Consider the following 72089-nt stretch of genomic DNA (forward strand, 5'->3'; position numbering starts at 1 on the left):
GCTTACGGGATAAAGAAATCTAACTGCTGGCCTCTACAGAGTTGGTCGCCTGGAGGCATCATGTTCTGTGTCTTCTGATGAGAAAATGATTCTGTTGCTTGTTATGGATGCTTTATTGTTCGAGCTATGGATGCTTTATTGTTCGAGCTATGGCCCACCCCATCCCCAAGGTGGGCTCAGTTTTGAAGGCACTAGCCCGACAAAGCAGTAAAATCGCCTCTTTCCTTCTAAGCTCCAAGCCCTTGTCTCTGGGTTATTTGGCTCGTCATGAAAGGGGGCTGATCTCTCGTCAACAAGAGTTGTGGGTTAAGTTTTATTTGGGGCAAAATGAGGACAATAGCCCAGGAGGTATCACCTCTGATAGCTCTGAGACACTATTTTGAAGAGGCAGGGGAAACTCAGCGTTATACATTGACGCAGGAAAACAGATGTGGGGCACGAGGAGGGCCGTGTCCCAGGCTTCATTTGAGCCCCTGGGACGTGCCCCGCCAAGCGTGGGTCCTCGGCTTCACGCAGGAAAGAATTCAAGAGCCAGCCACAGTTGAGTAAAGGTAGGTTTATTCAGAGAGATACATTGAAAGGCAAGAGAAAGGCCACGAGGTGTGGGGGTTGGGTGCTCAGAGTAAAAGCAGGTACACACTCCATAGGCAGGGTGCGGGCGGTCTCCGAAGAGGGAGAGAGAGGGGCAGCCTTGGGGCAGCCTTGAGGCGCCGTGTTGTTGATTTTTATGGGCGTGGTGGTTTCATATGCTGATAAGTGGAAGGACCAGTCTAAGGGGAAGGGGCTGGGATTCCCAGGAAGTTGGCCATTTCCCATTCTTTGACCTTTCGTGGCCAGCCTCGGGACTGCCATGGTGCCTGTGAGCGCATTATTCACCATGTTAATATATTACAATGGGCGTGTAATGAAGCTCAAGTTCTGCTAGAAGTTAAATCTCTCATCAACCTGAGCCTCAAGGCCTCCTGGGGGTTGAATCTTTCACCATTTTGATGTTAATTGCTGTGGCCTTCCTTGAATGGCTGTGCCCTGCCCCCTTCCTGTCTCCATATGATCAGGCACACATTCAGGTAGAGGTTTGCAACTAGTCAAGAGGAGCAGACGTTGCTGTTAATGACTTTAGTGCTTTTCCAGATATGAGGAGACAAGAATTCGGGCTCATAAAATCTTATTCTGAAAACATTTAACTATCTGAAGGCTGGTTCTGCCAGTTTTCCCAGAGCACAGAGTGCCTCATTCCTGATTTCCACCCTGAACTCCTTTCAGGGTGTGTTGGAGGTCAGTGGCTGCAGCGGCTCGTGATTTAATCCAAGCAGAGGTAGGTGGCAAGTGCCAACGTGATTCTATCCTTGTACGGGCGGGTGGCAAGTGACAATTTGTAGTTGGCAGTTATCAGTTCATTGTATAATCATATGATTAGTGTTAGCGTTTGGAGTTCAAGGATTTTTACATAGAAAGTCATGGCGAACACAAGTTCATGTGCCAGATGCACAGTGAGGCCAAGTAAGACAAAGCATCAGGGTTGGGAGCAGATAAGGGATCACTGCAAATGCTGAACTTGGAGAACCGGTGGCTTGTACTCTAAAGGCTCCAACTCCCCAGTGGTTTTCAGGGAAGAGTTTTTCTAGGCAAAATTGGGGGTAGGGGTGGGGCTGCAGGGTGTGTGACTTTGGTTGGTGGTGAGGTGACAGAGTGGTGTTCAGGAATCTTGCGCCCAGCCTGAAGTTAACCATACTCCACCTGGGTCGGGTAGGGTGGCCTTAGTTCCTCCAAAGAACTCAAAGATGCTGTTTGAATATCCCTTGAGGGGGAACCAGGTCCCACGCTTCACAGCTGCACTATTGTTTCTTGACTGCTCTGGCTTCATTTCTACATTCCTTCACTTCCTTGATTAATAATTGTATAAAACTGCTGTTTGAAACTCAAGAAAGGCCAGAAGGTTGAAGACTTTTTTTCCTACAAGGTTGCTGGGGACTCAGAAAGGCTTCTGTACCCAGGAGGGCACAGCAGGGTCCTGCTTGGTTTCAAAATTGCAATAAATCAAAAGACACTCTGTTCAATTATGACCAAACTTATGAACATACTTTTGAAAAAATATACTATTTGTCCATCACAGAGGAAGCCCACGTATGACAAGCAGATTAATGTATGGAAAGAAGGAAAATTTTATTCCATTAGGACATGTTCTCAAGACCCTCAGTATTTAGCAAACTGGACAATCCAATTTCCGCCAGGAGTTTTCCCAGCTTTGCCCGGGAACGCCCACCTAGGCCAGGTATGGAGAGGGTGGAAGACCCCATCTGGGGTCCAAAGTACACGCATTTTCTTTCCATGCGTATTTCCACCCTGCAGCACTTAAGTACTTGCACGTTTCAGTCACCGAAAGTCGCGCCAGAAACGTTGGGAGGTGGACTCTTTCCCAGCCGCACCGCCCTCCTGGGCGCCCAGGGCTCGCTGTGCGCATGTGCGGCCGGGCCCCGCCTCTGCGCTCCGGCGCCGCGGGCCTGGGAGCGCGACTTCCGGGAGCCCGGTCGGCGCAGGCGCGGGAGCTGCGCGAGGAGCGGGGACTTCGCGTGGCCCAGAGCTGCGCTGGCGTCGCTGTTCTTGTGGCGGGAGCGGCCGCGGGAAGCCCTCCGGCGCGGCGGGAGCCTGGCGGGGGCCCGGAGCCCGGGGGAGTCGGTGAGGCCCTCCGCGTCCGGCCTCGTCCGGGGGCGGGCGCTCGGGGCGGGTTGGGGGCGTGTGGGGGCCGTGAGCCCAGGCCCGCGGCGGCCTGACGCGGGGAGGCCGGTGCGCGCGGGGGGTGGGGTGGGGGCGCGGAGCGCGGGGCCGGCGCGGGCCGCGAGCAGCCCGGCAGGTGGGGGGTGGGGGGAGGTCTGCGGGGCCGGCGCTGCGTGGGAGCCAGAGAGACTAGGCGAATTCCACCTGTGTCACCTGTAGCTGGGGCCGGGAGCAGTGACCTGGGGGGGGGGGTCGGGTCGCCCCCGTGCAAATGAGGCTAAAAAATGTCTGCTTTAAAACTGCTCCACACTGGAGTTTCACACATTGTAAAATGACTGTAACTCAATTAAAAAATGTAAAGGGGGGGAGGGTGAAGCTCAATTGGTAGAGTACGTGCTTAGCATGCACGAGGTCCTGGGTTCAACCCCCAGTAACTCCTCTGACGATAAACAATAAGTAAACCTAACCCCCCCCCCACCAAAAGGCAATTAAAAATATTAAAAAAATAAATTCGCACTCTCAAAAAAATAATAATACCCCCCTCTCCCGCGAAAGAATGTCTGCTTTATGGCGTTGAGGTGAGAGTTAGGAATGCGATCAGTTGTAAAGGGACTTAGCGAAGTGCCGGGGACTAAGTCCCGCAGAAGCGATACCGCTGTTGGGTTTAGAAGACACTTGGATCCCTTCATTGTGTTCACATAAGCTTCATAACTGCTCTTGCTATCGGTGTCACCATCTGCATTAAACACACATAAAACAGATCTGAGTCTCAGGTGGGCAGGGTGGTCCTGAGTTTGAGAGGGCAGGTGACTTCTCCAGGCTCACCTGATGGTGAGAGTCAGGAGTGGAACAGCGCGTCCATACAGTTAAGTCATCAGAAGAAACTTATCGAGGCTCCCTTCTCAGAAGCTGCAGCCCACTTAAAAGAATACGTTTTTTAGAAACCTGCCTTTAAGCGCTCTGTACTTTTTACTTTTTATTGAGCTTTTAGTGGAGTCTTTAACTCAAGGGGTAAAAGTTTTGCTAGAGAAACACATAAAGCATGCATTTGGCTTTTTTTCTGTTAATTTTTGCTGAAATACTGTCATCCTTTGGTATTTTAATCATGTTGTTAGTTTTTTATTTGTATTGTTCAAATCAATAGACAAAATTATTTTACTGCAATAAGAAATGATAGGTTTAAGTCCCACGATCATTTGAAACAGGAAAAAGGACAGGTGGTGCTTCCTCAGGGTCCTTCCCTTCCCTTTTCAGAGGCCAAAGGGAGGCTGCTCCTCAGCTGGGTGCGGAGGTGGTGGGAGGTGGACGCAGGGAGTGTAAGGCAGGCCTGGTGTCCTGACCCTGTCCTCTTTCTGTCCCCTCAGCTGAATCTTCACAGTCCTCCGCAGTCTCCCAAGAGCTGCAGAAAATGAGAGTATGTGAGGTGAGTCCTTTATTCATTCCCCACTTTGTACTGTGATGGACTTAACTCTTGATTTCAGATTGCTCTGATCTTGTGTTACACTTCCATTGCCAAGGGAAGTTATTTCCCCTTTATAATCAGCTTGGTAAGACTTTACTTGAGTCATGACTGAACGCTGAATTACGAGTCCTTTTTTATGTTTATTGGTGTAGAAGTATACTTTTTTTTTAACTGTACAAATATTAGAGGTCGCTTAAATGGATTTTAGAATGTTAACTAACTCTTGAGTCCCTGCTTGCTCGTAGGTGTGAGTTTTTTCGTTTTTGTTTTTAGATTTGTAACTGACATCGTTTTGCTATTATATTTGAATTTTTATTCCTGTCATCAGCAACTAGATTAGCCCATAATGTTATTTTCTTACATCCCTGAGCAGTTCTGGTGTCATGGTTATACTAGTCTTATTGGGGCACTTTTCTTTTCTCTTTCCTTCTCCCTTTGCCTCCCTTCCCCCTTTCTTTCTTCCTTTCACCTATCTGTCCATCTTTCTAATTCCTATGAGAAAATCACTTGTTACAGATTTCATGAAACTCATCTCTAAAACTGGACTTGATGAGTACTTCTGCTTCTTGTGTGTAGATGTAGGTAATTGAGTCACTTTATTTAAACAACCATAGATCTAATCTGTTTTTTTTTTTATTACAACATTTTTAGAGAAAATATAGCTGTGATAGTATTCTCTTCTTATACCTGTTGTTGTATCTGGATTTCTTCTTTTTGTTTGTTGAATATTTTTACTTTCATTCAGGGAATGCTAATCAGGAAACAACCAATGTGTTGGTGATTGGCCCTGTCAGAAATCTGGATTTTTCAGGGTCTGGGGATGGGCTTGTAAAGTTGTAGCAGAAGTAGATTCTAAATACCAAGAGTTGAGGGAGCAGACCCTCAAACCGTTTTGCTGGTTGCAACTTGAGTACACCAGCTGTCGATTTCTTTTTCAGGTAGGTAGCATATTATCTGACTCTCAAATCTAAGCAGCAAGCCAACTCATTGAAGTCTGTTATCATTTTGATTTAATTAATGTGGTGCAAGGTATGAATAAAGGTTATTATTGTTATTTCTAATGGAGTATTTTTTTTGTCAGAATATACTTTCTCCACTGAACTGTCTTCAGTTAAATAAATGTGTGTGCACACACGGATGTGTGTGTTTATCACTTTCGGACTTCACATCTTTCGACTTGGGTCTTTCATTTTTGTTAATATCATGCACTGTCTTCATTAGTGGCTGTACGGTATGTCTTGAAATCAATAGCGTTGCTCTTACAACTCTGTTCTTTTTCAAAATTGTTTTCATGTTTTAGGTTGTTTGGTTTTCTTTGTAAATATTAGAGTCAGCTTGTGAGCCTACAAATATAAGCTTTTGATTGTGATTGTATTAAGTCTGAGGATCCCTTTGTGGAGAACCGAAATCTCCACCATATTGAATCTCCTTGTCTGTGAATTCAATATTTATCTGTTTACTAAGGTGTTTAGAGATATTTGAGCTGAGAAAGGACATGACCTGACTCGTAATTTAATAACTCTGAGAGTGGACCCTTGTGAGGCAGTAGTGGAGACAGATGAGTTAGCAGGCTCCTTCAGTACTCCTTTCAAGAAATGATGCTGTTAGCAGTTGTTCTTTGAAGTGATCAAATTCTGGATGGATTTTGAAGTCATTGCCAAAAGTATGAATACGCCTGTTTCCTTAGGGCCTTGCAGATAAAAAGTGTATACTGTCAGGCATTTTGGATTTTGGATAATGTGTAAAACTTTCCAGTTTTTGTCTGAAATTCTGAACCATAAACATGACAGGAATTAGTTCCAAAGGTATTTCCCATGTCACCTAATTTGAATTGTTCAGATTGATGAGAAATGTGCTTTCACAGATGTCAGTGTCATTCGAGGACGTGACTGTGGCGTTCACCCAGGAGGAGTGGCGGCACGTGAGCCCTGCTCAGAGGACCCTGTACCGAGACGTGATGCTGGAGAACTACCGCCACCTCGTCTCAGTGGGTGAGCTCCTCTGCCGCGCGCTCTCCCTGGAGTGCGATTGTTTTTCTGTTTCTTCTTTTTAAAAAATCACCTATATTGAGGTATAATTAACAGAAAATAAAATTCAGCAAATTTCTTGGTATAATTCAGTGAATTTTGAAAAGTGTATACAGCTGTATCACCAAAATCATGATACAGATTATTTCTGTCATATAAAAATTTTCCTTATGGCCTTTCTTAATCAGTCCTCTCTTCTGACCCATTTTCTGATAATCACTGGTCCTCCTTCTGTTTCAATACTTTCGCCTTTTTTGAAACTTGATACAAATGGAATCCCACTTTATGTACTGTTTATGGCATGGCTTCTTTCCCTTGGCATAATTGTTTTGAGACTCATGGATCTGTATTCTTTTTATTGATGGCTAGTGTCCCGTTCTATGCCGTATATTATCAATTGTTGGTGAGACATTATGTCCTTTTCTGTTTGGTGCCGTCATAAATAAAGCTGCTATGAATATTCAAGTCCAAGCCTGTGTGTGACCGTATTTTCATTCCCTTGTTTAAAGAACCTGTAAGTGGTTTCCTGGGGCTCACGGCAAGGATTTGTAACTATGGGATACCTCGTTTTATGGTGCTTTGGTTTATTGAAGTTTCTAGCTTTACGTTTTTTCCATGCGGAACATTTGTGGCAACCCCCTCCATGGCCCATGTCTGCTGGTGCCGGTTTTCCACCGGCATTGGCTCCCTGCATGTCTCTGTGTCATTTGGCAATTCTCACAATGTTTTAGCCTCTTTCATGACTGTTTGTTGGGGTGATCTGCATGTTTGGTCGCGGTGTAGATGTTTTGGGGCGTGATGAACTGCACCCATATGGGATGACAAGCTTCATTGTTAAGTGTCATGTGTGTTCTGACTGCTCCACTGACGGGTGGCCGTTCCGCCATCTCCCTCCCTCTCCTCAGGCCTCCCTGTTCCCTGAGGCACAGAGATATTGGAATTAGCCCAATTAATAACTGCAGTGGCCTGTGAGGGTTCAAGTGAAAGGAAGAGTCGCATGTGTCTTACTTGAAAGTAAAATCTAGAAACCCTTAGTGAAAAGTCTGCTGAAAGGTGAGCTAGCCCGACAGCTAGGCTTCCTGCAGCGAACTGTCAGCCACGTTGTGAGCGCAAAGGAAAAATTCCTGAAGAAAAATAAAAGTGCCAGGAGCAGTGAACGCGTGAATGATAAAGGTGAAACAGCCTCACTGCTAATTGGAGAAAGCATTAGAGTCCTGGATCGAGGTCAAACATTCCCTGAAGCCAAAGCCTAATTCAGAGCAAGGCCCTAAGTCTCTTCAGCTCTGTGATAGGCGAACAGGTAAGGAAGCTGCAGAAGAAGAGTTTGAAGCCAGCATAGGTTGGTTCATGTGCTTTAAGGGACAAGGCCATCTGTCTAAGAGGGACGTGCCGGGGGAGCAGGGAGTGTGGATGTAAAAGCTGCAGCAGGTTACGCAGAAGGTTTAGCTGAGACAGTAGATGAGACAGTCTTCTATTGGAAGAAGATGCCATCTAAGGCGAAGTCAATTAGTGGCTTCAAAGCTTCAAGGGACAGACTGACTCTCTTGTTTGGGGCGAATGCAGCTGGTGACTTTATCTTGAAGCCAGTGCTCGTTTACCATTGAAATCCTAGGGCCCTTAAGATTATGCTGAATCTGCTTTGCTTGTGCTCTGTGAATGGAACAGCAGAGCCCGGATGATGGCACGTCTGTTGACCTCATGGTACTGAGTATCTTTAGCCCACTGTCAGACCTCCTGCTCAGAAGGATTGCTTTCAGAATATGCTCGTTGACAGTGTACTTCATCACTCAGGAGCTCAGATGGAGATGTGCAGTGAGATTGGTGTCGTTTTCATGCGTGCTAACAGTATCCATACTGCAGCCCGTTCTTCAAGGAGGCGTTTTGACTGTCAAGTCATATTCTTTGAGAAATACATTTTGTGGCTGCCATAGATAGTGATTGCTCTGATGGGTCTCTGCAAGGTTGATTGATCTTTCCTGGGAAGGGCTGACTGTTCCAGACGCCGTAAGAGCACTTGTGATTCATGGGAAGGGGTCATAATATCAACTTTAACAGGAGTGTGGGGGGATGATTTTAACACTTAGGGGCAAGTTTGAGGGGTTCAAAACGTCAGTGAAGGAAGTGTCTGCAGATGTAGTGGGAAAAGCAAGAGAATTAGAAGTAGAGCCTGAAGATGTGACTGAACTGCTGCAGTCTGGCGATAAAAACTGAATGGACAAGGACGTGCTTCTTGAAGGATCAAAGTTGTCTCTAGAGGTGGAATCTGGTTCTGATGAAGGCATCGTGAAGATTGTTGAAAGAACAACAAAGGGTTTAGTTTATTACATAAACTTAGTTAATAAAGCAGTGACAGGATTTGAGAGGATTAGCTTTGAAAATTTTAAATGTAGGTAAGATGTTGTCAATTAGCTTTCCGTGTTACGTAGAAATCATTCATGAAAGGAAGAGTCAATTGATGTGACAAACTTGATTGTTCGTTGTTACCTAATTTTAAGAAGTGGGCACAACCACCTCAGTCCTTCAGTAGCCATCACCCTTAGTAGTGGCAGCCGTCAGCAGTGAGGCAGGACCCTCCACCAGCAAGGTGATTACCACTCGTGGCAGGCTCAAATGATGGTTAGTGTTTTTTAGCTATAAAGTGTTTGTTGATTAAGGTGGGTGCACTGTTTTTTAAGACGTAATATTGTTATACATGTAATCATCTACCCTGTAATGTGAACAGAACTTTTGTATGTACTGGGAAACCAGTTTATTGTGATGTTCAGGTTACTGCAGCGATCTGGAGCCACACCTGCAGCATCTCTGAGATATGCCAGTATATGGGGAAAAAACCAAACTGCCGAATGTTTTTAAAGTGACTGTGTCATTTTCATGGACATTTGCAACATACAGTAGTTCTAATTGCTCTGCAAGGCCGTCGTCGTTTTGTGTTGTAAACCCGATGGATGGGCTTTGATCTTTTTGTTGTTGGAAGCCTCTTCTGCTACTTGGGTTTCAGTCAGCATCTGCCTTTGATGATGGTGCAGACCAGATGTGCTATGCTGTTGGGCCATTTGGATTCTTTTATGAAAAGAGTATGTTCGGATCCCTTCTCATTTGTTGACTTCTTTGTCTTATAATTCAGTTAAAGAATTCCTCTTCAATTTAATCAACTGGAAGAATTCTTTATACAATCTAGATCAAAGATTTTTATAGACTAAGATACATGTCTCAGAAATTCTTCCTCTTGATCTGCAGGAGATCGGAAGGTTGGCCTTTTTATTTGCTAATCAATAGGGTAAAAGGTTTTCATGTTGATGAAGTCCCAATTTTCATTTGCTTTACTTTCATTTTTCAGCATTTCCCCTAGTTAAGAATTCCTTGCCTAAGCGAAGGTCTTTCAGATTTTCTCTTACATTTTTCTTGCAGAAATTTTTTGGTTTAGGTTTCACATTTACATCTGACTTTTTCCCATTAATCTCTGTACATGGTGTGAAATACGGATTGTGATTGATTTTTTGCAGCTAAAGATCTAATTGCTGCATTGTTTATCCTTTGCCTGTTCAGTTGCCTTGGCACCTGTTGAGATAAATTGTCTATATATGCATAGGCTTATTTCTGAATACCATCCTAGTTTACTGATTAAAATATGTCTTCATACTGATGGTGCACTGTTCTGATTAATCTGGCTGTGTAATAGGAAGGAAAAATAACTCTTCCTAATTCTTTCTCTTGGCTGTTACAGGCTCTTTTCCTATGAACTGTATAGGAATTTAATTGTTTTTAAAACCCTAGTGGTATTCATATAAGAATTCTGTTGAATCTGAAGATCATTTGGGGGAAAATTTACATCTAACAGTACTGAATTTTCTGATCTGTGAAAAATCTCCTTTTCCCTAAGCTTTTAATGCTCCTTTGCAGTGTTTGTAGTTTTCAGTGTGCTTGTCTTCAGCCTGTTTTGTGAGATGTGTCCTTAAATCTTTTGATGCCGTATTTAATGATTTTTTTAAAACTTAAATTTCCAATTGTTTTTTGGAATGATACAGAATTATAGTTTATATTCATTGATAATGTATCTTTCTATTTTGGTGACTACTTTCTTCTACTAAATGTTTTGAAGATTCCTTAGAATATTTTATGTATTAAACAGTATGATTTATAAATATAGATTTTTTGTATCATACTTCTCTCTCTGCATTTTGATTTCTATTTTTGAACAGGCTAGGATTTAATGCAAAAGAATTCATTTATTTAGCACTAAGTATGATGTTAGTCCAAGGCCTTAAGTAGCTGCTCGTTGTTGTCTATTTCTTTCCTTCGCATTCCTAGCAGCAGTATAAAATTGATGTCCTTTGAAAATTTGTAGTAGAAATCACTACAGAAGCTCTCTGCAGGAGTTTTCTTTGTCAGAAATTTTTTTTTTAATAACACCTTTGTTGAGTTATAATTGATGTACCAAAAATTCATCTTCTTAACTTGTGTAATTCATTGCTTTTTAATATATTCACAGAGACACAGAAGTGTCTAATTTTTAATTTTAGAATCATTCCATTAAATAGTCACTTCCCATTTCTGCTCCCCACCCCCTAGCAACTACTGATGTGCTCTGTGTCTCTAGAGACTTGCCTGTTCTGGAGGCTTCATGTCAGTGGAATCACAGAATGTATATATAGCCTTTTTGCGTGGCTTACCCACTGAGCATGATCTGTTTAAAGTTCTTCAATGTCCAGGTGTGTACCAGTAATCCAGTTCAGTTTCTGGCCAAGTAATTGTCTCTATACATATGACACATTTTGTTTACCCACTTGTCAGTTGATGGACTTTGGGTTGTTTCTATTTTGGCTTATGAACAGTGTTGCTGTGAGCAGTTGTGTAAACATGTTTGGACACACTTTTCAGTTCTCCTGGGTACAGAGTTAGGAATTACTGGGTAATAAAGTCTGTTTAACAATTTTAGGAGCTGCTAAAACAATTTTCCAAAGCTGTTGCACTGTTTTACCACCCCATGAGAATGAATGAAGGTTCCAGCTTCACATCTGTGTCAATACTTGAGAATTGTCTTTTGTTTCTTTAGTATATATATAGCCATCACAGTGAGTGTGACGTGGGATTTCATTATGGTTATGATTTGCATCTCTGTAATACTGAGCATCTTTTTGTGTGCTAATTGCTTATTGGCTGTTTGTATATATTCCTTGGAGAAATGTCTGTTCACATCCATTCTCCATTTATAATTCGGGTTCTTTGTTTTTTTATTGTTGACTTTTAGGATTTTTTATATAATATGAATACAGGTGTCTGATATTTCATTGTTCGTGTAAAGGAATGCAGCTGATTTCTGTGCATTAATCTTGTGTCCTGCTATCTTGCTGAATTCTTTTGTCAACTTGGGTAGTTTTTGTGTGGAGCTTTGAGGGTTTTCTCTGTTTAGTATCCTGTGATCCACATATAATGACAGTTTTACCTCTTCTCTTCCAGTTGGGAACCCCTTTATTTCTTCTTCTTGCCTGGTTGCTGTGCTAGGATTTCTAATACTGTGTTTAGTAGAAATGGTGAGAGTGGGCTTCCTTGTCCTCTTCCCGACGCTAGAGGGGAAGGCTTTCGGCTTTTCCCCACTGAATATTATGCTGGCTGTGGGTTTGTCATAAATAACCCTGTATTATGTTGAGATATGCTCCCTCTATATCCACTTTGGTAAGAGTTTTTATTATACATGGGTGTTGAATTTTATCAAATGCTTTTTCTGTATGCACCTTGTAACCTAGAAATTGAATGTCCTTCCCTTCTCTCAGAGATGCTTGTCTTCCAGCACTGACGGCCAAAGCCATGAACAGGCGTTTCCCAGTGAAGGGAGTAAATGGCAGATGTCTGAGGGTCACTATTCCATTGAGTCTGTATGATTTCCCGTTTCACATACTACATCATTCCTCCTACACCATCATGGCCGTGAGTGGAAGTTCCTATCCGGAGCCTTAGTTAGATCTCGGTGTATGTAGACTCCGTGAATTGTATCCCTGTGATTTGGCGTTTAAGGAGACCAGTATCTTTTGAGATTCGGAAAAAAAAATTATGTGGTTTACTCGCCATAGGAAACATCAGCTGTGCACCATCAATGTGCAACTCCTATAACTTTGCCTTCCCTCACATTCGTATGCGTTAAAGCCAGTGCAGCTGACCCAAATCCTACATCATTTCCCATTTACAGGGCGTTGTTTTACAAAACCATACGTAATCTTCAAGTTGGAACGAGGAGAAGATCCACTGTTACTAGAGGAAGAGATTCTAAAGAAGAGCCTTGCAGGTGAGTTAGTGAGTATTGTAGATAGGTCTTTAGTGAAATTAAATACAGAGTGGTCAGTTAGAGGTAGACACTGTGAAATATTTTAAACACTCTCCTTTTGGGGGATTTATATCTTGAAGGTTAGAACGAGTAGCCCTAGTGTAATGTGGTAACCAAACGTGCATGAAAAGGGATGGAGTATAAGCACGTTGGTGTTCTCATCTTACAGCTAGCAATTTGGAAGGGAGACATGCAGATACGTAGATGATGACGTTAAATATAAATGGTACACGGTTTTCCATTTAGGCGTACGGTTTACTTGTCTTTCACATGGGTAATTTTCTCCCATCTTATGCAGTGCTGCCTTGGACAGAAGTCAGAGTCAGTAAATCATGTGTTTGTTCCTTATATCTGTATTGTTTCTCTGACCTGTTCAATTATCTCTGACACTAGTATTTGAAATACTAAAATTATGAATAAAAAGGCAAGCATCTCATTAAAAAAAAGAAGGCAAAAGCCATGAACAGGCGTTTCCCAGTGAAGGGAATAAATGACAGATGTGGAAAATGGAATGTTTTAATCTTATTAGTAATCTGGGAAGTACAAATCCGGATCGGATTGTAATGTAGTATGATTTTATGTGCACTCAGTTTTCAAGTGTGGAAAAATCTTTCGATACCAAGAGGGTGAGGACATAATGCATGAGGCAGCAGTATTAACTGGGAAGACCATTGGGTATTTTCTTTAAAGTTCACCAGTCATGACTCCGTCATTCTGCTCCCAGGTTTATCCTCTGGAGACTCCTGCACATCACTAGGAGACAAAAATAAGACTCTCTTCATGCATTTGAAAAAGCCCAAATATGGAAAGAACCTGGATGTTTATTTACGAGTGAACTTAAACTTAAAGTGTGATGTAGTAATAAACTGGGCTGTTATAAAACACTGCAGGGCAACCATGGTCTGTGAATCTAAAATCAAAATTACGCATACAAAATCGAGCAGTGAGAGTCTGCAGGTAGAATGTCATATAAATAATAGACAAAAAAACAAAGTATCTATCTTGTTCTTTGGAATGAGAAATGTCAGAACATGAAAACACAAACTGATAAATAGTTAAAACTAACATATATGTGTGTGTAAATTATTTGGTGTGTTATAATCTACCAAAACAAGAGTCCCCTTTTATTCCTGCATATTCTTGGATGTAATGTGTATAGTTATTGTTGTATAGTCCCACGGAATGACTCTAGAGCCAGGTAGGCGAGAGAGAGTTCATATTTATTGACGCACCAGTCAAATTTCTTTCGATTCTGAATCATCGTGTGTTTGCATTGATTCTGTGCCAGTGTGTCCAAAAATGGTCTGGTTTTAGCTCTGGAGCTTACTGCTTTTTAAAGGACCACGAAGTTAGTTTATGTCAAAGAGGGATATTAAAAAGATGGGAGAAGGAGCATTCTGTTTTAGATTAAGGAGCATAAAGACGTATGAAATATGTTTTATTGAGTCTTAAATGCTATCAGTTGAAAGACAAATTTTTTTAAAATTTAGATCTTGCTAAAAAACAGTGCATGTGGTTCAGTTTTAAGACGCATCCTGATTTAAGTGTTGGTAATTTGCTTAAAAACGTGTGTGCCTCAATGTGCGTGCGTGTGCTCTTCGTGTATTCGTTGTCAGATGAATGGTGTAGGCAGTAATTACTGCGAGTGTGTTAATTAGTGGTGGGAAGCCCTAGGAAGGGATTGTCTTGGCCAAGGTGGGTAACAGCATTGCCTCAGAAGATACCTGTATGCGCCAGCAGTGCTGAAGTTGGGGTGTAGGGTTACACAGAGATAGAACGTGAGTAGAAGGTAAGTGTTCGAAGTGAACAGTATTATTGTTGAGGAACCACTGATGGGAGACGAATAGCTGGCTAGGCTAGACCGGAAAATACTGTGGAGTTGCTGAATGGTAGCTGGAATACTTTACGTGCCTGAAGTTGGTAGAAAATGTTGTTTTCCAGAATTTGTTGTTTTCCACTGAACTCTTTGTGGTATTTAGAGCGAGGTGTTGAATGCCATCTCAGGTTTTTAGCATAGGGCAGGAATTTTGTATAGAAGGTGAAACTTGCCTAGATAAGGGCAGGCAAACGTCTTGTGTGTGAGAAACTTTTCTTAGAAACGAATTAGAAAGGCTGTTTCTTGATAGGATTTTGGAAATAAGATGAAACATGATATTTAAGGATCTCAGTTAATGGAAACTGTGTATGCTGAGAAGTAGACAGGAAGCTTACGTAGAGCTTAGTCGTGATTAAGACTGTTTCAGGAAAATGAGCAATCAGACTGAAAGGGAAGACTTAATGCTTTGAGGATCAAGAGAGGTTTATTGCTGAACAACCCGGGTAGAGTGAACGCGGGTACCCGAGCCAGCATGTCGAAGTGAGTTTATTCCAGGTCAGAACGTGGCTTTCCCTCACCAGCTTCGCAGTTCTTGTACGTTTGCATTTCTGTGAGCACTTTCTGGGAGTATTTGAGCTTGACCTGTAGAATTGTTTCTTTAGTCAGAAGGAAATCAATCCACTTACGAATTTATTTTAGGGTTGATGTGTAGAAAACTGGGACTCCAGCTGGAAGCTCATGAACTGATAAGTATCCTAGCGCTGTAATTTATGTTGGGAGCTAAAAGGACCTAGATGCAGATATTCTTTCTCAATCCAAATTCTTTGAAAAATCCGTATCGACTGATTCTTTTGCAGTTTTACTTACTGCTCGTAGTCAGTCATCCCAGTCTGTCATTTTCCCATTTCCTGGATGAACCACTGTTGAGAGCATCTATTATCTTTAACTAGTTTGTTTCCTTATTTTTAAAATGCCAACTACGTATGTAATAGTTACTGTAATTTTGCTGTCATATTTTCTCAAGGACTGTAGGAAATAAACTTGGAATTGTTTATTGTGAGGAGATTGGTGGCTAGGAACCAAATAGTCAAATACAATATAGGACGTGTGTGTGAAGGCTGCGTCCTGTAAGAAATGTGTTAAAGGCTTGTAAGACATTTTTGTTTTCTTTATTTTTACAAGACTGCCAACTTGATAACCTCTTAGAGAGAAGCCTGGCGATTCAAGGGAAAAATTTGCGGCAAGACTTTTTTACTCAACTGCGGGCTACAGACAGAGGTGAGGAAACTTTCAGCCACAAGTCACACTGCAGGGAGCATCAGAGCACTCGCACAGAAACAGAGGCCTTTGAAACTGGAAATAAGAACTTCAGTCCTAACGCAGCCCTCACTATATCTCAGAGACTTGACACAGTTGGGAACTTCAGTCGTGATACCATAAGGAGGCAGACCTTGCGCTCTCAGACTGCCTTCAGTGCGCATCAGAGAACTGGAGTCAGGGCGAAACCCTATGGGTGTAAAGAATGTGGGAAATCCTTCCTTAGCAAAGCACACCTCATTGTACATCAGCGAATTCATACTGGGGAGAGACCTTATGCGTGTAATGAATGTGGTAAAGCTTTTAACCGAATGTCATACTTCAGGGAGCATCAGAGACTTCACACAGGGGAGAGGCCCTATGAGTGTAATGAATGTGGAAAATCTTTCTCTAGGAAGTCATACTTCACTCTGCATCAGAGAAATCACACAGGGGAGAGACCCAGTCAGTGTATTGAATGTGGGAAAACTTTTAGGCAGAATTCAGTCCCTAAAAGACATCAGAGAACTCACACAGGGGAGAGGCCCTATGAGTGTACTGAGTGTGGAAAATCTTTCTCTAGGAAGTCATACTTCACTCTGCATCAGAGAAATCACACAGGGGAGAGACCCAGTCAGTGTATTGAATGTGGGAAAACTTTTAGGCAGAATTCAGTCCCTAAAAGACATCAGAGAATTCACACAGGGGAGAGGCCCTATGAGTGTACTGAGTGTGGAAAATCTTTCTCTAGGAAGGCACACCTCGTTGCGCATCAGAGAGTTCAGACTGGGAACAGTCCCTGTAAGGGTAATCTCTACAAAAAGTGTAGGAAATCCTTCTACACAAACTGTGACCTCACTGTTCATCAGAGAAGAAATGGAGGGGAGAAACTCTGTGAGTGCATTGAATGCGGGAAAGCTTTTAGCCATAATTCAACCCTACATAAACATCAGAGAATTCACACAGGACAGAAACCCTATGAGTGTAACAAATGCAAAAGATCCTTTTATACAAAGTCTTGCCTTGCTGAGCATCAGAGAATTCACGCAGGAGAGAACCCTCATGAGGGTAATAAATGTGGAAGATCCTCCTGTATAAAGTCTCACCTCACTCTGCATCAGAGAACTCACACTGGGAAGAGACTCTATGAGTGTAATAAATGTGGAAAGTCCTTTGATGTGAAGTCGCACCTCACTCTGCATCAGAGAAGTCACACAGGGGAGAAACCCAGTCAGTGTATTGAATGTGGGAAAACGTTTAGCCAGAATTCAGTCCTTAGAAGCTATCAGAGACTACACACTGGGGAGAAACCCTATGAGTGTAATGATTGTGGAAAATCTCTCTCTAGGAAGTCATACCTTGTGCATCAAAGAGTTCAGACTGGGAACAATGCCTGTAAGGGTAATCTCTACAAAGAATGTAGGAAATCCTTCTATACAAATTGTGACCTCACTGTTCATCAGAGAGGAAACGGAGGGGAGAAACTCTATCAGTGCTTTGAATGCGGGAAAGCTTTTAGCTGGAAGTCACTCCTGAAAAGACATGAGAGGATTCACACAGGGGAGAAACCCTGTGAATGTATTGAATGTGGGAAAGCTTTTCGCTGGATGTCATCCCTACAAAGACATCAGAGGTTTCACACTGGAGAGAAGCCCTATGAGTGTAACAAATGTGGAATGTCCTTCTATACAAAGCATGAGCTCACTGTGCATCAGAGACTTCACACAGGAGAGAGCGTCTATGAATGTGATGAATGTGGAAAATCTGTCTGTAGTAAGTCATACCTCATTGTGCATCAGAGAATCCACACGGGGGAGAAACCCTTTGAATGTATTGAATGTGGGAAAGCTTTTAGCCATAATTCAACCCTAAATAAACATCAGAGAATTCACACAGGACAGAAACCCTACGAGTGTAATAGATGCGGAAGATCCTTCTGTAGGAAGCCTGACCTCATTGTGCATCAGAGAACTCACACGGGAGAGACCCTATGAGTGTGATGAATGTGGGAAATCCTTCTACAGAAACTCCCATCTCACTCTGCATCAGAGAACTCACAGAAGGAACCCTATGAATGTATTGAATGTGAGACAGTGAGCCTTTAGCCAGAAGAAGCCAGACCTCAAAGGGGTTCAGGGAATTCACCCTGAAGAGAAACCCTACGTACGTGATGAACGTGGGAAAGTTTTCACCTACAAACTGAACCTTTTTGCACATTAGACCGGAAACCCCTGTGAATGTAATGGGTCTGGGGAAACTGACTGGAAGTGAAGCATCAGAGAACTCAGGGAAAACCCAATGACTATAATGGAAAACTTCTCTGCGAGAAATCAAACATCAATGAGCAAAACTCACAGACGTCCTTCGTGTTCATTGTGTGTGGCTAGTCTTGCAACCAGATTTCAGCCCTCATTGGACATGAAAGGACTCACCCAGGACATACATCCTTTAAATCAGTCGCTTATGAATGATCTTTCAGCCAGACCTCGCTGGGTGCTAGAAAAATTTACACACACACAAATCTTGTGATGATAAGGGTGTTGGAAACTTTTCTACTGCAAGGCAGCCTTCAATTTAGTTGTACTGGAATCCAGCGTAAGTGTAGTAGGAATTAAGTACTTTCTACTCAAAAACTATCATTACGCAACACTTGAGAGGATACGTTTGGACAGTTAAAATACCCTATGTTCCTATCAGCTCTTACTATCATCTCCAGTTTATATAAGAAAGACCATTGTGCCTGAATTGCCTCTTTAGGCAAGAAAGCAGTGTTTTCTGTAAGACTTGTCATGTCAGGGTCAGCAGCGAATTTAGGATAAACACTGTATTCTGTGTGTAAAGGTCACATACACAGTTGATTGGAGAACAAATCTGATTCAGTTGGAGAGCTGCTGTGAACAGTGGTACTATTTGTAAACAGAAAAGGAAGTTGTGTTTTCATTTTCCTGTAGGGCAAAAATATTTCAAAATTATCCGAGACTTTGACATACATGTTACTTAGAAGTGTGTTGTTCAGTCTGCAGATATTTTGCGATTTCTTGCTATCTTTAATTAATAATCTAGCTTCATTCTTTTGTTGTCTGAGAAAATGCTTTGTATGATTTCCACTCTAAAATTTGTTAAGTCGTGCTTTCCGACGTGCAAGTGTTGCCTTGCTCCATTAAATTTCCATCTGAGCTTGAAAATGTGTATTGTGCTGTGGCAGAATCGTCCATAAATGCTGATTAGATGTCGTTGGTCAGTGGTGCTGCTCAGTTCACCTCTGTCCTTGTTTTGACTGATGAATCCATCAAGTCCAAGTGGAAGTTCGTTCACATCTCAAACTATAATTGTTACCAGTTCTTTCCTCACCTGTTTTGATGATCTGTTTTTAGACACATACCCGGAAGGACTGTTACACGGTCTCGAGTCCGCCCCTTTGTCATTGTGTAATGCCGCTCTTTGCTCCTGATCGCTTTCCTTTTCTTAAAGCCAGCTTTGTCTGAAAGTAATAAAGTTACTCTGGTTTTTTTTGGTTTGTTAGCATGACGTACTTTATACATCCTTTTAGTAGATCCTTATTTTTACATTCAAAGGGATTTTGTATAGGTAACATGTTTTGGGGTCTTTTTAAAAAAATCTACTCTGAGATTGTCTTTTACTTGGGATATTTAGATAATTCTCATACAGCTGCCATGTTTAAAACGGTATCTTTTCATTGTACTGTTTCATCCTTCTCTTTTTCTGCTTTGTGTTATTTTAAGTGCATTTTATATGATTCCGTTTTCTTTCCCCTTGGCAATGTCAATTAAAATTTTTAAAGCTTTAATGGTTGCTTAAGAGTTTGCAGTGTACATTTATGACTATTTCAGTCAAATAACACACTATATGCTGCTTCTCATGGGGTGCTGGGTCCCTGTGGTATTGGCAAATCCTCTTTCCTGTTCCCTAGAATGTTACTGTCATTTACTTCATTGGTGCATAAGACATAGTCGGTCAATTCAGTGTTGTGATGATTATTCTGAACCATTATTACACTAAGAGTAAGAAAACAAAAAGGCTTAATTTTACCTTCATTTATTTCTTCTCTAATGTACGGACCCAAATTTCTTCCATTAGTCATTTTCCTTCTCTTTGAAGAATTTTTTTTTTTAAACATTTCCTACAGTACATGTTTACAAGTGACAAATTCCCTCAAGTTTGATTTGGCTAATAAAGCTTTTATTTCTCTTTTTTTAAAATACATTTTTATTGGAGTATAGTCAGTTGACAATGTGTCAATTTCTGGTGTACAGCACCGGTCATACAGGAAGAGACATATTCATTTTCATATTCTTTTTCACCATAAGTTACTACAAGATACTGAATATAGTTCCCTGTGCTACACAGTATAAACCTGTTGTTTCTCTGTCATTTTGGAAGGATAATTTCACTGAACAGAGAATTCTGGGTTACTGATTTTTTTTTAAAAACAATTTAAATATTTGTCTGCTTTTTTTTTTTTTTTTTTTTTTTTTGCATGGTCTGTGAATGGAATTCCAACATAATTCTTAGGATTTATCCTCTCCAGGTAAGGCTAATAGGATACACCTAGATATTTTTATTTCTATGTGGCTTGGTATGGTCTGGCTTCCTGTATCTATAGTGGGAGTCTGTCACTAATTTGGAAAAACTCTGAGCCATTATTATTTCAAAGATTTCTTCTGTTTTGTCCTTATTTTTTAATTCTAATTATACATACATTCCTTCTTGGGTAATTATTCTCACATCTCTTGGATGTTCTTTTTTTTTTTTTTTTTCTTTTGCATTTCAGTTTGCTATGTTTCCATCTTCAGGTTCATTTGTTGTTCCTCCACCTTGCAGGCCAGTTGGGAGCCCACCACAAGTGTCTTCGCTTCTAGCCCAGCGTTTTTGATGACTAGCTTTTCCTTTAGGTTACTCAGCCAACTCCACTTAACAGTGATGTCTCTGCCCTGGGCTTCCCTTCAATCAGGCACCCCACCCAGTCTCCAGAAGCTCCTCAAAGGGTCATTTTGAGGTAGCCTTCAAGCCATCTTGGTGATTCTGTGCCCAGACACAAATCTTGGTCCACATGGCCTTTAGTCACACCACCAGGACTCATGGCACAGACAGCCGTGAATGGGCACAAAGTCCTCCTTTTCTCACCAAAGGCCCCCGTGAGTACGCCACAGTAAAAATGGCCGCCTTTGGATGTTGCTGCATGCCCACAGTGTAGGGCTCTCCCCTAGTACATGCCTCCCTTCTGCAGCCCTCTGGTCCACTTCCCCTGGGCTACACACTAAGTGCACCACTGTCTTCTTGGTCCAGCCTCTGGAGTTACAGACCTTGGGACACAAAATCCCTGAGATTCCTACTCTGCTGGGCCGCCACTGACTAATAGCCGTTTTCATTTCTTTAGTCCTGGGCATTTCAGTTCTAGGATTGGCTTGGACTGGGTGCCAGTGCAGTGGCCCTGGCCACCCAAAATCGGGTAACTTGGGCCAGAAAAAACAATTGCTGGCTGTCTTAACCCGACATACACAAAGGCCCTATAAAACCCCACCCCTTGTGCAGCAGTCCCATGAGTCTCTTGCTCCAGTGGTTTTGGACAACCCCCCCGGCCCTAGATTATCTTCTGGCCGAGGAAAGAGGAGCCTGTCCTCCCTGGTGCTTCTTGCTGCGTGTTTATCAGTAACAAGCAGGTAAGTTCAGACCTACTTACATCAGATAGATGTTAAACTATTCCATAATATTACCCAAATCTTTGAACAGATTCTCTGTGTCTCCAAGATCGCTGACCTGTTTTCATGGCTGGACCTTTCAAGTTTGGACAATGGCTACTGACTCAATGTCAGACCATTGTTTGTATCATTATTATAGGATCTGTTATTATAACCCAAATCAGATGCATAGTTTATTGGTCTCTGCCCTTTTACTATATTTGGTGCCCTGGCTATTAATGTTCTATTAAATCTGATGCCTTGGCATCTTAGGGTGGATTGTAGTATAAATGCCTGAGATTAACTAATAAATGTGTATATTAAGAAGTTAGAAAGATTGTAAATAAACAACCAAACTTTACACGTTAAGGAAAAGAAAAGCAAATTAAGCCAAAGTAGTAGAAGGAAGGACATAATGGAGATCAGAGCAGAAACAAGTGAAATAGAATTCAGAAAAACAGTAGGAAAGATCAATGAAACGAAGCTGGTTTTACAGAGACTTGAAAAGCTGAAAAACTTTACAACAGCCCAGACATGGAAACAGCCTAAATGTCCATTGACAGGTGACTGGATAAAGAAGATGTGGTATATTTATACAATGGAATACTATTCAGCCATAAAAACCGACAACATAACACCAGTTGTAGCAACATGGATGTTCGTGGAGAATGTCATTCTAAGTGAAATAAGCCAGAAAGAGAAAGAAAAAATACCATATGAGATTGCTTATATGCAGAATCTAAAATAAAAATAAATACAAAATAGAAACAGACTCATAGACATAGAATACAAACTTGTGGTTGCCAAGGGGGCAGGGGGTGGGAAGGGACAGACTGGGAGTTCAAAATGTAGAATAGATAAACAAGATTATACTGTATAGCACAGGGAAATATATACAAGATCCTGTGGTAGCTCACAGCAAAAAAAAAAATTTCACAGTCAATATATATATGTTCATGTATAACTGAAAAATTGTGCTCTACACTGGAATTTGACACAACATTGTAAAATGACTATAACTAAAAAAACTAAAGCTGAAAAACTTAGCTAGACTGAGAAAAAAGTAAGGACTCAATGAAAGAAGAAAAATAACTAACACTACAGAAATACATAGGATCATAAGAGACAACTATGAACATTTATACAACAGCAAATTAGATCACCTAAAAGAAGTGGCTAATTTCTTAGAAGCATATACAATCTATCAAACTGAACGAGGGAAAAATAGCAAGTCTGAACAGACCAAGAAAGAGTAAGCAGATTGAATCATTAATCAAAAACTTCCCAACAGAAAATTACAAACCCAGATGGAATACACTATGTAAAGGCACATATAAAAGATGTGAAATAGAAAGCCAGTGGTGTATGTAAATAAAGACCATCTTCTCTCAGTAGAATAACTAGTTCATCACACTGTGGCACATGGGAAAACAAACTTGCGAAGGCACATGTATAAAAGATGATTACAAATAAGGCAGTTGTACTTGTAAAAATCACAGTTATGCTGATAAGTGGAAGACAGTCCAACATTCTGTGGAGCATGGGAACACTTTATAAATTAACATGTATAAAGTTTTGTTTTCTCATAAAGCTAGTTGAGTATTTGAAATGACAGTATTAATAGAGTGAAAAAATGTGATCACCATAGTATACACTAAAAACACGTGAATAAAACATATATCTTAGGATGCTTGTTGTATATGTGAATTTGATTTTAGTGAGAGAAAATGATTACACTACGTGCATTAAATACTCTGAAAAGTCACATATATAAAAAATATTTCAAGAAAACTAGTTGTACGTGTGAATAAAGGATAGTGTTATTTCAATGAAACTATGTGTTTACCAAACATATCATATACCCTGTAAAGGAATGCGTATAAAAGACGTTCCTAAGAGTTAGAATTTTATTGCATTTCTGTCATGTTCTTTCAATGAAAGAATGTGTTTATTAAACTGGTGCATGCAATTCACTGTAGAGAAAAATTTACATACATGTTTGACAGAATGCTAACTGTGAATAAGGATAGTGTTACTTTGATGAACAAATCACCACAAAGTGGTGTGTGGAAAATATTACATAAGGGGTAGGTATGGAGAACATGTTTACTTGAATGATTTTGTTTATATGTATAAAGTTGTTATAAATTCAGTGACGGGATGTGTTCACCACTATTATTAAGGTAATATATTGTGATAAAACATGTATAAAGTTGTTTCAAAGAATACTAATTCTATATATGAATATGGCAGAGTAATTTTGGTGAAGGAAAGAATGACCACACTGTGGTGCTCAGATTGCTCTAATGTCCCCAGCCTACAGTAGCACAGGCCATGAAAAGAGATGACAGCACCGATGGCAGGGGACATGAGGTTTTGAGAGATGACAGTGCCTTGACCCACGACGGTGGCGGACACAATTTCATCTGGAATGCTCCACTGCAATCTTCGCTGTAACGAACATGACACTCAGGAAGACACGGCAGCTGAGACACAGCAGCCAATGATGGTGAGCGCCTGATTGCTGAACTGAATTCTTATCTAAATTAATGACTAATTATGTAATATTATATAATGACTTTGTCTCATGTTACATTTTTTGTGCTTAATGTCTACTTATTGTCTGCTCTAAGTATAGCTACCCCTGCTCATTTCTGGTTTTCATTTTTAGGGAATATATTCTTCCATCCTCTCATTTTGATTTGTCATGACAGCTTAAAAAAACCTCTTTCGGTGAAATCTAGTTGGTCTTTTCAAGAATTTATTCAATCACTCTATGTTCTTTAACTGGAAAATTTAATCTGTTTACATTTGGAGTATTTGTTGATACGTAAGGAATTACTAATGTCATCCTATTATTTTGTTTCTGGCTGTTCTGTAGTCTTGGCCCTCTCTCTCTCTTGATGTATTCCCTTGTGATTTGATGACTTCCTGTAGCACTGCATTTGTTACCCTTCCCCTTTTTTCTTGTGTATCTTCTTTGCTTTGTATTTACCGTGAAGCTGATAAAATATAACATTTAATAGATACAACAGTCTATTTGAAGCTGAGAACAGCCTAACCATTTACATAAAAAATTCTACCTTTTTACTCCCCCTCCACAACACTTTATGATTCGATGTCACTGTTTACATATTTTTATATTGTTTATCCATTAACAGTTATTGTAAGTTTAATCATTTTAGTGCTTCTATCCTTTGATCTTTGTATAAAATGTGAATAATTAACAGATGATTATATTATTGCATTGGGGTATTCAGATTTCACTACATACTAACGTTACCAATGTGTTTTGTATTTCTGTGTTTTAACATTCCTAGTGTCTTTTCCTTTTACCTTGAAGGACTCCCTTCAGCATTTTATGTAAAGTAGGTCTAGCAGTAATGGATATCCTTAGATTTTCTTTGTCTGAGAGTCTCTTATTGAAGTATATTTGATTTACAATGTTGTATTTGTGGTGTACAGCATAGTGATGATGGTCATTCTGACCGATGTGAGGTGACGCCTCATTGTAGTTTTGATTTGCATTGCTCACATAATTAATTATGTTGAGCTTCTGTTCATGTGCCTGTTAGCCATCTGGATGTTTTCTTTGGAGAAATGTCTATTTAGATATTCTGGCCATTTTTTGATTCAGTTGTTTGTTTCTTTGATACTGAGCTGTGTGAGCTGCTTGTATATTTTGGAAATTAATCCGTTGTTGGTCACATCATTTGCAAATATTTTCTCCCATTCAGTAGGTTGCCTTTTTGTTTTGTTTATAGTTCCTTTGGTGTGCAAAAGCTTGTAAGTTTAATTAGGTCCCATTTGTTTACTTTTGTTTTTATTTCTATTACTCTAAGAGATGGATCCAAAAAATATTGCTTCAGTTTATGTCAAAGAGTTTTCCTCTAGGAGTTTTATAGTATCCTGTCTTACCTTTAGGTCTGCAATCCATTTTGAGTTTGTTTTTCTATATGGTGTTAGAGGATGTTCTAATTTCATTCTTTGACATGAAACTGTCCACTATTTGCTTCTTAACATTGTAGTGTCAGAATAGCTTTTTTTTTTTTTAACAAAGCCTAGTGGGAGATTAAACTAGCTTAGCCTTTTTGATGGCTTGTTAACATCTACCATCATTTACACATCTATTTTAATTCAGCAATTCTACATGTTAGAATTTGTATTGCAGAAAAAAATGGAAATATGCAAAGAAAAATAGACACAAATAATTACTATACATTTACAATGACGAAAAATTTAAACAAACTAAACATCCATCAAAAAGGGTTTTCATCAATAAATGATCTAATCCTCCAATGCAATATCATGCAGCCAAGATAAAGGATGATGTGTATCTGGTCAGGCCACTCTAGATTGTTGTTCTCTTTCTCTCTGAACAATCCCTGCTTGACCGGTGCCAGCTTCACCTACACCCTACTCACAACGGTGACCTTTCTACATACTTGCCCCAGGCCCCGACTAATGATTGTTCTAGTTTTAGGGCAGAACGTCTCCACACTGATAACTTAACCAGTGGGGCTGGGAGAAGCCGGAGGCCCTGTGGGTTTGCTTGGTAACCAATGAGCCAATCTGAGGTCAATTTCCCCTGTAACTGGTAACGTCCCACCCTACAAACCCCAGGGAAAACTTCTGCCACATCGTGCCCACCTGTCATTGTGTCGCTTCAGACACGCGAGATCCCCCTATCCATAAAACCACTGTCTCCGCCACCAACTCAGGCTCTTTTTTCTTACGGGTGGGCAAGTACTGAACAATCATCTTTCAGCGCGGAGTTCGCCCAGCTTTGCTCTGGTATCCCTCCACATAGGCCAGACGTGAAGATGCCTGAAGACCCAAAGTGTGGGGACACATCCGATCCTGGCCTCGGAGCACCAAGAACCACATGAACATGGTTTCTATTCTCCAGTATTTCTAGCCTGCAGCCCTAAAGTACTTTCAGGTTTCAAAGTCACACCAAAGCGCGCGGCATAATGGGAACTGTAGTCTTTCCCGATGCACCGCCCTCTTGGGCTTCAGGGCCCCCAGTGCGCATGTGCAGCCTAGCCCCCGCCTCTTCACTTCCGCCACCGCCCGCCTCTGACAGGGAAGTTCCGGTTGTCTGGGTGGCGGGCTTGAAGCTGCCGGTGTGAGTGTACTTGAGGCCCTGAGATTTGTTGAGTTCTTGTGGCGGGAGCGGCAGCGGGAAGCCCCCTGATGTGCCCGGGCCCTGGCGGGACCCGGACCCCGGGGGTGTCGGTGAGGCCCTTCGCGTCCGGTCTCGTCCGGGGGAGCGGGCGCTCGGGGCGTGTGGGGGCCGTGGACCCGGCCCCGCGGCGGCCTGACGGGTAGGGCTGTGCGCGCGGGGGGTGGGATGGGGGCGTGGGGTGGGGGCGCGGAGCGCGGGGCCGGCGCGGGCCGCAAGCAGCCCGGCAGGTGGGGGGTGGGGGGTCTGCGGGGCCGGCCCTGCGTGGGAGCCAGAGAGACTGGGCGAATTCCACCTGTGTCACCTGTAGCTGGGGCCGGGAGCAGTGACCTGGGGGGGGGGTCACGTCGCCCCGTGCAAATGAGGCTAAAAAATGTCTGCTTTATGGCGTTGAGGTGAGAGTTAGGTGTGGGACCAGTTGTAAAATGACTTAGAAAAGTGCCGGGGACTAAGCACCAGGAACTGGTAATGTTGCCGAAAAATTGGCCTCTGCACGCCAAAAAACGAATTCAAACTCGGAGGCAGAATTTGGGGAGCAAAGTAAAGAGCAGCTTTATTGCATTGCCCAGCAAAGGCGAGTTAACGGGAGGCTAGTGCCGTAGACTGTGAATTCACCTAGGGTTAGGGCTTGGTTGTACAGGCAAACGGGAAGGAGCTTGTCGGTGACAGCTAACAGTGGTCTTTTACAAAAGTTTATCTTGCATTTGGGAAACTTCTGGTGGTCCTTTGAGGAGGTTCCTGCCCCCAGCCTTGGCTTTATCGGGCCTGAGTCCTCTAGTATCATGGGGGCTCTGGATATTGCTTCAATGTTACTGTTCCACGACCTTCTTTCTGAAAAACAGCTTCTGGGTTTTGGATACAAGTTATTTAGGGTAGGGCGTTCATCATAGGGTGGGAGTTGCCAAGCAGGTAAATTCAAGCAAGTTAAAAATAGCAGTAGCAAGGAGAAAAACATTATTAGAACTCCAAGAAAACAAGTTCATCACAGTGAGCTCTGTAAGCCTCTTCGCGTCAGGGAAGCCATGTTGTGACTCCTTTAGTGACTGCTATTGTGTTTAGAGGACACTTGGATCTCTTTGTTTGGAGGTTTACATAAGCCTCACAACTATCTCATGATATCGGTGTCACCATCTGCATTAAACACATAAAACAGCAGATCTGAATCTCGCGTGGGCAGGGTGGTACTGAGTTTGAGAGGGCAGGTGACTTCTCCAGGCTCACCCGATGGTGAGAGAGTCAGGAGTGGAACAGCGCGTCCGTACAGTTAAGCCATCAGAAGAAACTCTCAAGGCTCCCTTCTAAGAAGCTGCAGCCCACTTAAAAGAAAACGTTTTTTAGAAAATTGCCTTTAAGCATCCTATACTTTTTACTGAGCTTTTGGTAGGTTCTCTAACTCAAGGGGTAAACAGTTTTGCTGGAGAAACACATAAAGCATGCATTTGGCTTTTTTTCCCTGCTGTTAATTTTTGCTGAAATACTGTCATCCTTTGGTATTTTAATCATTTTTTTATTTGTATTGTTCAAATCAATAGACAAAATTATTTTACCGCAATAAGAAGTGATAGGTTTAAGTCCCACGATCATTTGAAACTAGAAAAAGGACAGGTGGTGCTTCCCCAGGGTCCTTCCCTTCCCTTTTCAGGGGCCAAAGGGAGGCTGCTCCTCAGCTGGGTGCGGAGGTGGTGGGAGGTGGAAGCAGGGAGTGTAAGGCAGGCCTGGTGTCCTGACCCTGTCCTCTTTCTGTCCCCTCAGCTGAATCTTCACAGTCCTCCGCAGTCTCCCAAGAGCTGCAGAAAATGAGAGTATGTGAGGTGAGTCCTTTATTCATTCCCCACTTTGTACTGTGATGGACTTAACTCTTGATTTCAGATTGCTCTGATCTTGTGTTTCACTTCCATTGCCAAGGGAAGTTATTTCCCCTTTATAATCAGCTTGGTAAGACTTTACTTGAGTCATGACTGAACGCTGAATTAAATTGAGTACCTTTTCGTATCTTTTGGCCTAAAGGCATAGCTTGTTTTCTTTAATATACAAATATTAGAGGTAGTCTAATGGATTTTAAAATGTTAGCTAACTCTTGAGTTCCTGTGTAGACCCTGCTTGCTAATGGGTGTGAGTTTTTTTGGTTTTGTTTGTAGATTTATAAGTGACATCTTGCTAACATCATATTTGATTTTTAATTGCTGTAATCACCAACTAGCTTAGCCTGTAATTTTATTGTCTTGTGTCCCTGAGGATTTGTGGTGTCAGGGTTGTACCAGTCTTACAGGGACACTTCTGCTCTTTTCCCTTCTCCCGTCTTCTTCCTTCCCCCTTTTGTTCCTCGTTTTCTGTTTTTGCTTCATTTCATCTCTTTATTTCACAGAAAATTGTACATTTTTATCTGTTTTTACCTGTATTTTCATAAGCTTGCTGATAGTATTTTCTTACTATATCTGTTATGTCAGTAATTCCTATTTCTGTATATTTAAAATTTGTACTTTAATTCAGGGAATCCTGATCCGACAGCAACCAGATGTGTTGCTGGTTAGGCCTGTCAGAAATTTAGAATTTCCCGGCTGGGGATGGGCTTGTAAATTTGTAGCGGTAGTAGATTCTAAATACTGAGAGTTGAAGGAGCAGACACTCAAACCATCTTGCTGATTGCCCCTTGAGTACACCAGCTGTCAATTTCTTTCTGTGACAGGTGTATTTATATGACTCTTAAAATCTAAGCTTCAAGCCAACTGATTGAGGTCTGTGATCATTTTGAATTGATTAACAGGATGCAAGATATGAATGAAGATTATTGTTATTTATTTATTTTTTCTAATGGAGTTGTATTAGTTTGGCATGATTTTTGTCAGAATATACTTTGTCCTTTGAATTGTTCCAACATCTCAGTTCAGTGAATATGTGTATGTATATGTGTATGTATCATTTTTGGACTTTCTTTTCACCTGTCTTTCATTTTTGTTAATATCACATACTGTTTCACAGTATCATATAGTGGTTGTGTGGTATGTCTTGAAATCAAGTAACATCAGTTCTTAAACTTTGCTCTTTTTTCCGAATTGTTTTCATATTGTAGGTTGTTTGTTTGTAACTACTAGAGTCAGCTTGTGAATCTAAAAAAGCCTGCTAAGCTTTTGATTGTGATTGCATTGAATCTGAGGATCTCTTTGTGGAGAACTGCCATCTCCACTGTATTCAGTCTCTTCATTTTTGAAAATAATATTTATCTCTGTTTACTAGGTTGTTTAGAGATTCATGTGCTGGGAAATGAAATGACCTGACATAATTTAAAATAATAACTCTGAGAGTGGACCCTTGTGAGGCAGTGGTGGAGACAGATGAGTTAGCAGACTCCTTCAGTACTCCTTTCAAGAAAGAATGCTGTTAGCAATTGTACTTTGAAGTGATCAACTTCTGGATGAATTTTGAAGGCATAGCCGAAAGTATGAACATGCCTGCTTCCCTGGGGCCTTGCAAATAAAGAGTGTAGTGTCAGGCTTTTGTCTGAAATTCTGAACCATAAACATGACAGGAGTTAGTTCCAAAGGTATTTCCCATGTCACCTAATTTGAATTGTTCAGAGTGATGGGAAATGTGCTTTCACAGATGTCGGTGTCATTCGAGGACGTGACTGTGGCGTTCACCCAGGAGGAGTGGCGGCACGTGAGCCCTGCTCAGAGGACCCTGTACCGAGACGTGATGCTGGAGAACTACCGCCACCTCGTCTCAGTGGGTGAGCCCCTCTGCCGCGCGCTCTCCCTGGAGTGCGATTGTTTTTCTGTTTCTTCTTTTTAAAAAATCACCTATATTGAGGTATAATTAACAGAAAATAAAATTCAGCAGGTTTCTTAGTATGATCCAGTCAATTTTGAAAACTGTATAGCTGTATCACCAAAATCATGATACAGATTATTTCGCTCACGTAAAAATTTCCCTTGTAGTCTTTCTCAGTCAGGCCTCTTCCCACCTGTTTTCTGGTAATTACTGGTCCTCGTTTGTTTTCAATACTTTCGCCTTTTTTGAAACTTCGTATAAAAGGAATCACACTTTATTTATATACTATTTTTTTTTGTGGCTTCTTTCACATAGCATAAATCTTTTGAGATTCATATGCTGTTACGTGTATCTTTTTTAATTGAAGCATAGTCAGTTTAATGTGTTAATTTCTGGTGTACAACATAGTGATTGAGCCATATATATACACACACACGTATATATGTTTTCATATTCTTTTTCCTTATAGGCTGTTACAAAGTGCTGGATATAGTTCCCTGTGGTATACAGTAGGCCCTGTAGTTTATCCATTTTTTTGTATAGTGTTTGTGGATACTAACCAGTATATAAAATAGTAAACAGCAGGGTCCTTCTGTGTTTGTTATTTGTATTGATGAGCAATGTTCTGTTGTATGTTGTGTATTATCAATTGCCAGTAAGGACATTTAGGTTCTTTGGCGTTTAGTGGTATCATAAATAAATCTCCTTCGGATGTTTACCACCCAAGTCTGTGTGTGACTGTGTTTTTATTCCCATGTTTAAGGCCCAAGTGGTGGTTTCCTGGTCTCATGACAATTACTTGTAACTACAGGAATATCTTGGTTTACTGTGCTTTGCTTTATTGACTTCGCAGCTATTATTTTTCCTTGCAAAATGGAAGGTTTGTGGCAGTCCCCTGCATTGACCCTTTCTTGGCGCCCGTTTTCCAGCAGCGTTGGCTCATTGGTCTCTCTGTGCCACAAGTGGTAATTCTCACAGTGTTTCAAGCACTTTCATTATTACATTTGTCGTGCTGCTCTGTGTCTTTGGTGTTGTTGCAATTGTTTTTGAGCATTATGAACTGCACTCATATGAGACTTTAACCTTAATTGATAAATGTTGTGTGTGATCTGACTACTCCATTGACCACTGGTCACTCCGCCATCTTTCTTCCCCTCCTGAGGCCTCCTTATTCCCCGAGATAAAACAGATTTGAAATTAGACCTATTAACAATTCCGTCTGTCTAAGGGGGATGTGCCGGGGGAGCAGCGAGTGCTGATGTAAAAGCTGCAGCAGGTTATGCGGAAGGTTTAGCTAGAGTTAATGATGGTGACTGCACTACATAAGAGTTCATGCAGATGAAACAGTCTTCTATTGGAAGAAGATGCCATCTGGGACTTTCTTAGGTAGAGAGTAGACATCAATGCCTGGCTTCAAAGCTACAAAGGATAGACTGACTGACTTGTTAGGGAGTAGTGCAGCTTGGTGACTTTTAAATTGAAGCCAGTGCTCATTTAATATTCTGGAAATCCTAGGGCCCTTAAAAATTATGCTGAATCTGCTTTGCTTTTGCTCTGTGAATGGAACAGCAGAGCCCGGATGATGGCACGTCTGTTGACCTCATGGTACTGAGTATCTTTAGCCCACTGTCAGACCTCCTGCTCAGAAGGATTGCTTTCAGAATATGCTCGTTGACAGTGTACTTCATCACTCAGGAGCCCAGATGGAGATGGGCAGTGAGATTGGTGTCGTTTTCATGCGTGCTAACAGCATCCATACTGCAGCCCGTTCTTCAAGGAGGCGTTTTGACTGTCAAGTCATATTCTTTGAGAAATCCGTTTTGTAAGGCTGCCGTAGATAGTGATTTGCTCTGATGGGTCTCCACAAGGTCGGTTGATCTTTCCTGGAAAGGACTGACTGTTCCAGACGCCGTAAGAGCACTTGTGAGTCATGGGAAGGGGTCACAGTATCTACTTCCACAGGAGTGTGAAGCAGTTGATTCTAACACTTAGGGGTACGTTTGGGGGGCTCAAAACGTCAGTGAAGGAAGTGTCTGCTGATGTAGTGGGAAAATCAGGAGAACTGGAAGTGGAGCCTAAATTGCTGCACTCCCATGAAAAAAATTTAGTGAATATGGACATGTTTCTTGAAGGACCAAAGAAAGTTTTCTTGAGCTGGAATCTACTTCTGGTAAAGACAATAAAGATCATTGAAATAAAGTATTCAAAATATTACATAAACTTAGGTGATAAAGTAGTTGCAGGCTTTGAGAGGGTTGACTCTAGTTGTGAAAGATATGTAACTGTGAGGAAGATGCTGGCAAGTACCTTTCCTTGTCATGGAGCTGTCAGTCATAAAAGGAAGTCAGTGCATGTCCCAGACTTCATTATTGTCTTATTTTAAGAAATTGCGACAACCACCCTATCCCTCAGAAACCGTCACTGATAGTCAGCAGCCATCAATAATGAGGGCCGTGCACCATCAAGAAGATTACCACTCACAGAGGCCTCAGTTAATGGTCAGTGCTTTGTTTTGTTTTGTTTTCAGCAATATAGTGTTTTTAAGCTAAGGTGTGTGCATTTTCTTTTTTAAGATGTAATGCTGTTGCACACATAATCGTCTGCTTTGTAATGTGAACAGAACTTTTATACGTACTGGGAAACCAAAAAATGTGTGTGTGTGACTCGCTATTCTGATGTTCACATTGTTCTGGCGATCTAGAACCACACCTGCAGCATCTCTGAGGTAGGCCTGTGTAATGAAGGAAGAAAGAGAACAACTGCCAAGTGGTTTTAAAATGAATTTGTCATTTTTTGGGGCGTTAGCAACACACAGTGGTTCTAATTGCTCCACACTTTCACCATTATTTTGTATTGTAAACCCAATGAGTTTTGATCTTTTTATTTGGAGTCTGTTGTATCTGCTTGGTGTTTAATTAGCGTTTCCCTTTGATAATGATGCAGAACAACTTTTTAAAGCTGTTCGGCCATTAGTATATCTTTATAAAAAGTATGCTCAGATCCCTACCCATTTGTTTTGTTGACTTTTTTGTGTTAAAATGCAATAGAAATAATTCTTTTTTAATTGAATTAGTTGAAAAAATTCTTTATACAGTTTAAATTGAAAGCTTCTATAACATACACGTCTTGGAAAATTTTTCTCTTGATCTGTAGGAGGTCGGATACTTGGGCCTTTTTATTTCCTAAACAATATAGTGAAAGGTCTTATGTTGATGAAGTCCAACTTAATATATGCTTTATTTTCGCATTCTTCTGTTTCCCCCTTTTTAAGAATTCTTTGCCTAAGCAGAGGTCTTTCATATTTTCTATATTTTTCTTCTAGAAGTTTTCTTGGTATGCACTTTGCATTTAAGTTACACTTTACATGTAAGTCCATGGAATCTCTGTACGTAGTGTGAGATACGGATTGTGATTTTTTTTTGTGGGCTGAAGTTGTAATTGTTGAACTGATTATCTCTCCCTGTTCAGTTGCCTTGGCACCGGTTGAAATAAATTGACTGTATGTGCGTAGGCTGACCTGAATATCATTCTGGTTTATTTATCAAAATACCTGTCTTAACACTAGTGGTGCACTATCTTGATTCAATCTGACTGCATAGTGGGAAAGAAGAATAACTTCACTTAACTTTTTCTGTTGGCTGTTACAGGTTCTTTTCCTATCCCTATGGATTGTAAAAGAATTTAGTTGTTCTTGAAACTCTAGTGGGTTTTATAAAGATTGTGTTGAATCTGTAGATCATTTGGGGGGAAATTTACATCTGCTAAGATTGAATCTTTCTGATTTGTGAAAACTCTTCTCTTTTCTTAGCTTTTAATGCTTCTTTGCAGTATTTTGTAGTTTCCAGTGTACTTGTCTTCAACTTGTTTTGTGAAATGTGTCCTTAAATCTTTTGATGCTGTCTTTAATGATATTTTTAAAACTTGAATTTCCAATAATTTTTTGGAATTACATAGAATTATAGTTTCTATTCATTGATACTATATCTTTGTATCTTGCTGACTTCACTTGTTTCTTCTACATGTTTGAAGACTCCTTAGAACATTTTTACATATTAAATAGTATGATTTGTAAGTAAAGATACTTTTATATCTTCCTGATATCTCTGCGTTTTAATTTCTGTTTTTGAACAGACTATGATTTAATGGAAAAGACTTCATTTATTTATCACTAAGTGATATTAGTCAAAGGCCTTAAATAGTTGCTCAGTGTCAGCTATTTCTTTCTTTCCCTTTCCTAGTGCTATAAAATTAATGTCATTTCTTCCTTAAAAGTTCATAGTAGAATTCACTTTAGAAGCTATCTGGACCTGAACTTTTCTTTGTCAGAATTTTTTTTTTTTGTAATAACAGCTTTGTTGAGATATAATTGATGCACAAAACTTCACAGTCTTAATTTGTATAATTCATTATTCTTAATATGTTCCCAGAGATAATGAACTTTCACCACGATTTAATTTTAGAATCATTTCATCACATAGTGCCTCCATTTCTGCTCCCCACCCCCTAGCAGCTGTTAATGTGCTCTGTGTCTAGAGATTTGCCTGTTCCGGACGTTTCCTGTAAATGGAATCACAGAATGCATTGCTGTTTGAGTGACCTCTCCACTTAGCATGGTCCATTTAAGGCTCATCCATGCTGCATCTGTATCAGTAATCCAGCTCACTTTTTGGCCAAGTAATATTTGGTTTTATGGATATGTCATATTTTGATTACCCTTGATGGACTTTGGGTTGCTTCTGTTTTGACTGTTACAAGTAATGGTGCTTTGAGCAGTTTTCAATTCTCCTGGGTGTATAATTAGAATGAAATTACTGGGTGATATGGTAACTCTTGTTTAACAATTTTAGGAATTGCCAAAACAATTTTCCAAACCTGTGGCACCATTTTACCACCCCACCAGCAATGAATGAGGGTTCTAGTTTCACCGCATCTACATTAATACTTGGTATTATCTGCTTTTTTTTTAAAGCCATCCTGTTGAGTGTGAAGTGGGATTTCATTATAGTTGTGATTTGCACCTGCCTAATGTTGAGCATCTTTCGTGTGCTGATTGCTTATTGACTGTGTGTGTTCCTCGGTGAAATGTCTGTTCACATCTGTTCTCCTTTTGTAATTTGTGTTCTTTGTCTTTTCTTCGTTGTAGACTTTTAGGATTTCTTATACAATCTGAATACAGGTGTGTTTAGTAGTTACATGTTTTACAAGTATTTTCTCCATACTTCTTTCATGGAGTTCTTTGAAGCACATTTTTTTTTTTTAATTTTGACAATATCCAGTTGATCTCTTTTTTTCTTTTGCTTGTTTTTGTCATTTCTTAGAAAAGTTTTCCTCACCCGAAGTCATAAAGATTTGCGCCTGTGTTTTTTTTCTACATTGTGATTTTAGTCTTTACATTTAGGTGTGTTACTCATTTTGAGTTAATTTTTATAGATAGTGTGAGGTAGAGGGTGCGGGTTCGTTCTTCTGCATTGAAGGTTCAGATGTTCCAACACCGTTTGTTGAAAAGACTGTATTTTCCTCATTGAATTGTGGCACCCTTGTTGAAATTCAGTTGTTCATACATTTGTAAGGGTTTATTTCTGGACTCTCAGTTCTAGTCCATTGTTTTCTAAGTCTACATGTAGACTTATTAATGTCTGTTCTTACCCCAGTACTACCTTAGCAGTATAGTATGATATGTGTTTATGGGAGGAAAGATAAAATTTGTTCTTCATGCCTGTTCCTGACCCAAGTTCCTAACACCCTTGCTATTTCCTAAGTGAAGAGGGATTAAGTTGGCTTTTAGCATACATATCAAGCTCCATGCAGCCTTGCTTGAGTTCATGTTAATGAGGTGATTTTAGAAACCCCCTAAGGATGTAGGCTTGTTGCCAGGGATACCAACCTAGGCATGAGAGGATTTGGACTTCCAGGCTCATCCCCTGACCTCCAGGGAGGGAGAAGGGGGCTGGATGAACTATGTGGTTCAGAGAGCTTCAGTGTTGGTGAACACATGCAGGTGCCGGGAGGCCGACACTTCTGCAGAGGGCATGGAAACTAGGCTCTTGTCAGCTTATTCATCTTACTGTTTCTGAACTGTATGATAAACGTGACAATCTAGTAATAGTAAACTTTTCCTGAGTTCTGTGAGCCATTCTAGCAAATTAACTGCACCTGAAAACAAGGATGTGGGACTATCCATTTGTAACTAGGTGTTCAGGAGTACAGGTTGCAGGCTGGACTTGTAATTGGCATCTGAAATGTGAGGAGAGGCAGTCTTGTCGGACTGAACCCCTCACCTGTGGGATCTGATGGTAACTCCAAGTAGTTAGTGTCTGAACTGAACTGGATTGTAGGGCACCTTTCTGGTGTTGCACTGTTGCTTGGTAGTGGGAAAAACCTCTGCACACTCAGTGACCAGCAGTGAAGAGTTACTGTGAAGACAAAAGTATTCTCTGAGTAGAGTGTAAGAGTAATATAGATGAGAGACAGGAAGTTTTTGTTTGTTTGTAAACAAAGAGTAATTGAAGTTGAAAGTGTGAACCTGCCAAGTTTGTTCTTTATGAAGTTTGTTTTAGGTATTCTGGGTCACTTGCATTTCCATATGAATTTTAGGGTTATTTATCCATTTCTGTAGAAGATTTGCGCTGAGATTTTGGTAGGGGTTGTATAGAACCTGTAGCTCAACTTCCAGAGTCTTGCCATCTTGACTATATTAACTCAAACAAGAAATCACAGAATATTTATGAAAATATTTTGGACTAAATGAAAATAAAAGCGCATCAACCTTTGTGTGATACAGCTAAAGCAGTTTTCAAAAAGAAATACAAAGCCTTATGCCTTACTATTACAATTTTTTGTTTACTTTTCTGTTTGTTGTTACTTTGAACACTATTTCATGCATTTTCAATCTTATGAAATGTATTGAAACTTCTTTTAGTGTCTAGCATAAGATCCTTATGAGTATTCCATATGTGATTGAAAATAATGCTTTATCTCAATGGAGTTAGCCAGTGGGCTGATCGTATTGCACAAGGCTTCTATGTAATGTTTTAAATATTGAGAGAGGACTGTGGCTCTCCAAGTATAATTCATTTGTCTGTATTTTTAAATAGGATTTACTTTATGCCTTTTGAAGGTCTGTTTTCAAGTGGTAAACCATTTAGGATTCTTATATCCTGTTGATAAATAGTCCCTTTTAGAATATAGCAGAGTTTAGTTTTACTCCTGGTAATCTTTGTTTCTCTGAATTTTGTTTGGTACTGTGTAGTCACTCCAACATTGGTTTGCTTATTGTGTGGTTAGTGTGATTTATACTAATGTTTTCATGTTTCAGTTTTTCTACTTTTTTTTTTAACATTCTTTTATTGAGTTATATAGTCATTTTACAATGTGTCAAATTCCAGTGTAGAACACAATTTTTCGGTTACACATGAACATACATGTATTTATTGTCACGTTTTTTTTCCGCTGTGAGTCATGTCTCAGTTTTAATGTCTCTGAAGACTAATTTTATTTCAGGCAACATTTCTTGTTCTGTTCCATTGATTGATTTCTCTCCTGATTTTTGAATCGTGTTTTTCTTCCATATTTGTTCAGTTTTGGTAGTCTACTGCTTATTGTGATTTTTACATTGTTGGTTGCTAGATTTTGTTATATTTGTGTAAATACTTTGAGGCATGTTTTGTGAGTGCAATAAATGATTTGGGAGAAATTTTCATCTTTTCAGTCCTTGCTGGTACTTTAGTTTAATTCAAGTAATTAAATTAATTGTTGATTGTTATCTCAGGTTTAGAGCATCTTTAATTTAGGACTAATTTGGTTGCTCTAGCAGGATAATAGACCCTTTTGGGAACAGAATGTCTAGTACCTCATGGATCAGAAGATCTGCCCACTCTTTCCAGGCAGCATGTCTCTGTGACTCTTTGGGAATTTTCCAACCTATTGCATCTGTTTTCTTTCTCTCTATTGTTGAGAGTATTCTTAGCTGAACGTGCAAACTTGCTCAAGGTGACCTGTCTGTTAGATCTTCCAGGCTGTCAGTGTACCTCTTCCCTCTGAAAACGTACACTTTAGAAATTGTAATTGTTTTGGCTTCCCTGAACACACCAGTGCTGCTTTTTGTAGTGACTGAGATTGGTTGGCTGTGATTTGGTGTCTTTTTCCTATATAGTAATCTAGAAATTCTATTTTTTCCCCTTCTCTCACAGATGCTTGTCTTTCAGTGTTGTCCAGTGTGTAATGTCTAAGGGTCATTGTTTTATCAACTTTGTATGATTTCCAGTTGTTTGACATGTTACATCATTCCTCTTGTACCATCACGTCCATTATTGGAAGCTCCTATACAGAGCCTTATTTAAATCTCTGTATATGTAGACTCAGTGTTTTTTTTTTTTTTTATGATTTATGGGCTTGAGAGATGAATTTCCTTGGAGAAAAAAATGTCTTTGTAGTTTCCTCTCCAAAGGAAAGCTCAGATGTGCACCATCAGTATGCTACTCCTGTAACCCTTCCTTCACATTCATGTGCGTTACAGGCAATGGAGCTGATCCAGGTTCTGCATTATTTCCCATTTACAGGGTACTGGTTTACAAAACCGGACATAATCTTCAAGTTGGAGCGAAGAGAAGATCCCTTGTTATTAGAGAACGAATTTCTAACGAAGAGCCATGCAGGTGAGTTACTGAGTTCTGTAGACAGGTCTCCAGGGGAATTACATCCAAAGTTTTCAGTTAGAGGTAGACACCGTGAAATGGTTTAAATCGTCTCCATTTTGAGCACTTACATCTTGAAGTTTCGAAAGAGCAGCCCTAGTGTAATGTGGTAAGGGGGTGTGTGAGAAAAGAGATGGGAGCATAAGCACATTGATGGTCTCGTCTTGCAGTTAGTAATTTGGAAGGGAGACATCCAAATACATAGATGATAATGTTAAATGTAAATGGTATAAACTTTTCCATTTAAACATGCAGTTTACCTCTGTTTCACAGGAGTAATTTTCTCCAGCTTTATGCAGTACCACAATGGATAGAAGTCAAGAGTCAGTAAATCATGTGTCAGCTCCTGGTTTCTCTGTTCTTTCTCTAGCCTGTTTAGTTACCTCCACACTAGTACCATTTCATATTGATTACAGAAGTTCTATAATATGTCTTAATAATGAGCTTCTCAAGTTTCACAGAAATACTTAGGAGATTTTGTTCAGTAATGTGCATAACCTTTCATTTAATTTTGAAAAAATTGATTTCAGCCTTGAGTAAGATCAGTGAATCCTGAATTATGTTTAAATTTTTGCTTAATTTACAAATGTGTATTTCTATTTTACAAATTAACTTTAGGTATGTTTCTGGTAGACTAGTAGCGTTTTCTCCTAATAGTTCACATTAGCTCATTGGTACTGATCGACTAGTGGTTTCTTCTGTAAGGCCGTGTTTGTAGACCGTTAAAGGGACTTCTCAGTGATAGGCCTGTTTTCTTTGCTTTTTTCAATAAGTGTGTTTTTATTCTAATAATTTAGATAGGTTGTACTTTGGCATAAGTAGTAACTTAAAAATTGTAATCTCCGGCAATAGCTTAGTAATTATTTATTTAGACAGGATCTAGTAATCACCTAATATGGAACCAGTTATGGAATTAAAATATTTGCTTTCTCTTCCTCCTCATAGTTTAATACCCAACTCTAGTTTCTTTTATAATCTCTTGGTTTTTAGCTTTTGAATGTCAAATATAAATATTGATTTGTGAGCTTTAAAATATGTATTTGCGTTCCTACTTTTAAACATTAAAAAAATCAGGATGACATCCCATTACTTTTTTTTTTAAAGATACTCCTTTTCCACATATTGCATATTTTTTTCCCTAAACTTGCAAATTCTTAAGGCCTCTAGAAGAAAGCTGTAAAACAGGAGAAATGTGAAAGCAAGTAATTACTATTAAGTTTCTGGTGACGTGACCTGCAGTGAAACAGTAACTTGTTTTCAAGGAAGTTCTGAAGTTTCACTAATCCAGTCATATTCTATTTCTTGATGCAGATGATAGTTCCATGGGTAGTCACTCTGTGCTGTTTTTTAAAATGGACAGAATAGTTGTATGTAGATCCAGGCAGTGGGAGATGATCGTAAGACAAGTATCTTCTTAGTATGGCTTTCTGTTACCATCCTTAAATGGTCTGTGTCTTCTTTTCTTCTGTTGTATTTTTCTCCCAACCACTCATCACCTAATATACTATTTTCACATGTTTTGTTTTCTGTCTTTTTCTGCTGGAATATAAACTCTATACCGAGTAGATATTTAAAATACTCCATTCACTGATTTAGCTACCTGAGAAAAAAACCTGAGTATCAAGTATATATTAATTATTGAACTTTTAAAATGTATATAAAAAGTCAGGGAACCCATTCAAAAGGTAAAAGCCATGAACAAACATTTCCCAAGGAAGGGAATCACTGACATACATAGAAAAATTGCTTAATCTTAGTAATATGGGAAATACAAATTTAGATCAAATCACAATTTAATATGACTTTATACCTACTCAGTTTTTAACATGGAGAAGTATATGATACCAAGAGTATGAGAATGTATTGCAGAGAAACAACTGCAAGGCAGAGAGCAATATTAATTGGTGTAACTATTTGGGAAAACCACTTAACATTTTCTTTAAAGTTTAGCAGTCATGTTCCCCATGACTCAGCAGTTCAACTCCCACGTTTATCCTTTAGAGTCCTGCGTATTTTCACTGGGAGACAAATATAAGGCTGTCTTCATACGTTTGTTAAAAAGCCCAAATTGGGAAAGAACCTCAGTATTTATAAGTGAATTTAAAATTAAATCGTAATGTAGTAATACAATGAACTGTTATCTGCTGCAGGGCAATCAGGGTCTGTGCATCTAAAATCAAAGTTACGCATACGGAATCAAACAGCAGAAGTAGGAAACATGTAGGAAAATGCCATATAAATAATGGTCAGAAACATAAAAAACTAAAGAGTATCTTGTTACTCAGAACAAGAATATTAAAACATACACACATTCTCAAAGTAATAATATACTTAAAGCATGTGTGTGTATATCAGGTGTATTGTAATCCACCAAAAAAGAATATTCTCTATTTTATTTCTGCATATTTTGGGATATAATATAATTAATACTTTATAATTACGTTAGATTGACCTAGAGCCAGGTAGGAGAGAGGTATTTCATATTTATGGACGCAGCAGTCACATTTCTTTGACTTCTGAATCATTGTTTACATTGGCATTGAACCTTCAAAAGTGGTCTGGTTAGCTCTGAAGTGTGCTGCTTTTTTGAGCACCACTAATTTATTTTATATCACAGAGGGGGTGCAAAAATAGTCAGAGAATTAGAGTTCCGTTTCACATAAGGGGGGGAAAGCTGCATAAATTTGTTTCATAAATTTGTTTTATATCAGTAGAAAGACCATTATTTTAAGGATAGCTAAAAAACCGGACTTGCCATCAATTTTAAGATGCTTCCTGATTTATGTGATTATAGGTTATTTAAAACTGTGAGCACATCAGGGTAGATGTGTACTTTTTATTCATTGTTATGAGTAATGATACAGGCAGTACTTACTGTGAGATTGCAAATTAGTGGTGGGAAGATCTAAGAAGGTAGTTTTTTGGTCAAGTTTAAGAAATAGTACTCCCTCAAAAGTTACCTAAATTAGTCATAGTGCTAAAGATGGGCTGTAGGGTTACATAGAGAACAAATGTGAAGAGAAGATAATTGTTGGATGTGAGAAATATTATTGTTAATACACCACTGAGGGAGAAATAGCCTGGCCAAAATAGACTGGAAAATACTGTGGGGTTTTAGAGTGGCAGCTAGAATATCTAACAAGCCTGAAGTTGGTTTATATTAAAAAAAAAAAAAAAGTTCATTTTCCTGCATGATGCCACTTACCTCTTTTTATCTGTGGTATTTAGTGCCGTGTTCGGTGACTTCTTAGGTTTTTAGCACAGGGTTGGGACTTCGCATAGAAGATGAAAGTAGGTTTGGGAAGAGCAGTCGGACCTATGCAAGCAACTTCCATGAGAAGTGAATCAAAAGGCTGTTTCTAAATAGGCTTGTGGAAATTGGTTGAAACATAATCTTTCAGGATCTCAGTTAGTAGAAACTATATGATGAGAAATAGATGGGATGCGTTTGTAGAGAATAGTCATGGTTAAGACTAGTTTTAGGAGAATGAGTCATCATGGTGAAAGGGGAAATTTATGATTCGATGTTCAGGAGAGGGTTGCTGTTGAACAACTGTGGTGTAATAAACTAAGTGAGCAGAACCACTATACAGAAATGAGTTCACTCCGGGTCAGAGTGTAGTTAACCTCTCATCGGCTTTACACTTCACATATGTTTGTATTTGCATGAGTAATTCGACGAGAATTTGAGCTTGAGCTGTAGAATTGTGTCTTTAATCAGGAGAAAGTACAATTATGAAGTCATCTTAGTGCTGAGGTATAGAGTGTAAAAGAGAACTCCAGCTGGAAGCTTGCAGAATAAGAAGTATCTTACCAACATAATCTATGTTTGGAATTAAGAGGACGTAGACACTGATGTTCTTCCTCAGGCTGAATTCATTGGAAACCCTTACTGTTTTTTTGGTTTTTTTTTCCAATTCTACCTACTGCTTGTAATGAGTCACCCAGTCTCTCATTTTCCAATTTCCTGAATGAAGCACTTTTGAGAGCTTTTATCTATTTACTCTTTGTTTCCTTATTTTTAAAATAAGGAATATACAGCTGTGTATGTGCCAGTCGTCATAATCATGCTGTCCTTTTCTCTGAAGAGTACAGGGAATATACACTTGGGATTTGTTCACTGTGAGGAGACTTGGTAGCTAGAAACAAAATAGACAAATACAGTGTAGGACATAGGTATGAAGGCTGCATCCCGTAAGAAATGTGTTTAAGGTTCATAAGGCATTTTAATTTTATTTAAAAAGGTTTTTTTGTAGATACCTATTTATTGAAGTATAGTCAGTTTACAGTGTTGTGTCAGTTTCTGATGTACAACATAATGCTTCAGTCATACCTGAACAGACATATATTCATTTTCATATTCTTTTTTCCCCATAAGTTACTACAAGATACTGGATACAGTTCCCTGTGCTATGTATAAACTGTGCTGTATAAACTTGTTTATCTGTTTTATATATAGTAGTTGGTATCTGCAAATCTCAAACTACCAATTTATCCCTTCCTATGGTCTATTTTCTTTACTTTATAAGGCTGCTGTGTTAATAACCTCTTTGAGAAAAGCCTGGCAACTCAAAGGAAACATTTGCGGCAAGACTTACTTACTCAACTGCAGGGTGCACACAGAGATGAGAAAATTTCCAGCCACAAGTCACACTGCAGAGAGCATCAGAGCACTCGCACAGAAACAGAGGCCTTTGAAACTGGAAATAAGAACTTCAGTCCTAACGCAGCCCTCACTATATCTCAGAGACTTGACACAGTTGGGAACTTCAGTCGTGATACCATAAGGAGGCAGACCTTGCGCTCTCAGACTGCCTTCAGTGCGCATCAGAGAACTGGAGTCAGGGCAAAACCCTGTGGGTGTAAAGAATGTGGGAAATCCTTCTCTAGCAAGACACACGTCATCGCACATCGGAGAACTCATACTGGAGGTAGACCTTATGCGTGTAATGAATGTGAGAAAACTTTTACTTACATATCGTACCTCAGAGAACATCAGAGAAGACACACAGGGAAGAGACCCTGTGAGTGTAACCAATGTGGACAGTCCTTCTGTAGAAAATCTGACCTCACCTTGCATCAGAGAAAACACACAAGTGAGAAAGTCTGTGAATGTAATGTGTGTGGAAAATTTCTCTCTAAAAAGTCACACCTCACTCAGCATCAGAAAATCCACACAAGGCAAAAACCCTGTGTGTGTAATGAGTGTGGAAAGTCCTATACAGAGCATTGTCTTATTTGGCATAAGAGAAGGCACATGGGGCAGAAATCCTATGAGTGTAACAGATATGGGAAGTCCTTCTGTAGACAGTATGACCTCACTAATCATCAGAGAATTCACATAGAGGAGGAACCCTGTGAGTGTAACCAGTGTGGACAGTCCTTCTGTAGAATGTCTGACCTCACTTTGCATCGGAGAAAACACACAAGTGAGAAACGCTATGAATATAGTGTGTGTGGAAAATCTCTCTCTGGAAAGTCACACCTCACTCAGCATCAGAGAATCCACACAGAGCAAAAAACTTCTAAGTGTAATGAACGTAGAAAATCCTTCTATACAAAGCATTGTCTTATTCGGCATAAGAGAAGGCACAAAGGGGAGAAACCCTATCAGTGTATTGAATGTGGGAGAGCTTTTAACCAGAACTCAGTCCTCAAAATACATCAGAGAACCCACACTGGGGAGAAGCCGTTTGAGTGTAATAAATGTGAAAAATCCTTCTATAGAAAATCGCACCTCACTCTGCATCAGAGAATTCACGCAGGGGAGAGACCCTATGAGTGTAATGAATGTGAAAAATCCTTCTATAGAAAATCGCACCTCACTCTGCATCAGAGAACTCACGTAGGGGAGAGACCCTATGAGTGTAATAAATGGGAAAAATCCTTCTATAGAAAATCGCACCTCACTCTGCATCAGAGAACTCACGCAGGGGAGAGAGCCTATGAGTGTAATAAATGTGAAAAATCCTTCTATAGAAAATTGCACCTCACTCTGCATCAGAGAACTCACGCAGGGGAGAGACCCTATGAGTGTAAAGAATGTGGGAAATCCTTCTATAGAAAATCGCACCTCACTCTGCATCAGAGAACTCACACAGGAGAGAGACCCTATGAGTGTAAAGAATGTGGGAAATCCTTCTATAGAAAATCGCACCTCACTCTGCATCAGAGAACTCACGCAGGGGAGAGACCCTATGAGTGTAATAAATGTGAAAAATCCTTCTATAGAAAGTCACACCTCACTCTGCATCAGAGAACTCACGCAGGAGAGAGACCCTATGAGTGTAATGAATGTGAAAAATCCTTCTATAGAAAGTCACACCTCACTCTGCATCAGAGAACTCACGCAGGGGAGAGACCCTATGAGTGTAAAGAATGTGGGAAATCCTTCTATAGAAAATCGCACCTCACTCTGCATCAGAGAACTCACGCAGGGGAGAGACCCTATGAGTGTAATAAATGTGAAAAATCCTTCTATAGAAAGTCACACCTCACTCTGCATCAGAGAACTCACGCAGGAGAGAGACCCTATGAGTGTAATGAATGTGAAAAATCCTTCTATAGAAAGTCACACCTCACTCTGCATCAGAGAACTCACGCAGGGGAGAGACCCTATGAGTGTAAAGAATGTGGGAAATCCTTCTATAGAAAATCGCACCTCACTCTGCATCAGAGAACTCACACAGGAGAGAGACCCTATGAGTGTAAAGAATGTGGGAAATCCTTCTATAGAAAATCGCACCTCACTCTGCATCAGAGAACTCACGCAGGGGAGAGACCCTATGAGTGTAATAAATGTGAAAAATCCTTCTATAGAAAGTCACACCTCACTCTGCATCAGAGAACTCACGCAGGAGAGAGACCCTATGAGTGTAATGAATGTGAAAAATCCTTCTATAGAAAGACTCATCTAACTGCATCAGAGAAGTCCAAAAGAAAGACATCCTATGAATGTAATAAATGTGGAGAGGCTTTTCTTTTAGAAAGATTCATCTAACTCTGCATCAGAAAATTCACACGGGAGAACCTGAAAATGTGTTGAATGTGAGAAAGGTTTTGGCAAGAAGCCAGTCCTAAAGATTTCAGAGAATTCACAAGGGAGAGAGACCCTATAAATGCAGTAAACCTTGAGAAAAAGTTTAACAGCATCTCGGGTCTTAAGAATGCATCAAAGAAGTTAGTCACAGAGGGGAGAAACCCTATTAACATGTTGAATAAAGGAAAACCTTTGGCCAGAAGTCAGGCCTTGGCAAACATCAGAGGACAAACCCTATGCGTGTAATGGACATGGGGAAGCTTTGGAAGTGAAGCGTCAGAGAACGCAGGGAAAGTACCAGGAATGGAGTAAATGTAGGAAGTTCTTCTACAAGAGATCAAACATGAACAAAAACTCAATCCTCTGTTTACTGTGTGTGGACAGTCTTCAACCAGATTTCAGCCCTCATTGGACATCAGAGGCCACGCAGGAGTCAAATCCTTGAAATCAATCACTACGAACAGCCTTTCACCGAGACTGTTCATTGGGTGTTACCTGTGAAGTTAAGGGATGTGGGGAACTTCCACAGCAAGGCAGCCTTCAGCCTGATTGTTCTGGAACCCAACCTGAGTGTAGCAGCAATTACGTACTTTCTCATCATGCAGACACTTCAGAGGATACATTGGAATGGTCAAAATACTGTGTTCCAATTTTCTCTTCTAGCCAGTGTGTATAAACAAGACTGTTGGTACTGAATTGCCTCTTCAGGCAAGACGCCAAACACCGTTCTCTGTAAGACTTACTCAGGGTCAGCAGTGCGATTAGTGTGAACACCATATTCCTGTGTGTAAAAATCTCAACAGTTGCTTGGAGAACAAATCTGTTTCAAGGGAAGAGCTGCTGTGAAGAGTGATACTTACTGTTTTCATTGTAAACAGAAAAAGGTTGTATTTTTATTTTTATTTTTATTTTTTCGTTCAAAATGTTTTAAAATGATGGGAGAGTTTTTGGACCTGCATGTTATTTAGAAGTATGCTTTTCAGTCTGCAGATACTGAGATTTCTTGCTATTCTTTTTTTTTTATACTGATGTCTAGCTTTATTCTCTTATGGTTTGGGAAAACGATTTGTATGACTTCTTTTAAGTTTATGCTCTCTGACCCATAGTGTTGTCTGTCTCAGTCCGGTTTCCATCTAGAGCCTGAAAGTGTGTATTCTGCTGTTGTAGATTAAAGTGTTCCCTAAATCCTGATTAGATGCCGTTGATTGATGGTGCTGCTCAGTTCAACTCCGTCTCTGTTTAGGCTGATGAATCCATCAAGTCCAAATGGAAGCTTGTTGAAATCTCAAACTATAACCCTTACCAGCTCTTGCCTCACCTGTTTTGAGGACTGGTGTTAGATGCACGCTGATAAGGACTGTTAAATCTTCTTGGCTCACGCCCGTTACTACTATGTAATGCGCCTGTGTATCCCTTATGATCTTCCTGTGCTCAGAGTCCCCTTTGTCTGAAAGTAACACACACACTTACTGTAGTTGTCTTTCGGTGTGTGTTAACACGGCGTGTTTTCTTCATCCCTTCACTTCTAATGTGTCTGTTTTTATATTCACAGGGACAATGTGTAGGTGTCATGTATCTGGGTAGGTTTTTAATTCTCCCTGAGATTGCTTTTTATAATTGGTATATTAAGGTAATGCATGCATATTTGTCATGTTTTAAGAAATCTGTTTCGTTGCACTTTTTTTTTTCTGCTTTGCATAATTTTAACTGCATTTTAGACGAATGCATTTTCTTTCTTCTTGGCATATAAATTACAATTTTTAAAACCTTAGTGCTTGCCTCTAGTACAGTGTACACTTAGAATTAATTCATTTAGCTTTTAAATAATACTCCGTAGACTACAAGTTTGAATAGGATAAACCTAGGTGTTCTTATTTCTGTGTGGCTTGGTATTCTCTGGCTTCCCGGATCTGTGATGGGAGTCTGTCACTAATTTTGAAAATTCTCAAGCCATGATTATTTCAAATACTTCTTTTTCTTCTCCTTCTTGGATTCTAATTATACGTACATTGCTTCCTTTGTTCTCATATTTCTTGGGTGTTGTGTTCCTTTTCATTTATTTCTTCTTTTCTTTCCCTTGCATTTCAATTTGCTGTGTTTCCATCTTCAAGTTCACTGGTTGATCCTGAACTATGTGTAAGGTATTTGGGAGCTGATCAAAGGTATTTTCGTTTCCAGTGCAGTGTTTTTCTTTACTAGCTTTTTTTTTTTTTAAAGGTTTTTTCTTACTCTGCTTCTGATGTCCGTTTGTTCTTGCATGTTGTCCATTTTTCAGAGTGCCATTAGCATGTTAATCATATTTTAAAATCCCAGTGTATGAATTCAGAAATCTGGCGTATCTAAGACTGGTTCTCTTGCTTGCTTTATCTCTTCATACTGTTTTTTTTTTTTTTCCCTCGTTATTCATTGGGATTTTCTTGTTGAAAGCCAAATGTAATGTATTGGGAAACAGGAACTAAGGTACATGGGACCTCAGTGGGCGGGTTTGGGTTTGTCTTGCTCTGCTTCATCCTAGCATGTTCACTGCATGTCCGTGGTTTGCTGTAGCTGTAGGCGCCTAAATCAATTTCTCCCAGTATCCTTGTTTTTGTCTCCTGGGTTGTCTTCGGGATTACCTAGAAACTCCTCCTTAGAGTCTAAATCTTACAGTTCTTTTAGCTGTGATCAGTCTTCTGTTGTACAAGAGCTCTGCTGATGAGCTGGTAAGATGTGGCGGGGTGGGGCGAGCCCTCTGTAATCCTATGATCAGGTGTCGGTCTATTTCTTGACCTGTGACCCTGGGCTGTATCCTTCAGGAGTGCTGCTCAGCTTTTTGCTCCCCGTAGGCGAGGCAGACAGGCTAGAGAGGCTTGGAGTTGGGTATCCCTGCTCACCCCCCCCCCCGTCATTCATTTAAGCCAAAGTCGTTTTCCCTTGAGACCAGACACAGCAGAATGCTCTGGACATTTTAACAGTGGCTCCTTTTCTTCTCCCTGCTGGAAACATGAAAGGATTTTTCTCTGACCTTCATCAGGAGAAATTGGTGGGGTTCTTTGATGTAAAACTGATGAATGTGGCATTTCTCATGAGAAAGTGCTCCCAAGAGTTTCCAAATACCAAGTTCCTCCTTCCTCAGTCTCCAGCAGTTTGATTATATTTGACTTACCATTTTCCGGCCCTGGCAGCTTATACATATGGTAAGCTGTGTTTCTCTGTATTCACGTCGATCGGGACAGCTGTTTCTCCAGTGACCTCAGTTGTCTGAATCAAAGAGGTGCTGTCCACTTAATTTGTTTTATTTAATTCCTTGTTGTGAAGATGGGACTGACAGTTTCCAAGCTCTTCTACATACTGGAGTAGAAATGAGAAGGGGATCTCCACAGTTTTTGATAATGCTGCTAGGCTTGAAATTCTCCCTGTTCTGTTCTGTTTCCTCAAGGGAAAACTGAGGAGCTGTTCCAGCTTCCTCTCCTGCCTGGGTGAACCCTCGGCACCACTGCTGTGGAGCTGGGTGCAGGCAGGGTCCCGCCTCTCCGGGAATCACGTGCGTGTTCTGCAGCCGTGCCGGGTGGGGCTGGAATCGCTGATGTTCCCGCTTGCCTTTCCCTGTGTGGGCGCTGCCCTCCGGGAGCCAGTGTGAGCTCCATCGGGATTCTCATAACCTTGACCTGCCACACCTAGAGGAGTGCTCCCAGCCCATGTGGACAGTTTCGTGCCTGTGAGAAGGAGTCACTGACACCCCAGGCTTGGGGAAATGAGAAATCCCAGTGGCCTGTCCCTCCTGCACTAAAAAGCCAAAAAATTCTGAAATGGGAATGGACCCTATTTTCTTGTTTGAATTTGCTCAGATTACAGAGCCCACAGCAAAGATCTGGAGGATGGATGAAGGTTGAAAATCATGCCCCTATATGTCACACTCTGGCTGTTAGTAAGATTTAGATGTTTTTGAATATATCTTTCCCCATTTGCAATATGTTCCTCAATTTCCTGAATATATGGATCATAGAATTAAGATTTGCACAATCATTTGTAAGTAGAGCTTCACTGAAATATATCAGGAGTATGAAAAATAGGTTTTTTTTTAACCTTATGAAACCAGAAAAAAGAAGAGCAATTTAGACCTAAATTGAGCTCAGTAAATCTGAGTGAATCTGTCCTGGCATCGCAGGGGTAGGTAAGTGCCCACCTTTAAGCTTTTGGTTGTCCTGGCAGCCATTTGAAAGGCACCCATCTCAAATATATTGTCAACCATGTAAATAAAGTTGGAACACTCCCTCACTTGATATGCAAAAATATACTCAGAGTGGCTTAGAGACTATAATGTAAGATACATTATAACACTCCTAGGAGAAACATAGGCAAAACATTCTCTGACATAAATCGTAGCAGTGTTCTCTGAGGTCAGTCTTCCAGGGCAAAGGGAAGGAAAGTGATGTCAGCATTATTTTCTTCTTCTTCTTCTTCTTCATCATCATCATCATCATCATCATCATCATCATCATCATCATCATCATCATCATCAATCATCATCAATCATCATCATCATCATCATCATCATCATCATCATCATCCAGCATTGATTAAGCCCTTACGTACAGCACCACCACTTCACCCAAATGCAGTGGCCGCACGTCTGTGGCACTGATGGATCAGGCATGCTTAAAACAGATTTCAGCCAGGAATCAGACCTAATTAAAAATTGCCTTCAGTCTTTTCCTTGGAGTGTATGCTGTTGGATTTCCTCATGGCTAAATGTGTATGAGACGCACCTTACATACACTGCTCCTGAACAGCAGTAAGACAGATGCCACCCTAGGCCTTCTGTCCTACAAGGCGTAGCATCACAACCACTAACTCTTTTGCACGGAAACAATTACTTACCGGATACCCCTTATCATACTGAAATGAATAACTGTCAAAATTACAGGAGTGATATTTAAAATAATTAACATAGGTAGAATGAGTTGGTAATAGATACGTGATGTTTCATTTCCACCACCTGAAATTCATGTAGCTTTCTTGTGCGAGAGTTACCTGTGTGAAGTCTGCATTATGGAAAGCTTTTGTAAAAATACTTTCTTGTAGTTTTTTTTGAAGATCTTGGTTTCAAGCTCAAGGTCAGTTGAAAGGGCACCGTGAAGAGGTAAATACCCTCAGGTTGAGAAGCACCGCCAATGCTTAATCTCTTTCCCTTAAGCAGAATGAGGTGAATACAGAAGAAACTTAGAAGAAAAATATTTGGATCGCTTTAAGTGAGAGTTTTTGTGATGTTTAAAAAAAAACTAACAGTAGAAAGAAACTTACTCAATTCATTCTTTTCTGGTGGATTGCCTTGAGCTTGGTGCTCCAGCCTGCTTTCTCAAGTTGGCAATAGCAAACTGCCATTCTACTTTGTTTCTCAAGGATTAAAGATCCTGAATGTGAAAGGCTACATTTTATCAAAATTCAGCATAACGCTCAAAATAAAATAACTTGTTAGCGAACAGCACTGACGAGAGCAATGATCCTGCTTAAATGAGGCTGTTAATGAAGATGTGGGGTTGACACTAATGCCCGCCCCCTGAAATTGGGCTTCTGATGTCTAAGAACGTCTGCCCAAATCTGAAGAGTCAAAGTACAGCGCTGGGCTCTTAGCCTGTCAGGCTGGCTGGCCGTTTCCCCCATAATACTGAGGTCAAACCGGTAGAATCATTTCCAAGAGTTTGGTGTTGAGCACATTTCGTCAGGCAGTGAGAGGCCCTGTGTTGGCCTGTGTTGCCTCTGATTTTCTCACAGATGTGCCCAGCTGCCAGGAGACCGGACGCACATTTGTTAGAGCCCAGCTTTCCACATGGCTCATTTTATCTCCGCCATCTGCGTGAACACCCTGCAGACAGAGCAGGAGCCAGTAGCAACCTAAGGGACCACTTAGGACCCAGTTCTCTTACCTTACGCTTGAGGGAGCTTGGATACACCCAAGGTCTAGCACCCACGTGGTGGGAGAGCCTGAAGGAGCATCTGGTCCCCTGACCTGGGAACCAGGTGTTCCCTACCCTCAGCGGTTTACCCAAAGCCTCATTACCCTAGCATTCCACACATGATGCCTCTCTGCTGGGAAGCTCCTGTGTGGCTGTAAGAATGATGGAGGATGCATGTATGAGCCCTGCACAGGCCCAAGGGCTCTGATGAACTTGGGGTTCCCCATGGCCTGATGTATATCACCAGACCTCATGTCCCTAAGGAACAGCACTTTGGGCTGTGTTGGCACTGATTTTGCAGTCCCTTTGCTGGCTGGCCGTGTTCTCTACAATGGAATGCTTATCCGCAGAGCCCCATGCAGATAGTTGGTGCTCAGAGTTCTGGTCTGGAAGTTAGCATGCTGGAATTTCAGATGCCCTTGTTTTTAAAGTATGAGAGACCTTTGATTACCGGAGGGTGGGGGGAGGGGACACCTCAAACTTTCCAGACCTCCGTGAAACAGTTTCCTGTTTTGCAGTTTGTTACTTAGAAAAACAAGCAAGTTTTCCTACAGCGCTTAGACACAGAATTAGCCTTAACTGTTAGAAATTATGTTTTTGATTTCATTTTTGCTTAGTCATCCAGGCACTCAGCTTTTTGGAAGCAAATCACTGTTGTGAACCAGACTGTCCAGAAGAGGGAGCCAAAAACTCAAAAGATGCCAAAAGATGCATTGAACAATGAGACTTTATTAAATAGAGTAGCTGGTCCCTCACTGGTGAAGCCCGGAGCTCTCTCACCTGCTCTTCTGTGCAGCCTCCTGTGGTGTGAGAAATGCATGGGGTGCTGGCTTCTAAAAAGAATGCAGAGTTGTTTTGGAAAGAGACTGCTGGCAGCTGAACAAGTGCAGTGGCCCGTGAACCCTACACTAAAAACAACACCAGATGCAATTTCGTACAATTTAGGCGTAAGTGGACTTGTGGAGGTAGGGTTACGTTCGCTGACAGATTACAGCTTTAGAGAAGTTTTACACTGATTCTGGTTAGAATTTGGATTGACAGTCACTTCTGACGTTTTAATGGCACATTTTTTTCTGCTCCCGTCTCAAGCAGGGCGCTTGTGTCTGTGCCCACGTAACGATGTGCTGACGTCAATAACTTAAAAGATCACCTATGATGACTAGATTGTCAGAAAAGGAATCTATTTTTAGAGGAAGTAAGACTCTCATAATCTAACTAACTTATTTTTGGTGTATTCTTTTTTGGTATTTCAAATTATAGCGTATTAATTCCTTATAAATAAATTCATTGATTTTTAATCTATGTTTGTTATAGCCATTCTTTTGAAAGTGTCAAATGATTACTCTGCAAAATAAAAAACAGTTCTTGGGTCCTCTTTACCTTGTAAAACCAAACTTTGAGAAACTTGTTTTTGCAGATTCCTCAGGTTTTTAAAAATTTTATTTTAATCCACCCATTTTAGACCAGAGACAGGTTCCATGCATTTTAATTAAGAAAATGTTTTCCAGGTAAGAATTGCCAATATTTATTTAGTCCTTTCTGTGTTCCAGATGCTAATCTGTGTTCTCCAATCTTCAAAACAAGTCTAAGGCAAGCGTATGAACCTATTAACCTCATTTTACGCATTTACTTGGCTGATACATAATGTAGTCTGAACTCAGTCTGCTGAACTCCAAAGCCCATGCCTGCAACCACCATGTGAAGGTTTAAGTTATTTGATAAAGCTGTGATTATAAATCTTCAGATAATTTGAAACATCATAATTAAAAGAAATTGCTGTTGGGGGAGGGTATAGCTCAGTGGTAGACTGCGTGCCTAGCAAGCACGAGGTCCTGAGTTCATTCCCCAGCACCTCCATTAAAAATAAATAAAAATTAATTACCTCTTCCCCCCTACAAGAAATAATAAACAAAATTAAAAGAAATTTCTATTGATTTGCCTTTCAGTTGTTTTGATATTCTAGAGGAGTACGTCCATAGCACATTCCCATTTCATAGGAAACCATAGTTCTTGTCAGAAGATTTATATTGGATAAACTGATACCTTTACCTTGTGTTAGCTGTTTTCCTCTAGATTTAATAAGTAAAGACATGAGACTCTGCCATGTGCCCTCAGACGTAAAAGGCTCTGAATGTTACGTACAAGGTCACTGGTATTGCTGTTTTCCAACAAGCAACTCCCAAATGTCTGGGGGTAACAGAATTAAAGTATGTTTCTTGCTCATATTGTGGACTGTAACCATTTAAGTGACCAAGTGATTTGATATTCCTGGTACTACTTTTCCAGGGGGTCACTCATGGATGGGTTCTTTATGTAAAGAAATATATATAAATACATATAAAAGTCCCCATTTTCTGACTGCTGTTTGACAGTCTCAGCCAATGAAAACAAGTGTGCAATCCATTGCAGACTTGACCTGAATATAAATGCAGCTTGTTACAATTATTACCTGCTCCTGAGCTCCCCATGGCTGTATCTAATGTTGAAAGTGATGTTTACTCCATGCTACCCTCTCTTTTTGCAATTCATTTGTGTTCTTAAGAACTGTTTGCACTTGTAAGGGCTAACAGAAGTGTGTAAGTGCCACAGAGGACATATTGGGGCTTCTGATAGTGTATAAAGATCGACAGGCACTTAGGGACTGGACTTCGGAGGACTGGGCAACGTGTTTCGGACTAGAACCAGGAGGACTCTAGGATTGGAGGCAGAGCGTGATTCCAGAGGATCTGAAGAGTTTGTAATGGCCATCGTCAGCATCCTTAAGACAGCCGTGCTCCAACAACGGGACTGAGCCCGTTAGCATCTCTCGCTCGAGTCGACATCCCTGGGTGAGGAAAGTGGTTTGCTGGGTGTATGTTGTGTGCACCATCGAGCGCAGCCTCAGACCCGGGGCAGAAAGCTCTGGTGAGAGAGCTTTAGCGAGTGGCCATCACCCGTGTTACGTGGCTCTGGAAACTCATCTGTCTTGTCACTGCGGAGCATGGAATGAACTGATTAATTCCACTGAGAGGGGCTGAAGGCTGGGCTGGTGATGGGTGCAGCATGACACAGGGACCGCCTTTTCCTTTGCCCAGTATCTCTTCCTCAAGCTAAAGGATGAGGGGGATTTGCTGGTTGCCCACGGCCACTGCTCTAATTCAAGGGTATTTCTTGTCATCAAAATACCACGAGCTTGTCTCTTGCATTCTGTCAAAGGAGACTACATTGGCCGGCCACTCAGTGTTAGTGCCTAGAGATTTAAAGATAATTCCAAAATAATTATAGCAGGTGACAGCGGCTGTTGGATGCACTGTCACGGGTTGATCTTGCCAGACGACGGGCACTTGACTCTAGGGATGTAATTACTCGGTCGTTTTGGATTTGTCCGCGCCGGGGCGCGTGCAGGCATGCGAGCTGCGTGATGAATCCGAGCGGTGCTCGCTGTGGCCGCTGTGCGCTTGAGCCTGGCTGGCTCAGCAGAGCCGGGGAGGCCGGGGGCTTTCAGGGGGAGGGCCCCAAGGTAACATGGGTGTGGTTTTCTGATCGGTAATTATAAAGGATCGCAATTAGCTATTTTTTTTTCTGGTGTCTTTGCCTAAAAACAAGCCTTGCTGTTTGCATCTATTATTACTACTATTTTTTAAATCCAGTCTGCTTGAGGACTCTTACTTTAGGTAGCTTGTCCAGCTTTTATCAGTTTGCGTTTGGATAGAAGTCACTTAGCCAAAACACCCCCAGCAACAACAAAGGTAAACACGAATAAAAGCTATTTAAAAAAAAAGTCACTTAGCCAAAAACACCCCACCGTGTGGTGCTTGTATTTAAGAAACATTGACAACTTCCCTAGAGTACTGTTTACTTCCCTTCCCTTCTCCTCTTACTCCGTGGGGGTCATTTTCCACATGCAAAGTGTTTTGCTTTAAAATCTTTTATGTTTTTAAATTGTGTGAATTTGGGGGTTTTTTTGGGGGGGGATTTGGCACTAAAATTCAAATCATTTCTCCAATGCTTATTTAATATTAAAACACATTGTTTCAGGGTGGTGAATGTGAACTTTTGTTCTCAGCCTGTACAAAATATTCAATGCTTCTTGAATCATTTTACTTTATAAAATAAGGCTGGGTCAGTTTCTGTCATGGAATCATAGAGTCGTCTGTTATGGAAATTGCTGGTAGTTCCTCAAGCCAGCCTCAAACCCCGTTCTTGGCACATTACAGGATTTCCTTCTCAGAAACCCTCTCCTTGTACTCCTGGCCAACTCCTGCTCACCCTTCCTGTCTCAGCACAGGCGCCACGTCCTCTGGGAAGCCCTCCCTGTCTGCCCAGCAGCCCACTCCATCTCATCCCTCTGCTCCCACACTAGCCTACATTCCCTCATCCCCCTCCCTTGGACTGAGGCTTGTGGCTCTCCCCAGGTGGTGTGGCCCCTGCTGACAAGGCTTTGTCCTGTCCTCCTGCCCAGTCCAGGGTCTGACACACCTTAGAGAACAGTTGTCATTTTTTTTTTTTTGGTCTTTGATTTCTTTTTTTTTTTAAATACATTTTTATTGAAGTACAGTCAGTTTACAATGTTGTGTCAGTCTCTGGTGTACAGCACAGTGCTTCAGTTACACAGGACATACATTCGTTCTCATTCTTCTTCACCATAGGTTATAAGATACTGAATATAGTTTCCTATGCTATATGGTGTAAACTTGCTGTTTATCTATTTTATATGTATTAGTTAATATCTGCAAATCTAGATCTCCTAATTTGTCCCTTCTCACCCCCTTACCCCTCTGGTAACCGTAAGTTTGTTTTCTATGTTTGAGAGTCTGTTTCTGTTTTGTAAATAAGTTCGTTTGTCTTTTTTTTTTTTTTTTTCAGATTCCACATATAAGTGATATGGTATTTTTCTTTCTCTTTCTGGCTTACTTCACTTAAAATGACAATCTCCAGGTCCATCCATGTTGCTGCAAATGGCATTTTATCTTTTTTATGGCTGAGTAGTATTCCATCGTATAAATATACCACATCTTCTTTATCCAGTCATCTGAGGATGGACATTTAGGCTGTTCCCACGTCTTGGCTGTTGTAAATCGTGCTGCTCTGAACATTGGGGTGCATGTGTCTTTTTGAATTAAGGTTCCCTCTGGTTATATGCCCAGGAGTGGGACTGCTGGATCATATGGTGAGTCTGTTTTTAGTTTTTTGAGGAATCTCCATATGAGAACAGTTGTCTTTGAATGAGCATGCTGAGTAGTGGAGACGACGTGGTTTTCTTGAGAGATTTATGGTGCCTGGAGAGATCTCACTCCCTGTCTAGGCTCAGACTTGCTTTCTGCCTCCACCAGGGTGTGGTGTTTGATTCTCTCAGCCACACTTCTCAGCCTAGCCCTCCAAACCATCCTTCATCTCAGCTACCACACTGGTTTCTCATGCATCCTCTATTCCAACAAGGCCATTTTCCTCATTATTACATGAACAAGATGTATTTTCATGTTCCTCCAGCTCTTCACAGTATCTCTCTTACAGCTAGCGTTTACATGGTACATATCTTCCCATCCGCTTAACAAAAACTGTGTTTTTGTATTCAAAGAACATTTCTAGTAAACAACACATAGTTACGATTTTAAAAAATCGAATCTAATCTACATATTATCTATTCATCTATCGGTCTATCAATATCATCTTTTTAAAAAATTTGGTGTATTTTGAATGTTGACTCCATTTATGTTTAGTGTAATTATTCATGATTGTATTGTCTCATCTCATTAATTGCTTACTCCTTCCTCCATTTCATTGTTACTTCTATTCTTGCCAATTGTTTGAACATTATCTAAGTATTACGTTTCACCTAAACTGCGGGATTTTACCTATACTTCTGTCTTTACTTTTTTATAGTAGTAGCTCCAAAGAGTGCAATATATATCTCTAACTCACAATGGCTGGTCTTTCAATAAAATTATATGTCCTTATGGTAAGATATTAAACTTACAACAAAATAATTCGGTCCTGTGTGCCATTAGGCTGTATATTTTACTTCTACCTTTGATAGAAACCCCCAAATACAATTTTATTGTTTTTACTTTTTTTTTAATATTTAAAAAATTTTTTTATTTGGAGGAGTAATAGGATTTATTTATTTATTCATTTTTTTTAATGGAGCTACTGGGGATTGAACCTAGGACCTCATGCATGCTAAGCATGTACTCTACCATTAAGCTGTACCCTACCCCCTTTTTGTTTTTACTTTAAGCATTAAAATATCATTCAAATTTTTTTGAAAAGTTAATGAAAACAGAAACAATTTATAAAATTTTCTACTTATTCACCATCCCTAGATCTGTTTCCAGATGATCAGCCTGAAGAGCTTCTTTATAATTTCTTAAAATGCAGCTTTCCCAAAGGAATTCTCTCAGCATTCATTTATTTGAAAATGTTTACTTCAACTCAATTTTGAAAACAGTTTGCACTGAATATTGAATTGCAAGTTGACTTCTTTCTTTTAGTATTTTAGAAATGTCATTCTTTTGCCTTCTGACTTGCATTGTTTCTGATGAGATGTTCACCTCATAATAGTTTTCCTGTATTTTAAGTCTTCATCCTCTATTTTTGCTTTTGGAATTTTTTTTCCTTAATACTTGCTTTTTTTTTTTTTTTAATCAGTTAGGCCATGAATGAATTAATTACAGATTGAAAATCTATGTGGTAGTTGTTGACCTTCTTGAAATTGAGGATATGTTTTTTCCTGAAATTTTCAAAAATTTTAGCCATTATTTATTGAGTTTCTGGGTCACTTCCCAGCCCCAATTTTTTTCCCCCGGGGCTCCGAATTATACATGGGTTAGATTACTTGATGTTTTTCCACATGTCGCTAATGCTTCGTTGGAGGATTTGGGGTGTATTTTTCAGTCTTTCTCCCCGCTGTGCTTAATTTGGGGTAACTTATTTGGCTACATTTATTGCCCTTTTCTTTTCCTGTGTTCCGTTTGCAGTTGCACTAGTTACAGACAGCTGTATGACAAATCACTCCAAAACCTCGCCGCCTGGAACAGCAACGTGTATCCTGTGGCTCCACCGCGTGGCTCAGGCTCACGGTCTCTGCCGAGGCTGCAGTCGGCCTTGCGTCTGGGAACGCGGTCGCGCCCAGGCTCGCCGGGGCCGGCGAAGCCGCTGCAGTTTTGCTCACGTGACTGTTAGCGGCCCTCAGTTCCCCACCGGCCGTGTCCGGAGGTTGCGGTTCCTTAACGTGTGTGGTTTTGGTTCCTTCCATAGGGCTGATTATAATATATATCAGTTTGCTTTCCTCATAGAGAATGATGAGAGAGGGAAAGAGAGGACGGTGAGAGGGAGAGAGAGAAGGAATGCTGGAAATGGAAATGGGGAGGGTTTGTATCCTGATCCCAGAAGTGACATACCGTCACCTGTGTCATGTGCCATTTTTCACGTGGACCAGCCCTGGTGTAACAGGAGAGAGGGTACACAGGGAACTGAATACCAGGAGACAGGGAACGTTGGGGGGCTTGTTAAAACTGTACAGGATAATTTAATTTTAGATTTTTATAGTTTCGGCTCCAAGTTTACTGGTGTGGATGTGTACTTTTCATGTCTCTTCTGAGCTAGGACAATATATTCCGTCTCTAGATCTTTCGTAGCACATATGTTTTTGGGCTGTGCTGTTTCTTCCATTTCTGGAATTGAAATACTCAAATATATTCAACTTTCAATTTTTTTAAATTTTGTTTTGTCCCTGTTTGTCATTTTTTACTGATAAATCAGGTCTCTCACTGTGTTTTCAGCAGTCTCTCTCTTTTTTTTTCCTGCTGCTTTCAGTGGGACCTTTGTATCTGTGATAATTTTCCCTTTACTGCTATCCTGAGCTGGTCACTTCATGTTTCCATCTTAGTTATTTGCTGGGTGTTTCTTTCTTGCATCTCTGCTTTAAATTCGTGGTTTCACCCATTCCTTTGATTTCATGGTTCTATTTAACTCATGATTTTTATCTACTACTTTATAGTTCTTGTCAGTGTGATTCAATTGTCCTTTGTTTTTCCTATTTTCATCTTAAAAATTATAGTTGTCCCGATGCTTGCTCTGTTGAATTTCATTTATTTGTGAAGGAAATCAGCACTTCCTGGACTAGGCAGTTTCCACTAAGCACTATTTCACCTTCACAGGCGTTCTCCCTTCCTCTTGGGAGTTCCACGGCACAGGCTTGTACTTCTTTATAAGTCATCATAGGCTGTCACTCTCCCAAGTCAGCAGAGGTTGACAGCAGCAGGCTGCTTACATTTTAAGGTCTCTTCACCCTGCTTCCTGCAAATATGGCATGTCTGTGGGTACTCATTCAGCCTGTTCTGTCCTGCTGCTTTGCAGCATCAGACCAGTCCTGAGGAAACCAGTGCTTCCAGCCTGTTTACCCTGTTCCTTCCGTGCAAAATAAGAGCTTGAAGGGTTTGCCCCTCATGCTGAGTCCCCGCTCTCTGGAGACCTGGGTGCGCCGGCCTGGCCGAGGCGCGCCGCTGGAGGGGAGCTCGTCCTCCTCTCTCGCTTGGCTTCCACTGCCTGCAGGGTCTAGTCCTCAGGGCTGTGCTTCAGCTTGGGGGACGTCTCCTAGTTTTGTCGAAGATAGGTTTCTATTTCTGCTTCCTATTCCCTTTTATATGGGATGTATTTTTGGGAGAAGGAGCAGAATCGTCTTATTCTACCACTTTGAAACCTTAGTCTGAGCATTCTTTTGGTTCATATTTACTTAATCCATTGTGTGGAAACATGAATATAATTCCTTTTATTAGGAAGGAGAAAGAGCCTGCGGGTCATCAGGCTCAGCAGTTTCCTGCTGGAATAATTTACTGCATGTTCTTTGTTTTATTTTATTCAATAAATTATAAAAAGAAAAATAAGCTTCACTTTGGGTAAAAGCTTTTTACCTTTTACATTTACTCAGAAAATACGGAACAAAGACTGTTCCGAGATAATATGAGCTCAAAAAGAAAAAGAAGAAAGGATGAACAGTTTACAAACATTAAAGTTGTGGGTAAAACGGGAAATTGTTAGTAATTTTAAAAAATCATGATGGAATGCCTTCCAGTAATTGTCCAAGAACTTATCTGATTGTATTATGACCCATTTGGTATAGAAGGCTTTGGATTTGACACAGACACACCAGTGTATTCATTACTATATCTTAGAAAAAACCTTTTGTTTTTTTATGACTTAGAGTTTTTAACAAATAGGTCTAATATGATTAAAATATTTCCAAATTAATTAGATGCAATTTAATGCTGAAATATTGATAGAGATAAAAGGAAGGAAAATGAAGTGAAATTATGGTAAACATCTGGTGTGTACCTCAGTGCTGGAAGGTAAACATAAACTAAAAATCCTATATTAAAAACTAAAGAATTTAAAACCATAGGATACACATTCGCTGCCAGCTTTTAGGCACTAGCACATCTGTTGGATGATAAATACAGTAAACATAGTATATGAAGAAAACTCTGAAATTACACAGAGGGTTGCTTCGTGGCCCCCAAAGAGTAAATTTTTATGAAAGAGAATCTTTATGAACTTTTTTGAGCACAAAAAAAAAAGAAAATCAGGTCATAAAACCTCTCTCCTAATAGAAAAAAAGTCGATAATGCCCTGGATCCCATTCAATGATGTGAAATGTACTGTTTTACTTGTTTATGAAGCAAATATTCAGCGCTTCTGGGAAGTGTAAATACGCCGTGAAATTTTAGACATGTAGGTTGCCTGCTGTGAGTGCATCTAAAAGTCATGTACAAAATAGATCTGTCTTAGTTATGCTTATTACAGAAAAAACTGAAAAAAAAATAAGACTAGCCAATAAATGAATGAATAAATAAGCTCTTACACTTCTGTCCGCATAGCGTTTAATACATATTATAGATTACCTTATTATATATTATATATAATGTATTTTCTTTCTATTTTATTTTGTTTTATTAAATTCTTTTATTTTATTTTAAATGCTTCGTATTGTCTAGAGTGTGAATAAACATGTGCTTTACTAAAGCCTTTGGGAGGAAGTTCAGTATCAGGTAACTTTTCCAGTGGCAGAGCACTTCCACATTTAGGAACATATCCAAAGAAAATAACCACAGATACGTGCAAATACTTGGTATTTTCATTAATGAAATATGGTGATTGATCCCAGTGTGCACCAATTGCAGGCTGATTTGTGGAGCGTTGGACAGGTAATCAAGGTGAATATTCTGATCCCTCAGCGCCTTAACAGGTCACAGAGTAGCTGAATCGGCTGCTGAAAGACAGACACGCGGGAAAGTATTTCAGAGCTTTGTCAAAGGGAGTCAGAACAAATTAAATGGAGAAAGGAAAGTATGTTAAGCCAGTGGACTTCAAAAGAGATGCCTTTGAGAGTTAGTGGCAGAATCAGAGTCACGAGAGGGAGGAGGGGCCTCCCCTGGAGAGAGCCCTGTGGATGAGGGATGAAAAATGCACACAGTTGATACTGAAGAGCAAATGAGCTCCACATGGAGAATGATGAAGGCAGTGTGCAAGGATCTACTATGTTATTTTTCTCTATAAAAGGTATTATGTAGAACCCAGTTAATGAGAACTAGCCCTGCTTGCTGAGAAAACTGGCTTCAAATCACTTGTTCAGCCCCCAAGGGGGTGGTCCAGGTTGCTGTTGCCGCCACCATCATCAGTCACCAGCGATGGGGAGCCTCTGCAGTGTGGTGCCAGCTGGGCAAGAAAGACCACTTTGCTGAATGCCAGCGGGACTGATGCAATACTTACAGGGGCCGTGGGCTCCTGTGGCTGCCGTAAGCAGCTGGATGATGTAACCTGGGATTTTGGGTGAGTCAACACCAATGGGAGAAAGAAAACAGGAGTCAGCAGGTGAACTCTTCTCCTTCTCTTCCCCATTCTCCCTACTGTCCTGAAAAGTGGCCGTGTAACTGGCATCTCTACAGTTATCCTGTGTGACTGAGCAAATGCCTCAACTCGCTGCCGAGTGACGGTCTGATGAGTAATACTTCCCTTCCTGTCTGCTCTCCCTCCTTCCCTGCTTTACTTTCTCTGTCTCTTCCTTAAGACTGCACTGCCCCCCCCCATGCGATGTTAGCATATAAGCTGATTTTCTGGGAACCAGAGGTATTACAGTATACAAAGATAGATCTTCAGAACAAAGAACAGCGTAAGAATCAAAAGTAAAAGCACGTCAATTATATGATGAGGTTATGAGACAAACACTTAACAAAAACCAAGGAGAGTGAGACAGTGGGGATAGAGCTCCAGGTACGAGGTGAGTGTGAAGGAGACCACGGAAGGTCGTCGAGTGTTGAAGCAAAGAGGGTTTTGCGTCAGACGTCAAGGTGAATTTTCTCTTACTGTGGGTGCTTTTAAAGAACCAGTGGGCTAGTCATCAGGTACTTCCTGAGCTCCTGCAGGCTTGGCAGGCATGTTAGGGAATGGGGACATTTCTCTGGATATTGTCAAACTGGAAAAGATGAAACCTCCCAAAAACACCAGACAGGATAATCCTTAAAAGGTTGAAACAGGCACGGAGTTTCACAGACTTCCTTCTAGACTTTCTTAACCATGACTGTGCATTTTGGTAAAATACAAGAATTTGACTGCCTTCAGACAACGAAAGAGAAACTGCCTAAAGTTTCTTGTGAGTATCAAAGCTCATGACCAAGGCAGGAAAGACACCAGTTAGGGAGCTGAGACTTGAACATGAGAAAAAGAAGAATCACAGGTGACAGATGTACCAAGAGAAAAATAGAATGGCTTAAGCTTAGGACAAATGATGAGGGAAAATGGAGAGAAATAAGACATCTGCAAAGACCAAAAATAAAGCCAAATTCATAATGAGCAAATCAAGGGAGGAAATGTCATAACACACAATGACAGTCATTCACTGTCCTCAAAGCAGCAATTCTGAACCATTACAGAGGAGAAGTTCAAGTATGCATGTGGCTGTAGAGCATGGAGCTGTGCTTCTGAGGGTTTGGTTATTATTAGCTGTTCCTAGGGGACTAGGATCGCCTTCAGGGACTCTGGCTCTCAAGGTAGAAAACCGTGGTGCAGAAAGCTTTATGTTTGATGTTTGAACATCCAACAAAGACAATTAAATTTCTCCCATAAAAGCAAAAGGAAAGTCAAATTGATTTTAGGATTTTTTCTAAATAAGAAATTCATCCATTGTGTATTTCTAAATAATTTGATGTGTTTATGAATATAAGCAAGTCAAGCTCAGACAAATGAAGAACCTAGAGGACAGTCACAGAGACTAGGGTGGGCCCGAGGCGTGCGGAGGGAGTGAGGAACGTTACCTGTCTCCTCCTGCTGTGCCCCTTTCTTCTTGGTGAGAGCTGTCGTCTGAGTGTGTGTATCCCTTCCCTTCCCCCATCCACATGTTGAAACCGAATCTCCCACGTGAAGGTATTTGAAGGTAAGCTCTTTCAGAGATGATTTGGTCTTGAGGACGGAGCCCTCACGAGTGGGATTACAGGCGTACCCTGGAGATTTGGTGGGTTTGGTTCCAGATACCACAATAAAGTGAGTCACAGAAAGTGTTTCCTTTCCCGCTGCATGTGAGTTATGCTTACACGACACTGTAGTCTGTTGAGGCTCAATAATAGCATTATGTCTAAAAAATGTACATGCTCACCAGGATCTGAGGGTCTTGTAGCGATGCTGATGGGTGCTGACTGGTCAGAGTGGTGGTCGCTGTAGGCTGGGGTGGCTGTGGCAATTTCTTGAAATAAGACAGCAGTGCAGTCCGTCACGTCAATGAGCTCTTCCTTTCATGAGCGTTTTCTCTGTACCACGCGAAGCTGTTTGACAGCATTTCACCCACAGTAGGACTTCTTTCGAAACTGGAGTCAGTCCTCTCAAACTCTCCCACTGCTTTATCAACAAAATCTATGTAATATTTCTAAATCCTTTCTTGTCATTTCAGCAATCTCCTCAGTGTCTTCAGCAGGAATAGATTCTATCTCAAGAAACCACTTTCTTTGCTCCTTCAGGAAGCAAGACCTCACCCGTTGCGTTTTCATCACTGAGTCGCAGCCCTTCCGCCCCATCTTCAGGCACTGCTTCTAGTTCTAGTTCTTTTGCTGTTTCCACCACATTGGTTCCTTTGACGTCATCCCCTCATATTTGGAACATTCTTTCCTACTTTGTGGAGACGACTCTGACCAATGCCCTTCGATTAAGGTTTTCCTTAAACAAAAAGAAAATTTTGAAAAGAAATTAGCCCTGTGTTTAAATTTATACATTGCTGATTGACCCTATTGAAATCAGTTTCTTGAATTGCTAGTCCTTTAAGTGTAGACTATCCATTGAACCATTTTAGTGGATTCTTTTACATCTCATTGACTCACTCCTCTTGAGTCACTGAGGAGTTCTTGACCTTTCTTAGTCTGCCACTTGGTGTGTATTGAGGAACTGCAAAACAATTTAATTTGAGCCCAAGAGAAGAAATAACCAAGAACTGAAGTCAGTTTAGAGCTGTAATTCTTGACCTTTTTTATATGATATTTTTGAGAATCAAATGAAAACCATGGAATGTCTCACATACAAATAAATCTCACTCATCCGCATGCGCTCATCTACAGCTGCACGCGAAATTCCTTAGATTTTCCAAGTCCTTGAACCGGATTCGCAGACCTGTGTTGGAGTCCCTAAGGGGGAATTACAGGTCTTGTTGGGGGGGGGGGGGGGCAGAACCCAGGACAGAAGGGAGCAGTGATGTCTGTGACTACTCAGGTTTTCTTTTAGGCGCTTGAGATCCCATTCTTTGTGGAAAAATGGGAACATTTTGCAACATTACCAGAGAATATTTATGTTCTTTCTTAGTGTGAAGAGCCTGATGAAATAATACCTGATAGGGTTTTTTTTTGTTTTCAATTTTGTTTTTTCTTGAAGTGTAGTTGATTTACAGTGTTAGTTTCAGGTGCACAGCAAAGCGTTTCAGTTATACATATACGTACATATTTTCAGATTCTTTTTTGCAAGAATTGAATATAGCTCTTTGTGCTACACAGTAGGCCCCTGTTGTTTATTTTATGTATAGTAGTGTGTATCTGTTAATCCCAAACTCCTAATTGAAATGATTTATTTTCTGAGGCAATCATCTGAGTAATTAAAACGATTACAGCAACACAAGTCAAGAATCACAAGGCCTAAGTCAAAAATTAGTGTAGGTGAAAATTGGGGCGCCTTAAACTGAGCTTCCACGGGGAGGGCGAGCACGGCGGCGGTGCTGATGCAATAACTGCTGTGTAAGCTCCCGGAGGAAGGCGTCAGAGACGGGCTAATGCAGATCTGCCTTCAATGTGGACACTGCACGAGCAAGCCAGAGAGGTTCGTAAGGTCAATGCCATTTACCTTTCTAAGCATCATCTGCTTTATATTTCCTTTCACCCAGCATCATCATCTTTACTGATTTTATTTTGACTAGGTGACTTTTATTGTTAGCATGATATAATTCAAGTATATGATGTAGATCTTACCCCCCAAATCTAAGAAAGTTAGTAGCAGTTGGACAGGTATGAGTCAGATCAAGAAAACACAGCACGCTACCTCTTGGCCTTAGTGTAACCGATCAGACTGAAAAGAACAGAAGACCAGTCTTCTCAGCAGCTTCGTGCTCTAGCCCATTCAACCACCGTCTCTCCATCGCTCATTCAGAATACTGAGTCTGTTCATTTATTTGACTTTAATAATGCATTTTAACAATATTTTTATTCAAAAGTAATACATGCTAAATTGGAAAGCTTAGAAAATAAAGAAAACCATTAACCATAACCTAAACAGCATCCATTCCTCTTCCTCTTTCAGATGATCACATTCAGCATGCATCTTCGGTCGAGTTCAGCTTGCTGCTTCGGAACTTTCTCTTTACCTTTGGTTTTTAGCATTTTTACTATGATTTATCCTATTTGGAGCTTGCTGATCTTCTTGGATATGTAGATTAATGTTTTCCAGCAGATTTGGGACGTTATCAGCCATGTAAAAAGTAATTTTGCTGTTCTTTTCTCCACCTCCTCTTTCCTGGTACTCCTGTCACGTGTATTTTGGTGTGCTTAGTGGTGTCCCCCACTTCTCTGAGGCTCTGTCTGTTTTTCTTCATTCTGTTATTTCTCTGTCTCTCAGGTTGTACAATCTATTCACTTACGTGTTTTCAAGGTTGTTGATTGTTCCTCTTCTCAGTTCAAATCTACAACTGAGCTCCTCCAATGAATTTTCTCTTTATTTATACCACTTTTCAATTCCAAAATTTCCGTTTGGTCCTTTTTTATATTTTTTTGGTCTTTATTGGTGTGTCTACTTGATGGAACAGTGTCTTCATATCAGGCTTTACTTCTCTAAGCAAGATTTACTTTAATTTTTGAAAAATTTCTCAGTGGCAATATTTGAAGTGTTTGTCTATTAAATCTGGCATCTGGTCCTTCTCAAGGGCAGTTTCTGCTGCTTGATTTTTTGCCCGAGTTTGTGTCGCACATTTCTGTTCCTTCGCGCTTCTCATAATGTTGTTGTTGAAAACTAAACGTTTTAGGTAATACATTATAGCTGCTCTGGCTACTGATTCCCTTCCCTGCTCTCTGGGTTTGTTGTTGCTTGCTTACTTGTTCTGTGAGTTGGCTGAGATACGTTTGTGAAGCCTGTTTCTTCCACAGCATGAAGCAGTGTGAAACCTCAGAGGGTGCATGAATGGAGCCGTGAAGCTTCTCGTATTGTCAGCTTGGCCATGGGGCTTCCATGTGTGTGCTTATTAGTACTATATTTTTTCTCATTTATTTTGAATGATGTAAAAAAAATTGGAAATACCAGTTTAGTTTTCTGATTTTTTAAAAATATTCTAAACACGTTCTTTTGTAAAAATAGCATTTTTTTTTAAGATCATGACTTTTAATGTCTGCTTTGCCATTTTGTCTGTGTAGGTACAACCAATTCTCAAGGGAGACCCTTAACCATTCTTGCTGCTGCAGTTTTCTGTCTTCTGTGCTCTGCCATCCTGTGCTCAGTCAGCGGAGTTGTCATTCTAAAGAACAGGTAGGATCTTTACCAGGGTCCTGTTGTATATAAGCAAGGCTGCTGGATGTGGGGACACGTGACTCAAGCTACTCAGCTCCAAGGTGCTGGTCCTGAGTGCAGAATGCTGCTCCTAACCCTTCTCGTGGCACTCAGGACCTCCCAGGACCGCCCCAACAACTTCTTTAGCCTTTCCCTCTAATTAGTCCTCATCTTCTACCTGTGTGGGCAGCTGCCCTGCCTCGTGGTGCCCTGAATGTCCTTGCCTCTGGGCTGTGCCGTTGCATTATGCTGCTGTAAATTCCTCCCTGCCTTCTGCTGCAGAATGACTGCTGCAGATTTTTCTCTAGAGCTTCCAGCCCAAACATCTTCTCTGTCCGTACTAGAGAAGCTTTGGTGACGCGTGTCGTCTAGGGAGGTTTGTTCACAGTCACAGTTATCACTGTGAACGACTGTGATTTCTTTAGGCTTCTGGTCATCCTCTCCTGTTTCCTTCCTGCTGCTTTTTATGTGTCAAGGACCCCGTCTGCGCCCGGCACGTCACTGTGGGGACGCTGCTGTGCCTTCCGCAGGGCTAGAGGTGGCAGTGCCGAGAAACGGGCCGACGGTAACTTTCTTCCCAGGGCAAGCACTGTGCTTTTTCCAAATACAACATCCTTTGTTTCTCATTAATTAAAACACGTGGAGTGTTTTATTCTTCATAAAAGACTCTGGGTCGTTACCGGCAATTATTTAATGTTTTTCAAAAATAAAAACAACATGGGAGTGGTATAGGGGTATCAAACAGCATCTTTTTCAAAAGAATAGCAAGAAACAGGTCACTGTGAGGCCTGGCTGTTTTGGGTGTAGATGTGGCAGCTTCTTTTTTTTTTTTTTTTTTTTTTGTGAAATCTGAAAACAGGTTTATACTGTAGATGAAAGGAGAAGGAACCTAGAGACACAGAATTGAACAGGTAAACCTGTGACTATTAAACACCTGCAGGCCGGATTGTGACCCGTTAGCTTATAGATCAAAGCTGGAGTCAGGCCATGAGCCTGCCTTCCTCAGGGTCACCTCAGAGACTGTTTCAAGTGTGCTGTGTTTTTGATGTTGGTGGAGAGGGCAGATGTACCGAGGAGGAGGGGCTAATTACATACTTTGTTAAAGCTACGTTTAGTGAAATTGAGATAAAAATCTCTCCAGGAGCTTTTTTCTTTATTAACCTGACCTGAAATAATTTTTTTCTCCAACTTTACCTGGGACATCTCAAAAGCCTGTGCCATTTTCTCCCTGCAAAATTTGTCTAAAAAGGATCCCGAAATAGTGCCGACTGTCCAGATGGAGGTGTTTTCTGTTTGCTCTTTGGGCGAAAAGTCTTCAAGCACTGTAAGCCTCACTAGCAATCTGGTGCCCGGTGTCTTAGGTAAAGGCGCAAAGGAGATAACGCACTTTAAAGATTCCCAGAGGTGATGTATTAGTCTGCGTGGGCTGCTGTAACAAGATACCACGTGCCGAGTGGCCTAAAGAACAGACGTCTTTCTCATGGTTCTGGAGCCTGGAGGTCTGGGATCAGGTGTTGGCAGTCTTAGTTCCTCAGGGGGGCCCTCTTCCTGGGTTGCAGATAGCTGCCTTCTCGCTGTGTCCTTACGCAGGGGGAGGAAGTGAGCGAGCACTAGTCTCTTGCAAGGGCACTAATCCTATCATGGGCCCCACCCTGATGACCTCATCTAAACTTAATGACCTCTTACAGGCCCAGCACCAAATAGCATCGCTTTTGGGGTTAGGGTTTCAACGTATGGATTTGGGGAATATGTAACCATTCAGTACGTAACGGGTGACCTCCCATATTTATCATTGGATTTTAAGATAAGATTTTAAGATAATTACAGAGCCCACCTCCCCAGCTTCTGTAGGCATGTGTGTCCCTGCGCACCTGGAGAGGGTTAACCACCTCTTTCTGAGAATCAGAGTTTAGTAGCCCTGGGATAATACGTGGCAGGCAGGACTCTCTGTCTCTCAGAGGCATTTTTTGGCATTTAATCAACATACCATGCAATTAATCCATTTCAAGTGTACAATTCAAAGGAGAAATCTCTTTGCAAGTGTTGTGGGAATGGCTACTCTGTTTTTTTTGGTTGTTGTTAATTGAGTGCAGTCAGTTGCCAATGTTGTGTCACTTTCTGGTGTACGTACAGCACAGCAGTTCAGCCATACGTACACATACATATATTCGTTTTCATATTAGAAGGCTATTCTTAAATGGAGTAAAAATGTGATAAAGGAGAACGTTTGGGGATCTTTCACACATAAAGAGAGTCGATTAGTGACAATGACACAAGTAGCTCAAAAGCAGCAGCAATTACGCTGTGAACTAGAAGCCTACGTTATTTTGTGAGAAATGCTTCACAGATAATTCTGAACAAATGCTGGCTGTTTTCTTCCTCGGTTTAAATACAAGTCTTGGCCACTTGCGTGCTTGTATTGTTTTGGATGGTTTCTTGTATTCAGTTCAATTCAAAATGGGGATATTTGCAGCAGGACAAGACGGGATAATTTCACTGTGGGGCTTGTGTTTGGCGAGGACACATGTACGATGAATGTCATGAGAGAAAGGGAGAAGCTTGGGGAAAGGTGGGGTGAAGGGGTTGGTTAAGCCCACCCCGACTCAGGCTCTGACAGGACAGCACCTGTGTTGAGTGTGGAGCTTCATAATGTAGATTCTAATCACCTCGTCTGTCTTTAGGCCGCAGGTGGGGGTGGTGACTGTCTCCTCGCCTGCACTCTGTGTGCCCTCACTACCTGTTGCCTCTGTACACGGACAGGCAGCTGCAATAATGAGGTGCAATAAATCAGGCACTGAGCTCATGGCAGGAGTTACAAATTATTCAAGACTTTCACACGGGAGCTTGGACAACTAAGAATATCTAGGTAATGCTGCAATCAATCACAGGGTAGAAAAACCGCCTCAGTCTGCCAAGCGAACTCAGAGAAGGCTGTCTCAGAACCTTGCCGGGTGACCTTGTGGTCAGTGAGAGCAGCGAAGTTCTGTCCATGAAAATCATAAAGTGACAGGATGCCATCCAGACGGCTGCTGCTCTTGGAGATTCTGAGTGCATCGCCCAGGCTTTCCCTCTTTTCTAGCAGGAACAGTGGTAATAAAATTCCCTTGGAAGCACGTTAGAAGTTTATTTTTGAGGTAGTCATCTCTTGTTCAACAGTAAGGGAAAGTCACTAGGCTGGAAATAGAGTCTGTCTGAGTTACAACAAAAGCAAAACACACTGTCTTTAATTAGGAGATTAAGAAAACCTCATTCCAGTGTCATCCTCTCTCTAGCCCTCTTGTCAAGGAAACAAAGCCTGCACGTTGTACTATAAAAATCACAGTTACTCATTGTTTTTTTCATGGTCATTTACCTTCAAGTGTCTAGAGGAGGGGATGCACTGAGAGGCGGGTCTCCATGAAAAGTGACTCGTTTATGTACGTTATTTCAGCTTGATTGTGTAGGATTTGTACTTTTAATGGAGGCCTTTAAAATTAATGTCGAATACAAAAAAGTGTTTTGTTAATCAGAAGTCTTCAAACGCTGGCCCTATTCCCAGGAATAATTTTGGAACAAGGAACACGCTTGTCCTTACCGTTATAATCCACTTTAGTAACTCACAAGTGAAGAATATCGTACTTCGCCTGTGAAGTAAAAAAAAAAGTGAAGTTATTAATGCAGGTGCTACATAAACATGTTTATTGGTAAAACTAGCATGTTTAGAGATTTCTGTATGAAATTGGGAATATTTACACTGTGACAACTGAGAAGTGAAAGGAAGGAATCTTTCAGATGTTGTGGAAGTTAGATATTTGGAGACCTAAGTGTTAAGATACTGTTGCTTGATGGCTGCACACACCCCTCTGTTTCCGGTACACACACCTCTGTGTGACACATGGCTTTCCTGTCTATTTTTTAAGAGGTAGAGTCTTTTATCCCATTTATTTACCTAGACTGGCCTCATGACAGGTTTTGGCCAAAAGAATGTGGAGTAAATGACATTTGTGACAATCTCTCCTAGCTTCCTCTTCTCCTGTAGAATGTAGTGTCTCTGTGAGGAAGCTGGGGATTGCCTCATGAAGGCTGAGACCACATGGGGCTGAGAGGAGACCTTTTTCCA

General features: G+C 40.7%; 1 protein-coding gene across 6 annotated transcripts; it reads left to right on the forward strand.

The window, feature by feature from the left end:
• Positions 1–2451: 2451 nt before the first annotated feature.
• LOC105069041 (uncharacterized) lies at positions 2452–53253 on the forward strand. Of its 6 annotated transcripts, XM_074355654.1 has the most exons (7): positions 2452–2676; positions 4080–4138; positions 6042–6168; positions 28272–28330; positions 30120–30246; positions 38846–38941; positions 43510–53253. In XM_074355654.1, exons 1-7 carry the CDS (start codon positions 2460–2462, stop codon positions 45978–45980), a joined length of 3156 nt encoding a protein of 1051 aa, XP_074211755.1. In that variant the 5' UTR covers positions 2452–2459; the 3' UTR covers positions 45981–53253. The 6 variants fall into 6 exon arrangements, with proteins under 6 accessions (XP_074211755.1, XP_074211760.1, XP_074211756.1 ...); XM_074355655.1 differs by lacking the exons at positions 2452–2676; positions 4080–4138; positions 6042–6168 and adding exons at positions 20189–21316; positions 23651–23843; XM_074355659.1 differs by lacking the exons at positions 28272–28330; positions 30120–30246; positions 38846–38941; positions 43510–53253 and adding exons at positions 12389–12484; positions 15522–19443.
• The last annotated feature ends 18836 nt before the right edge of the window (positions 53254–72089 follow it).

This window comes from Camelus bactrianus, chromosome 31 (assembly GCF_048773025.1).
Source record: "Camelus bactrianus isolate YW-2024 breed Bactrian camel chromosome 31, ASM4877302v1, whole genome shotgun sequence".
Classification (NCBI taxonomy): domain Eukaryota; kingdom Metazoa; phylum Chordata; class Mammalia; order Artiodactyla; family Camelidae; genus Camelus; species Camelus bactrianus.

Bases quoted from the DNA above. Each gene is read 5' to 3' on its own strand.
- LOC105069041 (XM_074355654.1), top strand. From the start codon at position 2,460: ATGTGCGGCCGGGCCCCGCCTCTGCGCTCCGGCGCCGCGGGCCTGGGA. The intron at 4,139-6,041 runs GTGAGTCCTTTA...GTGCTTTCACAG, and splicing joins AGAAAATGAGAGTATGTGAG to ATGTCAGTGTCATTCGAGGA. The intron at 30,247-38,845 runs GTGAGCCCCTCT...TCCCATTTACAG, and splicing joins CCGCCACCTCGTCTCAGTGG to GGTACTGGTTTACAAAACCG.